The sequence below is a fragment of the Narcine bancroftii genome, chromosome 9 (assembly GCF_036971445.1).
Source record: "Narcine bancroftii isolate sNarBan1 chromosome 9, sNarBan1.hap1, whole genome shotgun sequence".
Taxonomy (NCBI): Eukaryota; Metazoa; Chordata; class Chondrichthyes; order Torpediniformes; family Narcinidae; genus Narcine; species Narcine bancroftii.
The window spans coordinates 53,745,676-53,817,764 of record NC_091477.1 but is presented as its reverse complement, the minus strand read 5'-3'; the positions used below and the strand labels follow the sequence as shown (position 1 = coordinate 53,817,764).

Genomic DNA, 72,089 nt, shown 5'->3' with positions numbered 1-72,089 from the left:
GATTTTTTTAAAATATCCTCCTTAGAACTTGAAAAATGCAACTTCTGATCCCCTTTCTCCTTTGCAACAAAGCTCTCCATCATTCTGGCTCAATTAGTAGCTCTTTCACTGGGTCATGGGATCAGACCTTGCTCCAGACTTAAGCACCTTATCTGGTCTGACGCTCCAGCAGTGTTGTGACCGTGCCACCAATTTCATTCTGTCAAACCAAAGATATGCTTGCCTGCTCCAATAGATTTGGTGGTTTATAAAACACATTTTGGAAACAAATGGTTTCTTGAAGAATCTCCTTTTATTTGCACAGCCAATTTAGCATTCAATCACTGTGTATAATAGCTGATAACAACTGCCCAACATGAAATCCTTTGAATTGTGTTTGTCTAACAGAATTAAAAATGGGTCTTAATTATTTATATTCTCAATTCTATATTTGTGAATTTTATCTCAATGAGTTATTGATTTTACTGTCATTTTAATTATGTTTCCAGTGGTAATGAGTTTGGTGGTGCACATCTCTTGTGCACCTCCAAAGCCCTCCCTTCCTATCTCTTACACTGCTCTTACCTTGCTAAGGGTAAGTGGGACAGGAGATTGCTTCTAGCCTCTTTTAACTGTTTCCTTAGAAAATGAATTGGTTATATCATTAATCTTAATGCATATTGTTCATTACTAATATTGTTATGCTCTGTAGTTGGTTTTATATTATTTTAACCATTAATATGTTTTATGGATTTTTAAAAATCATACTGGCATTTTAACTCCATTGCCATGTGCTGGTCATGTGATCAATGTAGCTTTGCTTAAATTTCACAGTGTAAATTCAGTTATTTTGCTTAGAGCAAAGGGGTTTAAAAAATGGGGGAAAACCCCTGAAAGTTGTATTATTTTGTCTTCTAAAGGTACAGAACTTCCTTGTTAAATGTATGATTCTAGCAAGTTAATTTTTCTATGCTGGTGCCACTGTTTTCACCTTGTAAATATAGTTCTTTTCAAATGGTTTAAAATATTTTGTAAACAGCGTCTTCATTGTTGGGGTCTTTCATGGCTTGGTTCAGCATCATGCTGAAGAAGATTGAAAAGAGGGTTGGTGCGAGAACACAACCTTGCTTCACGCCATTGTTAATGGAGAAGGGTTCAGAGAGCTCATTGCTGTATCTGACCCGACCTTGTTGGTTTTCGTGCAGTTGGATAACCATGTTGAGGAACTTTGGGGGGCATCCGATGCGCTCTAGTATTTGCCAAAGCCCTTTCCTGCTCACGGTGTCGAAGGCTTTAGTGAGGTCAACAAAGGTGATGTAGAGTCCTTTGTTTTGTTCTCTGGAAAAACAACCAACTGAAAAACCTCACAAAGATAAGCGTATACAGAGCCGTTGTCATACCCACACTCCTGTTCGGCTCCGAATCATGGGTCCTCTACCGGCATCATCTACGGCTCCTAGAATGCTTCCACCAGCGTTGTCTCCGCTCCATCCTCAACATTAATTGGAGCGCCTTCATCTCTAACATCGAAGTACTCGAGATGGCAGTGGCCGACAGCATCGAGTCCACGCTGCTGAAGATCCAGCTGCGCTGGGTGGGTCACGTCTCCAGAATGGAGGACCATCGCCTTCCCAAGATCATGTTATATGGCGAGCTCTCCACTGGCCACCGTGACAGAGGTGCACCAAAGAAGAGGTACAAGGACTGTCTAAAGAAATCTCTTGATGCCTGCCACATTGACCACCGCCAGTGGGCTGATATCGCCTCAAACCGTACATCTTGGCGCCTCACAGTTCGGCGGGCAGCAACCTCCTTTGAAGAAGACTGCAGAGCCCACCTCACTGACAAAAGACAAAGGAGGAAAAACCCAACACCCAACCCCAACAAACCAATTTTTCCCTGCAACCGCTGCAACCGTGTCTGCCTGTCCCGCATCGGACTTGTCAGCCACAAACAAGCCTGCAGCTGACGTGGACATTTACCCCCTCCATAAATCTTCGTCCACAAAGCCAAGCCAAAGAAGAAGAAAATATTTTAAATTGCAAAATGTTTTCCTAGGCAAATCTTAAATGCTCTCAGCTAATTCTGTGGAGAGTGAGTTGAGTACATATTGAAATGTTACAATAAAGTCTATGTGTGTAGTTGAGGAAAAGGATGAATGGGAAACACACTATTGTTACTTTGTTAAGGAAACAAAGGGGTTTAAAAAAGGAAGAAAACACAGAATAATTGCTGAAACCCAATTCTGTGAGTCATTCTCCTTCTTCTTCTCCCTATTACATTTGGACATAAATCCATATCCGTTGCTTTGGAATTTATTCATGGGTGGTGGGAGTGGGCGAGGTTTCTTCCATTCAGTTGAAAAACCAAAATGTACCGCATTGTGCTGAGGTACTTGCGCCCAATGTGTGGATGATTTTGAGACCTTGGACATGGTCAACATCTCGGTTTCATTCACAGCCTGGTTATCCAGAGGAAATCAGGACAAGATGCTTCTGTTCAGACATCAACTTTCCTCATCCTGATTGGTACATGATAAATTTATCTCCCCTTTACATACAAAGATTTCTAGCTAATAGAGCTAAATGATAGCAAATCTCTTTCGATATTCTCCAAAGACAGCCAAGACATACTAAATCATAGTTTGCTGGCATATTCAGGTCATGTCCATTTAAAAACTTCACTTGGCCCTAAAAACATTCTCCCTCTGTCTATAACTACTATTTAAGGAGGTCTTTCAGGCCCATACTAATTCCCAAAGGATCAGTCCTGTTAGACACATCTTCCCTCTCAATCTCATTCCCATGAAGCCCTGTAATTTATTCTCTCAACTCCACATTTGATTGCTTTTGCCATTAATCTACACTGAGCAGGTATCTACAGTAACTAATTAAGCTACCATCGTGTATTTGTGATTTGAGAGAATCTGGGAAAACCTACACAGTCACTATTGAAATGTACAAGCTCTACACCGTGAAAGAGTCAGGTTTGAACTCTGGTCAATGGTGCTATGAGGCACCCATACTACCTGCTGTACCACTGAGTCGCCATCCAGTTCATTACATAATTCATCAGACATTTTCATTGCATTGACCAAAACACATTGCTTTAGTCTTGATGTCCAGCTTATGACTGAAATATTTTGGACATCTATATATTAGGGAGGAAAATCTGCTTGAGATCATTCAACTGATCCCCTGGTGCATACAAGCATTTGTGGAAATTGAGTTCACAGCACAACGAGGCTAAGTTCTGGTGCCTTCAGGACTTTGAAGAAGCTGACATTGCAAGATGAATAATAGCTATTCACCCTGAAAGAAATGGCATAGTGGCAAAACTTTCACATTCATTCTGAGATACGTGACCTCCCCTAAATAGCAACAATGGAAAGAAATACTTCCAAAGATGAACTTTGCTTGATTCTAATCATTTATCTTCATTATACCTCATTCTTTTAATTTGTAACATAAGCTAAATGTTGAAGGCTATGAAAGCTCTGTATTTTGACATTCCTGATTGCTCTGATGTCCCTTACTGCTAGGGTGCGTACATCCCATGTGGTTAAATTAGAACTTTTCATATGGCAAATTTAGTTTCAGGAAAAGGGCCATTTGTTGAAGTGCTAAACTCTAGTCACCTATTAAAAAAAACTCTACCGTACATTGTAAAATAGTTTTCTTTCAACTTCCTTTCTGGTTTTGAGGTGGATGAAGGGTCTTGGAATGAGGGGAAGGGAACCTAGCCTATAAAATTTCAAAAGAAGGTTTGAAGAACAATTACAATTTGTTCAAACTAGTGGCTGCAGTTCACAAGACAAACCTGAATATGTCTCTAGTTACCGTCATTCCCCACAAGAACTCCTCCTGATATATTTTTATACCTTTACAGCTGCTATAATCTAGTGGCATCGGTTGAGGATGGAGATCTTGTCGCTGAGGAGGACTTTGCCGTCTGAGCTGCGCAGCGGGCTTTGGACTTGGGGTGAGGGGCCGTACACAGCCTTTAGAGCTTCGTAGAAACCCCTGAAGTCGCCAATGTCCGCGCTGAGCTGTGTTCGTTTGGCGAGGCTAGTCCACCACTCATTTTGGATCTCCCGGAGTTTGCGCTGAAGATGGCTGCATGCGCGACGGAAGGCTTGTTTCTTCTCTGGACAGAACGGCTTTGTAAGGTGAGCCTGGTGGGCAGCTCGCTTCTTTGCCAGCAGCTCCTGGATTTCCTGGCTGTTTTCGTCAAACCAGTCCTTGTTTTTCCTGGAGGAGAAGCCCAGTACCTCTTCAGTGGATTGCAGTATGGTAGTCTTCAACTGATCCCAGAGGGTTTCAGGGGACGGGTCCGTGAGGCGGGTTGCATCGTCGAGCTTTGCTTTGAGGTTTGCCTGGAAGTTTCCTCTCGCTTCGTCTGACTGCAGGTTTCCAACATTGAACCTCTCTCTGGGGGCTTTATTGTTCCTGGGCTTTGGTTTGAAGTGAAGGTTGAGCTTGCAGCGAACCAGCCGGTGGTCAGTGTGGCATTCCGCGCTAGGCATGACCCTGGTGTGGAGCACATCTCGTTTGTCACTTTCTCGCACCAGGAAGTAGTCCAAAGAAAAGGTACAAGGACTGCCTAAAGAAATCTCTTGGTGCCTGCCACATTGACCACCGCCAGTGGGCTGATAACGCCTCAAACCGTGCATCTTGGCGCCTCACAGTTTGGCGGGCAGCAACCTCCTTTGAAGAAGACCGCAGAGCCCACCTCACTGACAAAAGGCAAAGGAGGAAAAACCCAACACCCAACCCCAACCAACAAATTTTCCCTTGCAACCGCTGCAATCGTGTCTGCCTGTCCCGCATCGGACTTGTCAGCCACAAACGAGCCTGCAGCTGACGTGGACTTTTTACCCCCTCCACAAATCTTCGTCCGCGAAGCCAAGCCAAAGAAGAATCTAGTGGCAGAAGTGAGATACTTCCATCTTCCAATAATAGGCTATATCCAGACTGTGCTCACCTAGGAGGATTTCATTTCTCAAAAGGAAGGTGAATTAGATAGGGACCATAAAAATAAGTATTTATTAACCACCATTGACTTTTGAGCCTCTCTTCTTTCTTCTTTGGCTTGGCTTCGCGGACAAAGATTTATGGAGGGGGTAAAAGTCCACGTCAGCTGCAGGCTCGTTTGTGGCTGACAAGTCCGATGCGGGACAGGCAGGAAGAAATCAAGGTCAAAAGAAAGAGGTGCTTCTAGGAGTTTCCAAGTGAACAAATATATGGAAGAGAGTGGAGGATAAAACAGTTTGTAATGTTTTCATCGTTTAGGAGTATGTCTGGTCTGTATATTTCTGTATAAGATTCCCCATTCCGATGCAAGGTCTCTGACCGAGAAAGTTAACCCTGTTCCTCTTTCCACAGTTGCCGCCTGACTTGGTGAATGTTTCCAGCATTTTCTCAGCTTTAATGGTCAATAAAGATAAGCCCCTAGTTTAGCAGCGATGCCATCAAATTGTCATTATGCGCCAAACACTGGATGATGACAGTGGTTAAAGCATCTTTGCCAAATGGTCGCCAAAGTGACATGGCATGACAGATGTGCAGACATACAATTGTTGCCATATTAGAATCAACTTGGCACCATTGTTATCCAACCAATGGATAATATGGATCTGAACTTCATTACCCTGTAAATAAGCATCTCCAATAGACTGAAGCTAACCAGACAGAATACCAACACCAAGAAGATATCAATACCATTTCCCTTTGTGTTGTTTCAAATCGTGCAGAATGAATGAATATGTTTCTTCAACAGTTAAGCAAACTGAAATAAAAATGTTTACATTTTGAACCTCAGTGGCAAAAGCTCTGAGATAGTTATGTAGAAGCGTAACAGATAACATGATCTTTGACTGATGACTAGTCATGGAATTACTATTCTTTACTACCAAATTTTACATTCTAATGACCTCCGAATATTATTTGTGTCACTTGGAGCTTTTTGTATGGGATGTCATCATTGCAGCAACAGGTGCCCGAGCAGCCACTTCTCATTTCTCACATTTATCTGGTTTAAATTAGATGCTCCAGTTGAAAATAATATTAGTGGAACTAGGACTCCATTCCTTGCGGACAACAGAAATTTGCTAACATTCATCACATCCAAACATATTTTTAAAAATACATCATGCATTGGTGAAACTGTGAATGTGGGTTCATGCATTGTCTTCTCCTAAAGTCAGGTGGCAAAGCAGTGCTTAATGTGCTGTGGTCACTGCAGGTGGATCCAACTCAGTCTTGCTTCCATCAATTTGCCCAACTACTACACTGGACGAACTAAGAACCGGCAAAATCCCTAAGTGCACACCACAGCAGAAGCTCACTGATTGGAACAATAAGGAGCCCATTATTTAAGACTTCTCATGTTGGGTCTCTGCTTTGTTTCAATATGAAACTGAGATCTACAGGCAGCAATCAGAATTAATACAGGAGCGTACATCCATACATTCCCTCTTGGATTGCACTGATTGAAGTGTCTCCATAACATTTCTTAATGTGCTAATCAAACAGTTTATTTTACATGTGTTAATGATTGAACCAAAATAGACCAGGCAGGAAATGAGCATGTATACGGAAACCTGACCATTTGCAGTGCAAAAGTAACCTCCAATAAGTCCAAACCTTTTCCACAGTAAATTGGTGATGACAAGGATCTCCTGTTAATAAGAAAATATGTAGGAATAGAGGGTAACTTCCTGAAGTTCTTTTTTTCTGGGTTCCAGACGACCTGTCCTCAGCTTTTTTTTTAAATTGACCAACATTCGTTTGAATCCTCTTCCCAATGTCTGGGGCTTTATCAACCAAATATTTAACATTAGAATGATTAATTGGCTTTCATAATGGATTGCAGTACTGCCTAATGTCTGCTAATTTAACAGCTGATTGGAACTTTTGAAACATCATGACGTTTGAAGATATTTTCTCCTCATATTTTCCCTTCAAACCATCAAACAGGTGATGCACTATTGAAGTGACCATCCTTCAGTGCAGCACAGACAATAAGAACCTTCATTCATTTATGGGATGTGTCATTGGCAAGATCAATATTAATTGTCTATTTATAATTATCAAACATAGAACATAGAAATCTACAGCACAGTATGGGCCTTTCTACCCTAACAACTGTCCAGAATTCCGAGTTCCATGTATCTATCTAATAGACATTTCAATGCCTCCACCACTAATGCCAGATACACATTCCGTGCACCCACCATGCTCCTCTCACATATCCCCCACCCCCCCCCCCCCCATCCCCGTATTTACTCCCAACCACCTTAAATATATGCTTCCTCATGTTAACCATTTCAGCCCTTGGACACGTTAATGGCAATAAATTCTGATTCTGAAAAAATCTCTGGCCATCCACGTGATCCAATGCTATACTCATCATTCTATACTCATCTATCAAGTCACCCCCTCATTCTCCATCTCTCCAAGGAGAATAGACAAGGTTCACTCAACCTATCCTCATAAGGCCTGCTCTCCAATCCAGGCAGCATCCTTGCATCCTTGTTATACATCCACATCCTTCCTATTCCGAGGTGACCAGAACAGAATGAAGTATTCCAAATGATCTTCGAAAATGTGGCCATGAACTTCCTCTTGGTGTTCTGATGAAGGCATTGCCAGAGCGCTGTTAGTGTGGCAGACCCAGTGATTATGGAGAATGACCAAATAATTGCTCATCAGAATAACATGAGACTGGAATGAGAACTTGCAGGTTGCTTCAGTGCTGTCTTCTGCCCAAGTTCTCTTTCCCTCCCAACAACTTGGCCTGTAAAGATTATGTGCTGTACCATTCTTGAGCTCTGACCCTTGGACAGAATTAATTGGAGACATCCCATTGGCACAGTAGGCCAGCATTTTGGTACTCCTTGCTCCCTGCTGAGCTTGGCAATAAAATTAAGATAAATATACAGACATCCTCCCAATGGTAGGAATCTTTTATTGCAAGCCAAAACAAACACCATCTTCAAGATACTTTGTCTCCCCACTTGTTAGGCTACAAAGAAAAATAACACACAGATCATGGTCAAGTGGTTATTAATGGAAGGTACATTTTGTATTGGGTTCAGTAACATGTTTGTAATGTCATCTTTTAGTTTTGAAATGCTGCATTATTCATTCACCCTGCTTCCAAAGACCATTGCTCCCATGACCCTTCTGTGTTCTTCTAGTGTTGTCTATTATGGCTTTAGGAAGTAGCAGAGTAAAACTTGGATAATCTGTTCTCTGACTATTTGGAAATCCCATTGCCTGAACGTGCGGCTTGCTGGGTGATGTTTACAATTCATTTGCACCGTGGCTCCCATAACCCCTGCTAACTCATTTGGAGCTCACTTCCGATGGTCTCTTAAAATTATCGAGTTCCCAGAAAAAAATTATTACAATTAACATAAAAAAAAGTGAATTAAAAATGTATCGAGGGATTGTTGTTTTGCACATTCTGCTTATTCCTTGAAGAAGGGCTCAGGCAATAGATCTTGGTCTCTCTGGATGCTGAAAGACTGGCTGAGTTCCTCCAGCATTTTGGTGTGTTTTTAGGACCACAGTCCAGAATATCTGCTGGACTGGCACCACCAAAGTCGCAAGCATGTCTATTATTGGAGTTGTACTATATAAGGTTTAATTGCAACTGAGCCTTCCATTGGCAACCACTTGTTCATGATCACGAACACAAACTGTGTCTAATGTTTCTTTGCCCAACCCAAGAGTCAGGGTCGACGTCAGAAGGAATACTAGAAGGGGGTATTAGCATGTTAGAAGGGGGCACAGTGGAACATTCATAAACCTGCTTAGCAGGGGCGCTATTGGATATCAGGACCTGCCTGTCCTTAACACCATCCACCCCTCCGATGTCGGAGAAAAAGGCACTCCTTCTATTATGTCAAGCATCGCTGCTGACACAATGCTGGCTAGTGATATGCTGGGGGTGGGTGGAGAGTCGCTAATGTGCCTCAAGCTAGACACTAGTGACATGGGAGGGGATGGAGGCGGGTCTGACAGCAAGCGATGGCCATGACTGTATGGGGGAGCACTGCACCTTGTTTTTGTGGGGAAAATGCCCTCGGATGCCACCCCCTCACCTTGACACCAGCCCTGCCAAGAGTGTTGATGTCAGTTGTATTTCAGCAACTAGATGAAATCAACAAAGCCACTATGTGCCAAGCTGAGCCTGGCACCCTTCTGACCTGTTTAGATTTTTGCTGATGTGCTGGGATCAAGACAAGGGCATGGCTGAGTTTCAATTCCATTACGCCTGGGTAAGGCACACAAAGGATTTATAGCATGTCTCGTGCTGTCTGGTTTTGGGAAGGATGTCAAGGATGGATTAAACAAAAATGATTACACTCTGCAGAATTTTATTCAAAATTAGCTGACACCTAGACTTGCCAAATATCAAACAGACCACAATGATAGACTTATTCAGCAAAAATTGAGACCAGCTAGCAATATTCTAATTCAATTACTGAAGCCAAAAGAGGAATAATAATCAGGTCCTATGTTCTCTTGCGTCCTATTAGTTTTAAAAGGTAAAATTCTCTAGAATTCCTAAAATTAATGTTAAAAAATGAGGTAATTGAGCTGTTCAGCAGGAACTTAAAGCACAACTCAAAAAAAAAAGCCTCACATTTTCTTCATCGAGATTATATATTTTCTTACAATTAATCTTTCTAAACACATTCCATCAAGTACACTTCAGGTAACACTGATCACACAAGCATATTTCTGTGTGATAGGTTAAAAGTGTCAAAATAAATGTCAAGGTTAAGTTTGCAGTCTCATTTCAGAAGCCTAATAATTAAAAAAAATCTAAGTTTAACTAATGAGAGATAACTATCCAGTTAAAGGTGCTGTTTTTGACAGGTGACATTAAACTGAAACCCTTAACAGCACGATAAACCTCTGCAGCAGCTTTGAGTGCCCTATGAACATGCACCCCAAGATCTCTCAGTTCTCCCACACTGCTCAGAGTTGTGCCTTCAACTTTGACCTATTGAAATGAACCACTTCACGCTTTTCTGGGTTAAACTCCATCTGCCACTTCTCAGCACAGCTTCTCCATCCCATCCATGTCTCTTTGCAGCCTCTGGCAACCCTCCATACTATCCACCATGCTACCAACTTTAATGTCATCCACAAACTTACTCACCCACCCTTCCACTTCATTTATAAAAAATCTCAAAAAGAGTGACCCAAAAATGATCCCCGTGGAACGCCACTGTCACTGACCTCCACGCAGAATACACACCATCTACAGCACCCTCTTCATCCTCTGGGCAAGCCATTTCTCAATCAACAAAGCAAAGCCTCCTTGAATTTTTATGCCTCCTTACTTTCTGAAGAAGCCTTGCATGTGAAACCTTATCAAATGTCCTACTGAAATCCATATACATTTCATCTACTGATCTACCTTCAATATTATGCTATGAAAACGTCATTTAGTTTACAAATATATTTTTTCTCCACAGAGAAACTTTTGGATGAAAATAATACATTTAAAGTACCTGGAAAAGCTGGCATATTTCCTTGACTTAAACAAAACAAATATCAGAGACACCTGCTTCAAAAGGGCATCACTGTCTGTATAGAGGTACCGATGCACAGGAAAGGAAAGCCATAGAGAATTGTTAACTCGGCCGTGGTTATCATGGGCATGTAACAGAGTCGATAGATATATATAGATATGTTTTTGGGGGATGAATTGGGAAAGGTCTGTTAGAGTAGGGGATTCCATCCATACCTGCTGCTTTGCCACTTTTCAGTTGTTCGATTGCCTTATATGTCTCATCCAGGGTGGGAACCTCATCCAGCTCTAGCCTTAGGGGCTGTTGAGGGAGCTGGAGCAGGGCGGAATCTTGGACTGAGCGGTTGGTACTGAAAAGAGATTGGAAGTGTTCCAGAAGTCTGGAAGGCTGGCGGCAAAACTCTGCATGCCAAACTGCATGAGTTTTTCAAGCTTTGTTGGGACCAAGGTAAACTGCCTCAGGATCTTCGTGATGCCACCATCATCACCCTGTACAAAAACAAAGGCGAGAAATCAGACTGCTCAAACTACAGGGGAATCACGTTGCTCTCCATTGCAGGCAAAATCTTCGCTAGGATTCTACTAAATAGAATAATACCTAGTGTCGCTGAGAATATTCTCCCAGAATCACAGTGCGGCTTTCGCGCTAACAGAGGAACCACTGACATGGTCTTTGCCCTCAGACAGCTCCAAGAAAAGTGTAGAGAACAAAACAAAGGACTCTACATCACCTTTGTTGACCTCACCAAAGCCTTCGACACCGTGAGCAGGAAAAGGCTTTGGCAAATACTAGAGCGCATCGGATGTCCCCCAAAGTTCCTCAACATGATTATCCAACTGCACGAAAACCAACAAGGTCGGGTCAGATACAGCAATGAGCTCTCTGAACCCTTCTCCATTAACAATGGCGTGAAGCAAGGCTGTGTTCTCGCACCAACCCTCTTTTCAATCTTCTTCAGCATGATGCTGAACCAAGCCATGAAAGACCCCAACAATGAAGACGCTGTTTACATCCGGTACCGCACGGATGGCAGTCTCTTCAATCTGAGGCGCCTGCAAGCTCACACCAAGACACAAGAGAAACTTGTCCGTGAACTACTCTTTGCAGATGATGCCGCTTTAGTTGCCCATTCAGAGCCAGCTCTTCAGCGCTTGACGTCCTGCTTTGCGGAAACTGCCAAAATGTTTGGCCTGGAAGTCAGCCTGAAGAAAACTGAGGTCCTCCATCAGCCAGCTCCCCACCATGACTACCAGCCCCCCCACATCTCCATCGGGCACACAAAACTCAAAACGGTCAACCAGTTTACCTATCTCGGCTGCACCATTTCATCAGATGCAAGGATCGACAATGAGATAGACAACAGACTCGCCAAGGCAAATAGCGCCTTTGGAAGACTACACAAAAGAGTCTGGAAAAACAACCAACTGAAAAACCTCACAAAGATAAGCGTATACAGAGCCGTTGTCATACCCACACTCCTGTTCGGCTCCGAATCATGGGTCCTCTACCGGCACCACCTACGGCTCCTAGAACGCTTCCACCAGCGTTGTCTCCGCTCCATCCTCAACATCCATTGGAGCGCTCACACCCCTAACGTCGAGGTACTCGAGATGGCAGAGGTCGACAGCATCGAGTCCACGCTGCTGAAGATCCAGCTGCGCTGGATGGGTCACGTCTCCAGAATGGAGGACCATCGCCTTCCCAAGATCGTATTATATGGCGAGCTCTCCACTGGCCACCGTGACAGAGGTGCACCAAAGAAAAGGTACAAGGACTGCCTAAAGAAATCTCTTGGTGCCTGCCACATTGACCACCGCCAGTGGGCTGATAACGCCTCAAACCGTGCATCTTGGCGCCTCACAGTTTGGCGGGCAGCAGCCTCCTTTGAAGAAGACCGCAGAGCCCACCTCACTGACAAAAGGCAAAGGAGGAAAAACCCAACACCCAACCCCAACCAACCAATTTTCCCTTGCAACCGCTGCAATCGTGTCTGCCTGTCTCGCATCGGACTGGTCAGCCACGAACGAGCCTGCAGCTGACGTGGACTTTTTACCCCCTCCATAAATCTTCGTCCGCGAAGCCAAGCCAAAGAAGAAAAGAAGAAGTTAGAGTAGGTCACTTTCAAACAGATCTTATTTGAAATATTGGAGCTCTGCCCCATGCTAGACACATCGGGGCCTCAACAGCTTTTACAAGAGCTTTGGAAAGTGCTCAAGAGAGACTTCACTAATGAATTGTTGTTTGTAAATGGCAACAGATGAAAGAGCATGTTGGAGCTTCTGCTGTCTGGAAGACAAGTTCATGTGATTTTGCAAGCAGAGAGAGTCAAACAGGCTTTCTCTCAGAGAGAGAGGGAGAGAGATAACCTGTACAGTGTTACAGCCAGCAGAAGTAGCTGGGACTGGAAGAGGACAAGCTGGCAAGCTTGTCCAAAGCTGTTTGGAAGATGACCTGGTCAGGGCCCTTGTGGCTCATGCAAGAGGAGAGGACTGGCTGTCTAATGTTTCACTTGGAATAAGGGAAACAAGAAGGAACTCTGTGGTGACCTGAAAGAAAGAGGTTATCATCTGGAGAATCCTGAAGGGGCAAGTTTTGTCAGCAAGATACTGAGGTGATTGATGGAAGTACATCAGTTGTGGATGTTCTGGAACAACAAATCTCTCTCTGAAAACCAAAAAGAACCTTCCTGAGTGGTAAACATTTACCTTTCACGCACCAAAGCCTGGTGAACTTTATAAATGTTAAATTCTGTGCACAACATAAGAATTGCCCACAACCAGTGAACTTGGACGAATGAGAAGTGAGATTGGACTGTGAAACAAAGAACTTTTCTGAACTTACACACACATTACATACCCAGAATTAGAAGGGGGGTTAAGCAAGTCATAGAGATATTTTCATGTTTAAAGATCATTAAAAGCAACTTTTGTTTGAGTAACCATTTGTCTTGGTGAATATATATTGCTGCTGGGTTGATGGGTCCTCTGGGCTCGTAACAGGCATTAGATTTTCCTTCATTAAAAGCGGTGTCTCAAGAAAGTAGCCTCTATCATCAAGAACCCTCACCACCCAGCCCACGCCCTCTTCTCACAACTTCCATCAGGAAAAGGGGCTGAAGATGAACACAAAAACAGCTTCTTCCCCTCCACCTCGAAAACAGCAACTCATACATGTGACTTCTCTTGATCAAGTTCAGCTCAGCCTTCAATACTATTATTCCTTAAGTGCTGGTCAATAAGCTCCAAACCCTGGGCCTCTGCAACACCACCCCCCCCCCACCCCCTGCAACTAGATCCTTGACTTCCAGTACAGAAGTATGGATTGGAAACAACACAGACGGACCCCAAGGATGTGTGCTTAGCCCACTGCTCTACTCGTTATACACCCATGAGTGGGTGGCCAGGCACAATTCCAATACAAATTTGCCGATGACTCTGCGGTTGTCAGCAAAATCACAAACGGCAATGAGGAAGGGAACAGGAGGGAGATACATCAGCTCATTGAGAGGTGTCACACCAACAACCTTGTGTTCAATGTTAGCAAAATCAAGGAGATGATTGTGGACTTTAGGAGAAAGTCAGGAGAACACAAACCAGTCCTCATCGTGGGCTCAGATCAAGAGCCTCAAATTCCTTGGTGCCAATATCTCCGAGGATCTGTCCTGAAACCTCCACATTGATGCAATGACAAAGAAGGTTCGCCAGTGGTTATACTTTGTGAGGTATTTGAGGAGATTTGGTCTGTCACTGAAGACTTCTACAGGTGTACTGAGGAGAGCACTCTGGCTGCTTGCATCACTATCCAGTATGGAGGTTCCAATGCTCAGGACAAGAAAAATGCCAGAGGGCTGTTAACATCACGGGCATCAGAGTTCACTCCATCCAGGAGATCTACAAGAGTTGGTTTCCTAAGAAAGCAGCCTCTATCTTCAAGGATCCCACCACCCAGGTCATGCCAACTTCACTCTGCTACCATTGGGGAAAAGGTACAGGAGCTTGAAGACGAGCACTCAATGGCACAAGGACAGTTTCTTCCCCACCCCCACTGCCATCAGAATTCTGAATAATCAATGAACTAAAGACACTGCCTTACTATGACTTTTCAGGCACTTTAATAAGTTGGTTTATATGAATGTCGGCACTGCTGCAAAATAATAAATTTCTTGATATGTCCATGAGAATACATTCTGATCAAATAAACTGATATTGAAGTTGCTAGCTCGTATTATCAAAAAAAATAAAGCAAACCAGTGCCTCTTCAATCAATAAAACATCTTTCTTGCTCCGGAAGATTTGAAGCGTTTTCTTACTGTTTGCAGTGAGGAAGTAAAACACTGGTGTGGATGTTAGGATTGAAAAAGACAAATTGTAAAAGTGGAATGCAAGACATGAAACTGTTTACCACAAGCAAGCTACCAAATAAGCAAGGTACCCAAGGCATGGAACACATGTAGGCTGGGGGCTGATGGCGACTGCGGTCAAAAGACTCACACCAGGCTGCAGACTGCTGGAGACTGGCTCGAGACTGGCTGAAGGGTACCAGGTATCAGAACAGGGATGCAAGAGGCTACTGGTGGCTTTCTGATCATGTCAGAGATGTGAATCTAAAGCTCGGGTTGCCAATGATTTGGACTGAAGGCTGTGTGGTTGGGGAGGCTGCGGGAGATGAAGCCATTGGCACTCAGTGACTCTGCTGGACTCTATTGCTGCTCTTTCTCTGGATGTAAAGGGCACCGGTCAATGTTTGCAGATAGTGAACTTGCATAGAGTAGACTAAAGAAAATTTGGTGTAATTTCACATTTTCTGTTTTATTACATTGTAGCGGCCCACGCACGGAGACGCAGACTGGCCCACAAAATGGCCGACAAACGTGGCGAGCGCATGGTCTTGGGGCGGGGGTGACACCAGAAAGTCATCCCAGGTGACCTCCTGCACAGCAGAAAAATCGGGAACTATGGCGGGAACGCCAGCCAATCCCAGGCCTGCGCTCCGATGACGCAGGGCCCTGACGCCAGCGCCTGGGGCCCATATAAGTGAAATAAACCAGTCTTGATTGTCGTTCTTCTCCACACCCAAGTAGTGCGAATGCTGCAACATGACATTAATCTTGAATTGACTGAAGTCATTTCAGGATTTTATGATCTTTATGTGAAAAGCCACTGAATAAATTAATTAGTTATAACTAGACTGAGGAATGTGGGAGATGTGAAATGCAGAGTGGGAGGCAAGTCAGGCCGAACATGACCTCTATTTCCAGAGAGCATTCAAAGAAAGGTCAAAGAAAAATGCATCAGCTGAGCTGATATCAAAGATGGGCAACTGAAACAGACAGTTACCTGAAGCTGAAGTGTTCAGTATTGGATGCAGAAGGCTGCAACGGGCCTAGAAATAAGATGAAATGCTGTTCTTCAAGTTTGCATTGGGCTTCTGTGAACTGAACGCCGCTGTTCTGCTGAACGGTCACCTAATCCACATTTTAATATAAAGGTGATTATGTTGTGAACACCAAATTTTAAAAAAGAAATTGCTTCTTCTCCTTCAAGGAGTATTTTTGATGCCTGAATGGTGGGAGAGGAAGAGGTAAATGGACAAGTGCTGCAAGAAGACGGGTGCTTTGGAGCAAATGAAATAAAGGTGCAGGGAACAGTCCCTGCAAAATGCTGAAGGGACAGACCTGGGCAAGATGTAGTCAAGCATCTTTGGATCTGACATTTTTTAAGTATGTATTCAACAGGGCATGCAAAAATTAAGAATGTATTTGTTCACCCCTTTGATGAAGAAATGAATAACTCTGAAGAAAAGAGTCAGCAGATGCTGGAATCTGGAGGAAAGCAATGGGTCGAGCGGCATCTAAAGGAGAAAAAGGTTGGTTGGTGTTTTTCGTCTTGATAAAGGGTTGTTACCCAAAACAGCAACCATTTATTTCTCCCACTGTCACTGCTCGACCTGCTGAGTTCCTCCAGCAGATTGTTTACTTTGTGTCATGGAGAAAAGTTGGCAAGCCAGCGATCATCTTCTTTGTATTCAGCAATGAGTCAAAATGGCGAGGCAGTCAAGTCCAAAATAACAAATCTACCATTTATCTGGTGAACCAATACAAGCAGCATGAACATTTCATGCTGGTGCCACAAACCCTTTTGGGACCATTAATGTTTGGTCAAACCAGGCAACCAAATAGACTAGTAATGTCTAAAAGGAAGTATATAGAACATTTCAGCATCACGAGAAGATTACGGCCCATTAAGTACAAGTTAATATGGACCATTAAATGCGCAGACAAACAAATATAGTAGTTGATAGGTTGAGTAAACATGGTCTTCGCTAAAGTACTGTGGCCCGTACAATTATAAATGGAGCGATAATGGCCTAATGACAAGTGACGTACATGCTGTATGATCCTTCGTAAGCAATTCTAAATTAGAAAACAAATCATCATGTTAAACCTTGCTGGCAATAAGATTAAGGTCAGCTCATTGCTGGAATATATATTGTATCTTATGTATCATTACTTTATTGATGTGGTCATGGGAAATGTTATTGATGAGAAAATCCCTTAGTCGATTGAAATTAATTCCTCTATTAAATTAACTCGTCATGGCTCGTAATTGTGAGTGGCAGAGTGTTTCTGCCTCTGTTTTGTTTGCTATGAAATGCAAAGAATCCTGCATCTGTGATTAAAGATTTTTTTAATGTAGATCCGTTTATATATTAGCTTTTTATTTTTGTTTCTCTAATTTTGCACTTTATTATCAATGTTAGTATTAAGTAATACCAAAATCTTTGACCCAACTGAACCAACAATTACTTTATATGGAGACCATAACATTTAAAAATGCTTCATTCTAATTGTCTGATAATTCATATAATTAGCACTATTTTTATATTACATTTGGTTCAGCTGAGAAACTTAAAATTTTCATGAACCAACTGTACTTCGATGAAAATCGATCACGACGTTGACTGGCCAAGCTTCTTGTAGATAAACAGCACATGCTGAGGTCCAGAGTAGAATACAACAATGTCATGACCTCATGAACTGCCAAGTTGAGGTCACCCACAAATTGGAGGACCAACACCTTATATTCCACCTGGGAATTCTCCAACCAGTTTGTGTCAATACCAACTTCTCCAATCTCCCCTCCCTCAGTCCCTCTCTTTCCCACATCCATCTGTCTCTTTCCAGCTCCCCACCTTTTTCCGTTCTCCAATTAGAAAACCAACTTTCATAGCCCCCCCTGCTCTCTCACCAGTCACTTCTCAGCTTCACTCTCTTCTACCCTCCCACCTGTATCCACCTTTGATCCATTAGCCTGTTTTCCTCCCCCCTTCTCCTCTTCTATCCCAACTTTTCATTCAGGTTTTCCTGTTTCTTCTCACTCCTGAAGAAGGACTCAGGCCCAAAATGCCAAAAGCCTATTATTTCCAGTGGATGCTGTGTGGCCTGCCGAGTTTCTCCAGAAATTTTGCATTCAAACACCTCTTGTACGTTTCCTCTGTTCTGGCTCTGTACTCTTTTTCTTTTGCATCCAGTTCCTACGCGAAGTTACCCATTGTACCATTGCGCAGTCTTTCCCATTGGGCAATATTACCTAATCTGCCATTGTACAGTGTAACACTGTTATGAGCCCAGAAGATCCCAAAACCCAGCAGCAATATATATTCACCAAGACAAATGATTACTCAACAAAAGTTGCTTTTAATTTCTTTAACCATGAAAATAGAATCAAACTTTAACTTATCACTATTAACTTACTTAACCTAACTTAACCTGCTTCTAATTCTAAGCGCACGTGTATGTAATGTGTGTGTAAGTTCAGAAAAGTTCCTCCAAGTTCACTGGTTGCAGGCAGTTCTTATCTTCTTTCTTCTTTGGCTTGGCTTTGCGGACGAAGATTTATGGAGGGGTAATGTCCACGTCAGCTGCAGGCTCATTTGTGGCTGACAAGTCCAATGCGGGACAGGCAGACACAGTTGCAGCGTTTGCAAGGGAAAATTGGTTGGTTGGGGTTGGGTGTTGGGCTCTTCCTCCTTTGTCTTTTGTCAGTGAGGTGGGCTCTGCGGTCTTCTTCAAAGGAGGTTGCTGCCCGCCGAACTGTGAGGCGCCAAGATGCACGGTTTGAGGCGATATCAGCCCACTGGCGGTGGTCAATGTGGCAGGCATCAAGAGAATTCTTTAGGCAGTCCTTGTACCTCTTCTTTGGTGCACCTCTGTCACGGTGGCCAGTGGAGAGCTCGCCATATAACACGATCTTGGGAAGGCGATGGTCCTCCATTCTGGAGACGTGACCTACCCAGAGCAGTTGGATCTTCAGCAGCGTGGATTCGATGCTGTCGGCCTCTGCCATCTTGAGTACTTCGATGTTAGGGATGAAGTTGCTCCAATGAATGTTGAGGATGGAGCGGAGACAACGCTGGTTGAAGCGTTCTAGGAGCCGTAGGTGATGCCGGTAGAGGACCCATGAGCCAAATGTTTGGCCTGGAACTCAGCCTGAAGAAAACTGAGGTCCTCCATCAGCCAGCTCCCCACCATGACTACCAGCCTCCCCACATCTCCATCGGGCACACAAAACTCAAAACGGTCAACCAGTTTACCTATCTCGGCTGCACCATTTCATTGGATGCAAAGATCGACAACGAGATAGACAACAGACTCACCAAGGCAAATAGCGCCTTTGGAAGATTACACAAAAAAGTCTGGAAAAACAACCAACTGAAAAACCTCACAAAGATTAGCGTATACAGAGCCGTTGTCATACCCACACTCCTGTTTGGCTCCGAATCATGGGTCCTCTACCGGCATCACCTAGGCAGTTCTTATACTTCTACAAAATTTTACATTTATAAAATTCACCAGGCTTTGGTGCTTGAAAAGTAAATGGTTACCACTCAGGAAGGTTCGTCATTTTTCAGAGAGTGATTTTTTTTGTCCAGGACATTCACAACTGATATACTTCAATCAGCCACCTCAGTGTCTTGCTGATGAAACTTGCCCCTTCAGGGTTCTCCAGATGATAACCTATTTCTTTTAGGTTACCACAGAGTTCCTTTTTGTTTCCTTATTCCAAGTGAAACATTAGACAGCCAGTCCTCTCCTCTTGCATGAACCACAAGGGATTTGACCAGGCCGTCTTACAAATGGTCTTTCCATAAGCTTGCCAGCTTGTCCTGTTCCAGTCTCAGCTGCTGTCACCGACTGTAACACTGCAGAACTGATCTCTATCTCTGTCTCTGTCTCTGTCTCTGTCTCTCTCTCTCTCTCTCTCTCTGTCTCTGACTCTCTGAGAGAAAGTCTGTTTGATTCTCTCTGCATGTAAAACCACATGACCCTCTTAGAACAGCAAGCTCTCTTCCAGACAGAAAGCACTCCAACAAGATCTTTAATCTGTTGCTTTTTGTAAACAACAATCCATTAGTGATGTCTCTTGAGCACTCTTCAAAGCTTTTGCAAAAGCTCTGAGGCCCCAATATGTCTAGCATGGGGCAGAGCTCCAGTATTTTAAATAAGATCTATTTTAAAGTATTTTACCTACTCTAACAAACCTTTCCCAATTTATCTCCCAAAAGCTTATCTATATACTCTATGTCTTCTTTGGCTTGGCTTCGCGGACGAAGATTTATGGAAGGGGTAAAAAGTCCACGTCAGCTGCAGGCTCGTTTGTGGCTGACAAGTCCGACGCGGGACAGGCAGACACGATTGCAGCGGTTGCAGGGGAAAATTGGTTGGTTGGGGTTGGGTGTTGGGTTTTTCCTCCTTTGCCTTTTGTCAGTGAGGTGGGCTCTGCGGTCTTCTTCAAAGGAGGTTGCTGCCCGCCAAACTGTGAGGCGCCAAGATGCACGGTTTGAGGCGTTATCAGCCCACTGGCGGTGGTCAATGTGACAGGCACCAAGAGATTTCTTTAGGCAGTCCTTGTACCTTTTCTTTGGTGCACCTCTGTCACGGTGGCCAGTGGAGAGCTCGCCATATAACACGATCTTGGGAAGGCGATGGTCCTCCATTCTGGAGATGTGACCCATCCAGCGCAGCTGGATCTTCAGCAGCGTGGACTCGATGCTGTCAACCTCTGCCATCTCGAGTACTTCGACGTTAGGGATGTAAGCGCTCCAATGGATGTTGAGGATGGAGCGGAGACAACGCTGGTGGAAGCGTTCTAGGAGCCGTAGGTGGTGCCGGTAGAGGACCCATGATTCGGAGCCGAACAGGAGTGTGGGTATGACAACGGCTCTGTATACGCTTATCTTTGTGAGGTTTTTCAGTTGGTTGTTTTTCCAGACTCTTTTGTGTAGTCTTCCAAAGGCGCTATTTGCCTTGGCGAGTCTGTTGTCTATCTCATTGTCGATCCTTGCATCTGATGAAATGGTGCAGCCGAGATAGGTAAATTGGTTGACCGTTTTGAGTTTTGTGTGCCCGATGGAGATGTGGGGGGGCTGATAATCATGGTGGGGAGCTGGCTGATGGAGGACCTCAGTTTTCTTCAGGCTGACTTCCAGGCCAAACATTTTGGCAGTTTCCGCAAAGCAGGACGTCAAGCGCTGAAGAGCTGGCTCTGAATGGGCAACTAAAGCGGCATCATCTGCAAAGAGTAGTTCACGGACAAGTTTCTCTTGTGTCTTGGTGTGAGCTTGCAGGCGCCTCAGATTGAAGAGACTGCCATCCGTGCGGTACCGGATGTAAACAGCGTCTTCTTTGTTGGGGTCTTTCATGGCTTGGTTCAGCATCATGCTGAAGAAGATTGAAAAGAGGGTTGGTGCCAGAACACAGCCTTGCTTCACGCCATTGTTAATGGAGAAGGGTTCAGAGAGCTCATTGCTGTATCTGACCCGACCTTGTTGGTTTTCGTGCAGTTGGATAATCATGTTGAGGAACTTTGGGGGACATCCGATGCGCTCTAGTATTTGCCAAAGCCCTTTCCTGCTCACGGTGTTGAAGGCTTTGGTGAGGTCAACAAAGGTGATGTAGAGTCCTTTGTTTTGTTCTCTGCACTTTTCTTGGAGCTGTCTGAGGGCAAAGACCATGTCAGTAGTTCCTCTGTTTGCGCGAAAGCTGCACTGTGATTCTGGGAGAATATTCTCGGCGACACTATGTATTATTCTATTTAGTAGAATCCTAGCGAAGATTTTGCCTGCAATGGAGAGCAATGTGATTCCCCTGTAGTTTGAGCAGTCTGATTTCTCGCCTTTGTTTTTGTACAGGGTGATGATGGTGGCATCACGAAGATCCTGAGGCAGTTTACCTTGGTCCCAACAAAGCTTGAAAAACTCATGCAGTTTGGCATGCAGAGTTTTGCCGCCAGCCTTCCAGACTTCTGGGGGGATTCCATCCATACCTGCTGCTTTGCCACTTTTCAGTTGTTCGATTGCCTTATATGTCTCATCCAGGGTGGGAACCTCATCCAGCTCTAGCCTTAGGGGCTGTTGAGGGAGCTGGAGCAGGGCGGAATCTTGGACTGAGCAGTTGGCACTGAAAAGAGATTGGAAGTGTTCTGACCATCGGTTGAGGATGGAGATCTTGTCGCTGAGGAGGACTTTGCCGTCTGAGCTGCGCAGCGGGCTTTGGACTTGGGGTGAGGGGCCGTACACAGCCTTTAGAGCCTCGTAGAAACCCCTGTCACAATACAAGGTGCAATATTACCCATTGTACAATTGGGCACAGTTTCCCAAGAGGCAATGTTGCCAATTGTTCCATTGGACATTGTTACCCAAGGTGCAATGTTACTCATTGAGCCATCATGCAATGTTACCCATTAGTCATTGTGTCATTGTTAACTATTGAGCTGGGTCATGGAGCTCAACAACTTAACTGCCTCAGGTTTAATTCACAAAGCATAAATCAACATGGGGTCAGTAGCCCTGTTAAAGTGTAACAAGAAGAAACATCATTAAAGTAGTAAAACTTCCCTCTTAGAAATAAATTAATTTGTGTGTCCCTGTTGTGATGTTTCTTCTATTGTGATAAGGAAACTTGAGTTCATTTGTATTGCTTATATTTTGTTGTCAACTCACGACCTCGTGGGACACATCCATTTTGTGCATCTAATCTGAGGTGGGATATTCCATCTCTGATTCCTTCTATTGGTCAGGAGGATCACCAACCACCAATCATCACATCCTCTTGCCTTAAGATGTTAAATCTAGCAAAATTACATGGTAATGCAGCATTTATCTAGATTTAAAGTTAAGCACAATCATAAATGCAAACCTCAACAGCATAAATTTTTTAAAGAGTGCAGTTTATTTTTCTTTTAGAGATTCAGTCTGTCGGGTGCTTTGATGTGTGGATCTTTTCAACACAGGTGCTTGTGTCGGTTCTGCTGGTCCACTACTGTCTAACACTGGTGGTGTCTCTTCTGTTGCTGTGCAGGCTGGATCTTCTGCACTTGTCTGTTCCTGCAGCGTCACTTGCGTTTTCAGCAGGCTCTCTCGATTCCTCCTCAGTATTTGACCATCCTCTGTTCTGACCGTGTAGGATCTTGGATTTACTTCCTCCAGAGCAGTGGCCTTCTTCTACAGGTGTTGGAGTCTCACTATGTCAAATTGTTCCAGTGGCCCTAAGTTTATCATTATTATGTGCTTGCCATGTGATCTACATAGCTCTGCTGAGATTTCACAGTGTAAATTCTGTTATTTTGCATGCTTAGGAGCTGTGGGGTAAAAAAGGAAGAAAGCCCAGATGGTTGTATTATTTTGTCTTCTAAAGGTGCAGAATGTCCCTGTTAAATGTATGATTCTAGCAAGGTAATTCTTCTATGCAGTTTTTAACTCATCCACCTGTTTTCACCTTGTAAATATAGTTCTTTTTAAATAGTTTGAAAATATTTTAAAATGCAAAATGTTTTCCTGGGCAAATCTTTAAAGTTCTCAGCTAATACTGTGTACACTGAGTTGAGGACATATTAGATATTAAATATGTGAGGAAAAGGATGAATGAGACACACACTGCTGTTACATTGCTTAGGGAGCAAAGGGGTTTAAAAAAAAAGAAAGCTCAGAAGACAATGAGGGTTGTATTATTTTGTCTTCTAAAGGGAGCAAATAAATGCTGGAAAACAATTCCATGAGTTATCTCTTCTTCTACGCCCAATGATACAATTGCAATTGGGGGCAGAGTCCAGCACATTAGGTGCCTTCAGACAGCTGAGAGCATGGAGAACTTTGGAAATGAGCTACTTGCCTAAAGTGGACTTTGTGAATCGTGTTGACTATCTATGCAACTTTTGATTATGGTACCAGAGTTATGTTTTCTTTATTTTTATAGTGTAACTGGATTATTGTTTCCTGCTAACTTCGAGTGCAATAGAAGGAAAGGTCACTTGTGCATACATGCTACCGACTAGTTCTATTGCAGAATATGTAGCTCCCATAAAATCTTCAAAGGCTCAAGTCTTGGACCAAGTATCTCTGCCTGACACAAGAAAAGTTTTAGCATCTTGGTGAAAATCTCTCTCATCACCATCATTGACAAAATACTAAACAGCAGATATAACAGAGATTAGAGAAGAAAATACAATGGTATTTGTGGTTTATTAAAAGAAAACATGGGTAATTGGCCTTGGGAGGTGGGCTGTAACTGATCTATTGATTGGAGATGCTTACTCTTGGAGAGAGGCTACAGGTTCTGCTTCACCTTTCATGTTTTTCTGCGGAGGGAAATGGAATAGTAGAGATTTAAGCATTGCAAAGATTTGGACAAAGCTAAGGAGCTCAGAAAAAAAAACTTGTGCATGAGTTAAAGTTCAAAGTTCAGATGATTGGGAGAGTACATACATAGTGTATGTCACACATCGCCAAAGGCACAAAGCGAGTAGGGCAGGGAGTTAAGTATGCAGCTCTGTGGTGCTCCAGTCATGGTGGAGATTGTGGAGGAGATGTTCTAGCCAATCTGCACTGATTGGGGTCTGGAGATGAGGTAATTCAGGATCCAATTACACAGTGGGGCGTTGAGGCCCAAGTCTTGGAGTTAACTGATTATTTTTGAGGGAATGAAAATAAGATAAGAGGATAAGATTTTTTAAAAATAGAATGGACTCATATAGGTGGAATGAGTTTGAAAAGCCAAATTGTCTTTCCCTGACCCATGTGTTGAGTTTGTTATCACCTTTTCCATTCAAATCATATCATCTCTGCCTAATGGTGATGTTGAATGATCCATTGCATTTCATTTCTTTTGCCCTGATGAAAGTAGGTGAGAACTCTTTGATGGATGTGCGGGGTAACATAACTCTCCGTTCCCAACCAATCAGCTCAATAAAAGGCCAGAAGACATGTTATTGGTTGCTATTTAGAAACAGCAAAGCAATTGCACATTAAATTTGAGGGGATATTATTTTTCTTGCCTTTGTTTTCCTTTCTTGGTTGGAAATCGTCTTCCTGGTCTCTGTTTTTGGAAACTATCATAAGAACAGTCTGCTTGATGTTCTTTCTGTTATTCTCTTCATCTTGTGGAGAAGCAGTGTGGTGTCTGACTGATTTCAGAACCATGTTGTTTGATGTGTAGAGAATCAAATCTAGAACCTCTTCGTCTAATTAAAAAGGTGTTGGAAAAAGGTGTAGATCCATTGCAGTGGTATTTGTATCAAATTATGCAAATATACCTTGTAATGTATTTTAAAAGAGGGCGAACATGTTTAAGAAGTGAAGAGCAGCCAGTAATGGCAGCATTTGGAAAAATAATGGAATCACTTCCAAAGCTGAAAACAAAACCCAAGTTTATAGAGGAAAAAGCATCAACATCGATTGCAAATGAGCAAATTTTGCTACATGGACTGTGGACAATCATAACCCTTTCATCCTCGTTATATAATTTTAGAATATGAATGGGTTTTACACTGATGATCCAATCAGAAATCTTATGAATAAGTCAGCAATATTGCAATGCCATGATCAGAACAATTCCCACAGAGTGAAAGTGAGGTAATGTTACATGACCTTAGGTAGGCTCCCACTTGGAATATTGTGTTCGCTACTGGAAAGGTGTGGATGCCATAGAATGGATGACAAGGAGATTTACAAGGAAGTTGCCTGGATTGGAGAGCATGCCTTATGAGGATAGGTGAGTGAACTTGGTCTTTTCTCCTTGGAGTGACAGAGGACAAGGGACAACCTGATGGAGGTGGACAAGATGATGAGAGGCATTGATCATGTGCAAGGCAAGAGGCTTTTTCCCCCAGGTCTGAAATGGTTAACCTGAGAAGGCATCATTTTAAAGTGCAGAGTATGGGGGGGTGCAAAAAGTAAGTTGGAATCAGAGGTGCATGGAATGTGCTGATAGCATCAGTGGTGGAGGCAGGTTGAATAGGATCTTTTAAGAGACTATTAGATAGGTACATGGACTGAAAAAATGGAGGGTAATGCAGTAGGGCAATTCTAATGAGTGTAGATTATTAGGATGACACATCACTGTAGGCCAAAGGGTCTGTACTGTAGGTTTCTCCGTTCTATGCATCAAAGGGAAAGCACAGAAACAAATCAATTGGCGCAAATAGTCATTTTTGCTCTAAATGAATCTTTCTTTATTCTTTCTCATCCATCTCCATCAGTATGCGCCAGCCTTCCCAGCTCCATCACAAGGGCATATGTGATAGATTCATAGATAAGAGCAGAGATTTTCAACTTCAGGATCCATTGACAGAATGGATAGTCATGGTGAAGGAGCAGAGTCATTCAGGGTGGAAGATTGGGTGACTGAGTCCCAACCATTTCACAACCTAGAAATTAAACGTATGAAATCAATGATTTACTCTCAATGGATGATTCTGAATTGTAAGTAACAATGTGATTCTATTGAACATCATGAGAGTAAAGAAGTCACAGGATATGAAAATGGGGAGTTGGATATTCACATTCTTCAATCAGTGTGGCAGTATATTTCAGTCAGATGAACTATGGTTGCATATTAACAGGAAGATAAATGACATGTGACAGAACAGTAAAAATATAGAAATCAATCAAAGTTATGTTTCAGAATCATAAAACATGATAAAGTCAAATTAAGCTTTCAAATTCTTTCAAATTCTTTCAAATTCTTTCAAATTCTTTCAAATTCTTTCTGAGAATTATTATGAAATGTGGAGGTTATGCTAAATCTCAATTCAACTTTACTTGCACAATTGATTCAATTCTAATTGCCACTTTATAGAAAACTAAAAAGATATACTGGAAAAAGAGCACAAGGATTGAAAAGGATGATGCCAGAGCTGCAAACATTGGATATCTCTTTCCATGACGGAGCTCGGAGAAAACTGGGGTCAGGCTTGAAAATGATGTGGCCTGCCCAAATTTGACTGTGACACTCAATTTGAGGAGAACCTGAGATATAATGTGATATATGTTGACCTGAGATATAATGTGATATATGTTGGCTTGAGATATAATGTGGTCATTATATATTTCCTACCAGTGGATTGGATGATTTTACAAGTGATCCTTCTCCCTCGTTTAGAGATGACATCCATATGCTGTCCATGTCTACAGCTCAAGCAGGGTGATTAGGATCACCGCTCCTCACTGTAGGTTTAAGAAGTACTCAAAGATCATTCTTCCATAGCAGTCAAAGATTGACCTGCCATACAGGGATTTCAACATCAAAGTGAGGGTAAGAAAGGTTCTACAGATTCTGGCTAATCCTGTAGAATATCTCCACCCATTAGAATATCTGTTTGGAGGTAAAATAAAGTCCTGCAATGAGGAGGATTGGGAAGAAGCCCAGTTAACAGTGAGACTTGGTCTGCCATAGCTTCAACATCATCATGGAGGAGAGGAGGGTTGTTAATAATTTGGACTATTTTAAAAAAAATTTAGATGTACAGCACGGTAACAGGACATTTTTGGTTATGAGTCCATGATAATCAATTTGCACCCAATTAACCTACACCCCTAGTACATTTTAGAACAGTAGGAGGAAACCAAAATGCCCAGAGAAAACTCACGCAGACACGAGGAGAATGTATATACTCTTTCCAGACAGAGTAGTATTGGAACCATGGTCCCATTCACTGGCATAAAGGCATTGCCTTAACCGCTAAGCCAACCGTGCCACCCTAATGTTAGTCTCTAGTGTTGAATTCATCACATGGGAAGGATCACATCTGATGTACCTTTCGATGGTTGGTTATCTGGGATGTGCTTCTCAATTACGAAGATCCTTCTGTTGACTCTCTGTGGTAGACAACAGGAAATCTCTGTAATTACCATAATCAGACCTTTCCAACCACAGTGTCTCTGGTATTCTCTCATCTTCCTTGATGAAGAAGTTGTGATTTAGCTCCACAACAGAAGTACTTCTCTGCCATCCTTTAGTACTTGAGAAGGGATCCTGTTTGCACGAGAGCCTTATTGATTAAAAGAGTCCTGCAGGCCTGGGGCAGCGTTAATATTGTAGTGGGTACCATGAAGTGAAATAGTAAAGAAAGACATGTGGGTGCAGACTTACTCACTCTTTTTCCATTCTAATTTCTTAGTAGGATGGGGTTTGGTTGAATCGCTGCTCCACAGGTTTCACATTGAATGAGAGTTAATTGCCTCTGTTTAGGAATCCCAGCTTTCCTCTGTTTTATTTTGTGGGAAAGTGTGGAGAAGTGGAGCAGCACGGAGCATTTGCTGCTTGTCAGGGTACAAATGAGTCGTGTGTTTCCCACAGTGTCAGGGTTGCAACAGTTATCAGAATCAAGATTGATTGTCATGAACAAATCATGAATTTTGATGTTTTGCGGCAGCATCTCAGTGCAAACATTCATATTAAAACTATCTTACGACATTACAAAAAAAATAATAAAACAGTAATAACAATAATAGTGGATGAAAAGTGAGGCCGTGCCTTTGGTTCATTGATCATTCAGGAATCTGATGGCAGTGGGGAAGAAGCTGTCCTTATGCCGCTGAGTGCTTCTCTTTAGGCTCCTGTACCTTTTCCCCAATGGTAGCAGAGAGAAGAGGGCATGGCCTGGGTGGTGGGGGTCTATGTGGATAGAGGCTGCTTTTTTAAGATGGTCCTCGATGGAGTGAAGTCTGGTGCCTGTGATGTGACAGGCTGAGTCAACAACCATCTGGACTTTATTCTTGTCCTGGGAATTGGTGCCTCCATACCAGGCAGTGATACAACTAGCCAGAATGCTCTCCACGGTAAACCTGTAGAAGTTTACGAAAGTCCTTGGTGACATACCGAACCTTCTCAGACACCTCACAATGCATAGCCTCTGGCAAGACTTCTTTGTGATTGGATCAATATGGAGTCTCCAGGACAGAACCTCAGAAATGTTGACACTCAGGAATTTTAAGTTCTTGACCGTCTCCACTACTGAGCCCTCGATGAGGACTGGGACATGTTCCCCGACCTCCTCCTGAAGTCCACAGTGATCGCCTTGGTTTTGCTGAGGTTGAGCTCAAGGTTGTTTTGTGACACCAACTCAACAAGCTGATCTGTTTCCCTCCTGTATGCTTCCTCATTGCCGTTTATGATTCTCTCGGCAACTGTGGTGTCATCGGCAAACATGTCGATGGCATTGGAATTGTGCCTGGCCACACAGTCATGGGTGTATAATGAGTAGAGCAGTGGGCTAAACACACATCCTTGGGGTATGTCTGTGTTGATGATCAGTGAGGAGGAGATATTGCTTCCAATTTGTACTGATTGTCGTCTTCCAATGAGAAAGTCAAGAATCCAGTTGCCGGGGGGGGGGAGGTGGGGTACAGAGGTAAGGATCATGAAAGCATGATAAAAATGCAAGCTCTTTCTCATATTCAGGCCAAATTAACCCCATGTAATGCAAGTAATTCCCTTGACACCAGGTACATACCTAGATATAATGGAGTGCTGATTCTAAAGGACTCCAAAAGTCCAGGTTAAGATAACATGTCAGCACTTGGAAACAGTTGCTTTTTTATGCACCTTATTTCAGTCTTGTTATTATGCATGTGGTTTAACATTTATTTTGGCTGCCTTACTATTGTTGAAGCTTGAAAACAAATGTAATGGTGTCTGAGTTTAATGAAGAAGCCAAGCAAATTTTTGCACCAATATCTTTATTTCTGGTCTGCGCTGGTTCCCGTTGGTCAATAATTTAGAACTCTTATGTACATGAACTCTAAGTGCAAATCTCAAAGACATTGAGGGCCTGTGATAATTTAGTGTCATCTTAAATAGCACAATTAAAATTAAGGCAGAAATCTGCTTGAATAGTAATGTAAAAGTGTTTTTTTTAAAAGAAAATAACATTCATATTGTCTTTACCCCCTCATTTCAGCAGACTCACTATTTGGGACTTGAAGCTTTGACCTGCTGAGGTATCCCAGCATGCACCACACAGGGCATCCATCTGGCCATGCTCGGGAGAGCAGAAAAAGAAATAAAATCTCGTGGTTTACTTAATAATTTCCAAATTTTAATAACCATATCAATTAACATTTCTGTCTCACTAAAGGGAATGGAACGTGAACTTTTATTCTCGGAAACACTCTTTCTGTGTAAAAATATCAAAATAAATGTTGGGTCCCTTCTGTTGTTTTTATCCACATAATGGGACCCAGGATGGAGGAGTAAGTCACAAATTGCTCTATGATTCTTTTTACTTTTTGTCACATTAAACTTGCATCAAAAATTTCAGCCAGTTATTTCCAGTTGTATTTTGCTATTATTTGATATTATATTTGTGGCTAAATTTGCCAATGACATCAAAACAGGTGGTAGAGCCGGTGGTGCTGAGGACATGGAAAGGCTGCAGAGAGTCTTGGCGAGATTAGGAGAATGGGCAAAGAGGTAGCAGATGAAATGCAATGTTGGGAAGTGTACAGTTGTACAGTTTGGTACAAGACATTTATGGTCAGACTATTATTTAGATGGTACCGCACGGATGGCAGTCTCTTCAATCTGAGGCGCCTGCAAGCTCACACCAAGACACAAGAGAAACTTGTCCGTGAACTACTCTTTGCAGACGATGCCGCTTTAGTTGCCCATTCAGAGCCAGCTCTTCAGCGCTTGACGTCCTGGTTTGCGCAAACTGCCAAAATGTTTGGCCTGGAAGTCAGCCTGAAGAAAACTGAGGTCCTCCATCAGCCAGCTCCCCACCATGACTACCAGCCCCCCCACATCTCCATCGGGCACACAAAACTCAAAACGGTCAACCAGTTTACCTATCTCGGCTGCACCATTTCATCAGATGCAAGGATCGACAATGAGATAGACAACAGACTCGCCAAGGCAAATAGCGCCTTTGGAAGACTACACAAAAGAGTCTGGAAAAACAACCAACTGAAAAACCTCACAAAGATAAGCGTATACAGAGCCGTTGTCATACCCACACTCCTGTTCGGCTCCGAATCATGGGTCCTCCACTGGCATCACCTACGGCTCCTAGAACGCTTCCACCAGCGTTGTCTCCGCTCCATCCTCAACATTCATTGGAGCGCTTACATCCCTAACGTCGAAGTACTCGAGATGGCAGAGGTCGACAGCATCGAGTCCACGCTGCTGAAGATCCAGCTGCGCTGGGTGGGTCACGTCTCCAGAATGGAGGACCATCGCCTTCCCAAGATCGTGTTATATGGCGAGCTCTCCACTGGCCACCATGACAGAGGTGCACAAAAGAAGAGGTACAAGGACTGCCTAAAGAAATCTCTTGGTGCCTGCCACATTGACCACCGCCAGTGGGCTGATATCACCTCAAACCGTGCATCTTGGCGCCTCACAGTTTGGCGGGCAGCAACCTCCTTTGAAGAAGACCACAGAGCCCACCTCACTGACAAAAGGCAAAGGAGGAAAAACCCAACACCCAACCCCAACCAACCAATTTTCCCCTGCAACCACTGTAACCGTGTCTGCCTGTCCCGCATCGGACTTGTCAGCCACAAATGAGCCTGCAGCTGACGTGGACATTTACCCCCTCCATAAATCTTCGTCCGCGAAGCCAAGCCAAAGAAAGAAGATTATTTAGATGGTGGGGAAATTCAAAATTCAGAGGTGCAAAGGGACTTGAGAGCCTTCATGCTGGATGCCCCAAGGGTTAACCTCCAGGTTGAGTAAGTGGTGAAGAAGGCAAAAGCAATGTTGCCATTCATTTCTAGAGGGATAGCACACAAGAGCAGGGATATAATGTTGAGTCTCTATAGGGTATTGGTGAGATCTCACTTGAAGTAGTGAGTACAATTTTGGGTGCCTTCTTTGGAAAAGGATATGCTAAAATTGCAGAGGTTCAGAGAATACTTACTTGAATGATACCAGCAATGAAAGAATTAGGATATGAGGAACATTTGATGCTCTTTGGACTATACTTGTTGGAGTACAGAAGGATGAGGGGGACATCAAAGAAACATTTTGAATGCTGAAAGACCTGGACCAATGGTTCTCAACTTTTATCTTTCCATTCACATTCCATTTTAAGTAATCCTTATGCCATAGGTGCTCTGTGATTAGTAAGGGATTGCTTAAGGTGGTATGTGGGTGGAAAGAAAAAGTTTGAAAACCACTTTTTTAATCATCCCTAATTAAGTGCATGGTTTCAAAACTCCAAAGGAAATGGGCCAATGGCAACTTTTCTAAAGCAAAATATTTCAGTAACAATTGGGTCTAGATCAGTGGTTCTCAACCTTCCCTTCCCACTCACATACCACTTTAAGCAATCCCTTACTAATTATGGATCACCAATGGCATAGGGATTACTTAAATTGGTACATGAGTGGAAAGAAAAAGATTGAGAACCACTGGCTTGGACAGAGTAGCTGTGACAAAGTTGTTTCCCGTGGTAGGAGAATCTTGGCCACAATTTCATGGTAAAAGGGCAACTATTTAAAGCAGAAATGCAGAGAAATTTCTTTAGCCAGACGGTCATGAGTCTGTGGAACTTGTTGCCACATTTGGCAGTGGAAGTGAGGTCGTTGGGTGTATTTAAGACAGAAATTGACAGGTATTTGATTAGTCTTGCCATCAAGTTACGGGGAGAAGGCCGGGGAGTGGGGTTGAGTGATAAGGATCAGCTCGTGATTAAATGACAGAGCAGACCTGACCTGATTGGCCTACTTCTGCTCTTATATTCTCGTGGTGTGATATTTCACCATGGCATTGATCAATTTTTGGAATCTGGGCCCTGCAAGCAAGTTCAATGTTTGTTGTCACTCCTTAATTTCTCTTGTGAAGCCAGTGTCGTCCCACTTTCTTGATTGGCATCCTGCAATGTGCAATATGTTTTGTCTGCAATGGTCCTCATGGAATGTTTTGAAGGTAATTGAATCAAGTTGTTGTAATTAGCAATGAACAAGAATCATTGCCCTGCCCAAGATTCTTACTTTGGCAGTGAGATCTGCCAGCAAATAACCAGTCCCTTTCCCCCCCACTCCCTCATCCTCCCGATTACAATCTAGACCTCTGCTTCGCTGACCTTTACGGTGAGATTGAAATCCTGAGATCTTCCATGGTTCCCAGTATTGTAGTGCTCGATTCAAGACCAACTCTCATGCATTTAATGATTTAATGCTTCATTTTATTTGCATACCTTTGCAATGACAGCTGTATCTGGACCATTCCAGCAGTTACAAAAAGGTATGATTGTGTTATTGGTCTCAGTATCCAGTCATTTGGACTCGTAAATCAGAAAGCACACATTCACCTCCCCCAGTGGCAACTTGAGAATTTTAATTCACTTCAAATGATTAGCAATGATCAAATTGTTGCTTTGTCAAACCTCTTGGATTTGGGAGTTGTGCGGAGAAGGAATTCCAATCTTCTCACCTGATCCTGCCCAGAAGTGATCTTGGTCCCAGTCAGTGTGGTTAACCCTTAACTATCCCAGGAAACAGGTCTGTAGCATCAAACTCATACAAATGTTTAAGAAACTAAAACTGCTCCAAAAATAAATTCTCCTTCAGAAATGATGATGGCACATGGTTTCCTCACAGCTGTGGAGCTGAACAAAATGAAAATTCCTGCTGCTTAAAGTTTTTGATGGGAGGACAATCTCTGATATTGGTATGAATAAGTCACTATTAAGTTATCCAGGAATGAAATCCACAGGAGTGCATATCATGGGCATGTGAAACAGACTCAAAGCATTTGTGCATAATGGTGTTTGCCACACACCAAAACACACTGAGAAAATGAGTTTCATTAAAACAGTCCTGGCAGGAAATTGAGTGTAATATTTGAATGGCTTCATTCCTGTGATCCCCATGGGGCTGGCTGGTAGGTAAGTCCGCAACTCAAAACATTTCAATCTTAACTACCCAATCCCTAGACATTGATGAAGTCATTTTAATCTAAACTGACCCTTGAAAAGCTGATGGCATCTAGCGTGAACTGGATTTATACCCTGGCTAATTTCAGTCTCAGTGGAGAGTGGGGGAGAAAAGCAGTGATGCATCTGGCCCAATCAATTTTCCAGTGATACTCAAGTTTCCTAGGGTTGTGAAAGGTCTGACATGAGGCTTTTCCTTCCCATTTTGCTGTCAATCCAGTACCTGAAATCAAAAGAAAATGTTACAGAAATCACTAGATATTAAAAGGTCAGAGCATAAGGACACTATCTGAACGCCCGCAGTATTAGAAATCAGGTTAGTGAACTTGAGGCGCAAATTGGTACCCTTGCCTATGATTTGGTAGCCATCACGGAAACATGGCTACAAGGTGACCCTAAATGGGAATTAAACTTTCAAGGGTATCAGGTGGTGCAAAGAGATAGACAGGATGGTAAGGGAGGTGGAGTTGCACTCTTAATCGAAGATGAGCTCCAGGCAATAGTGAGGGATGATATAAGATCTAAAGAGCATAATGTTGAGTCCATTTGGGTAGAGATAAAGAGTAACAAAGGGAAAAAATTATTGGTGGGTGTTATCTATCGCCCACCAAATAACAATAGTTTAGTGGCACAGGAAATAAATAGAGAGATAAGTGAGGCATGTAATAATGATACGGCAGTAGTCATGGGGGACTTTAACTTCCACATAGATTGGGAAAATCAAGTTGGTCGTGGGAGTCTGGAAGAGGACTTCATAGAATGCATCCACGGAGGCTTTCTTGAGCAGCATGTTAAGGAACAACAAGAGAAAATGCTCTCCTGGATCTAGTGTTGTGCAATGAGATAGGTAGAGTAAATGATGTAATAGTCAGAGACCATCTGGGAAATAGCGATCATAGTATGATTGAATTTCTCATTCAGATGGAAGGGGAAATAGTTAGATCTAAAACTAATTATGCTTAAATAGGGGTGACTACCATAGGATGAGGGAGAAATTGGGCAGAGTGGACTGGGAGCACAAGCTAATTGATGAAACAGTTGAGGAACAGTGGAAGATTTTCAAAGAAATATTTTGTAATGCTCAACAAAAATATATTCCGGTCAGGAAAAAGGGCAGCAAGGGAGGGAAAAATCAACCGTGGTTAACAAAGGAAATAAAAGAGAGTATAAAACTGAAGGTGTACAAAGCTGCAAAGAGCAGTGGGAAACTGGAAGATTGGGATAACTTTAAGAGACAACAAGTGGTTACAAAGCGGGTAATAAGAAATGGGAAAAAGGATTATGAAAGTAAATTGGCACAAAATATAAAAACAGAAAGCAAAAAATGTTATAAATATATAAAACGGAAGAGGGTGGCCAGAGTTAACATAGGACCCATGGAGAATGAGAAAGGAAAATTGGTAGCAAAAAATGAGGAAATGGCCGAGGCATTTTACATGAAAGAGGAATTAGGGGATATGGGGAGAAGGCAGGTAGGGGTAGGTGGAGTTAGGTCATAAATTAGATCAGCCATGATCTTATTAAATGGCGGAGCAGGTTCGATGGGCCATTTTTGGCCTACTCCTGTTCCTACTTCCTATGTTCCTATGTGCTCAAGAGAACGTACTAAGTGCACATTCTCTTCCTAAATTTTTTTACTAACCAATTTCAAAGGTTTACTCAATAGCAAAACTAGATTTATCCTGCCCTCTGGGGCTGTGTGACAGATTATACTGTATTTGTTACAAAGGCCATTATGCTGTGGACATTATTCTGCAGCTTCCCCTATTGTGTAAAAATTGAGCTTATTGGTTCACATGTCACCCCATGAGTTTCTAGTTTATCTTAGCCCAGTCTTACTTCAAGGTACATTAGTCTATTGTCTGGAGGATGATAGGATGCAAATGGGAATGCCTGCAGAAAGAAAAAAATCTTTTGCAATGAGGATTGGGTAACATTATTGGACGAGCGGCTAGAGGCCTGTAAAGATAAAGAGTGGACCTTTAGGAACATGTGCTCCACCTACATTAAATCCAGCCAGGAAGAACCAAGGTCAAATGCAAAGAATGAACATTTTGAAATGGCTCTTGCTCGTGATAACAAAATGGGTAATCAGCAATGGAATATTTCATTTCATTTCATGTGCTGAATAGACTGATCTTCAAGAAATGTTCGGGAGGTTCCACGAATGGACAATGATCAGCGGATCCAGGCAATCGGTAGAGGATCTTGTCCCAGAACCTTCAGTAACATAGCCATACTGCTCTCATTCCTCAGTCTTTGCCCATATACAGTAGAGTGGACTGTTTAACGTGCTACGCTTCAGCAGCATTCTGTTTTTATTTTAATCACTGTCTGCAGACTTTCAACTTTTACCTCATTCCTCCTGGGTCAGGAATGACATTTGGAAGAAGCAGAGAGTGTTACATCTGATGTCTTATCTGAAGTATGTAATTTATATCAATGTAGCACTTCATTGGTGCTAAATGCAAATATGTGATAGAAGGGATGCCAGAGTAAATGGAAAAAGAATGTTTGTGGGTAAACAGAAGGCATCACAATTCACCTCTAACAAGCTACCCTCCAATTGGGAGACAATTCTTTGAAACCATTTGGAAATTACACAGCTAATTTGCTTCAACTCTTTAGAACAGTGGTTCTCAACCTTTTTCTTTCCACTCGCGTACAACGTTAAGGAATCCCTACGCCATTGGTGCTCTGTAAGGGATTGCTTAAGGTGGGATGTGGGTGGGAAGGGAAGGTTGAGAACCACTGCTCTTGACCCAATTGCACTGGATTAGTGCTCCCAGTAGCCAACCACTTCAATTCCTCGCCTCACTCCCTTGCTCATGTCTGTCCATGGCCTCATGTACTATCCCACCAAGACCACCCAAAAATTGGAGGAACAATGCTCGATTTTCTGTCTGTGCACCCTCCAACTTGATGATGTTAACATCAACTTCCCTGATTCCTGCTTGCCTACTCTCCATTCTCCCTTCCTTCCATGTTCCTCTGTCTTCTTTCCACTAGCTCTCCATCCTCTTTCTCTCCATTTACAGAACCTTCCCTCCTCCCTCTGCTTGCTGGGGTCCCCTCCCTCCCTTATCCACCTATTATCGCCTCCCATTTGGACTGTGCTCCTCCCCCTACCCCACCATTGTATTCGGACACCTGCATAAATTGTTCCATACTTTGCTTAGGGGCCCAGGCCTGAAATGTTGGTTATGTATTTTTATCTTTCCAATATAAAGCGCACTGCTTTTCCAGCATTGCATTTTTACTTCAACCACGGAGTCTGCAGACTTTCATGTTTTATCCAAAATTCCAAGCAGTAGATTTGGGACAGAGATGAGGATGAACTGTTTTTCCCAGAGGGGGTGAATCTGTGGAATTCGCTGCCCATTGAAAGAGTGGAGGTGACCTCAGTAAATGTAATTAAGACGAGGTTGGATAGATTTTTAACAAAGTCATGGAAATTAGGGAATATGGGGAAAAGACAGGTAGGTGGAGATGAGCAGATCAGCCATGATCTCTTTGAATGGTGGAGCAGGCTCGATGGGCTGGATGGCCGACTCCTGTTATGTTTTATGTTGATGGCCAACTTCTGTTATGTTTTATGTTGATGTCTCCCCTAAACTTTCCTCCCTTCACTTTGTGCTAATGTCCTCTGGTGTTTCCCACTCCCATTCTGGGAAAAAGGCATTGGCTGTCTTTATCTATGCCTCTCATAATCTTGTAGACCTCTATTGAGTCACCTCTCATATTTCTTTGCTCTGTTTTGCTTGTTCAGAAGGCAAGCCTCATTTCATCAACAACTCACTGACTTGTCCAAGCAAACAGACCTTACATTCAACAACAGTAAGGCCTTTAGCAACTTTCCCCTTCCACCAATAAAAGTTTTAACAAGACCCTGGAAAACATGGGCCATTTCCCCTTCCCATATTTCAGAAGCTACTGCTCAACTAAGGTTGATTTAACTGTTTTGAAACATCGCCTCCTCTTTGCTAGCGCAGCCTTTAACCAACAGAAGAAAAGGGATTTTGAAGATTTAATATCGTTTGAAGGACATCGGCTGGGATCATGGATGGGAAAGTGTTAGAGCGATGTGGCCCAAATGCAGGCAAATGGAACTAGCTCCAGATAGCATTTGATTGGCGTGGATGAGTCGGGCAAAAGGGCCTCTTTTCATGCTGTGTAACTGTATGGGTCTATGGGGAATGGGGGCAATGTGCTCCTGGTGGAGCACCCAGCACCAAGGATCCAGAAGAAAGTAAGGAGGTTGGCCATTCAGGGCAGAGGTGAGAATAAATTTGTCCTCTCAGGGGCATGAAAATCTTTGGAATTCTCTACCTAAGAATTCTGGAGGTTGAGTCTTCAAAAATATTCAAGGGGTTGATAAATTTTTGAATGTGAAGACAAATAAGGGAGATGAGGAAAGCGCAGGTGAATGGTGCTGAGGTAAAAGATCAGACATGAAGGCGGCACAGTTAGTGTAGTGGTTAGCTATCACAGCACCAATGACACAGGTTCGATTCTGGTGCTGTCTACAAGGAGTCTGTACGTTCTTCCCATGTCTGCGTGGATTCCTTCAAAACTCACGGGGGGGTGGGGGTGGGTCGGGTTGGAGGTTAATTGGGTGCATTTGTGCGGCATGGGCTCATGGGCCAGAAGAGCCTTTTAATGAGTCGCACATCTAAAATAAAATGAATGGCCTGATTGAATAATGAAATTAGCATGAGGGAGTGGATAGAATTCCTCATGGGTTTGCCTAAACTTCGATTGGCTAATGGTGAAGAAGAAAGGTACAGGATGAGCAAAAAATTTGAGAAGTTCAGCAAAATCTAGAGGAGGTATATGCAATTTGGTATTAAGAGGCAGAACTGCAGAAAGACAGAGAGGGAGATTAGTGACGAGACACTCAGTCAACTGGAGGTCTGGAACTATTGAACGATGATTAGATTTGCTTAAAAGCCTTGAACAATTTTTATCCCATGAAAGATGGAAGAGAATTGTAAGCTTACCTAAGGAATATTAAGGCAACATAATTTTTCAGGAAAAATACCAGTCTCTTGAAGCTTCTGTAAGTGTTAATATTAAATACTGAAGGAAGAATGTATTAGATGTGAACTGGAATCTCTTTGAACAGCATAATTGCTAAAAGCAATTAAAATTGCTGCCATTATGAAGATTCATGGGATTTTATAAAATGCTTGGCATTCCCAAATACAGTATTCAGAAAATCAATAGATTTCTGATTGGACAAGTGGTTTTAAAATGATTATTCAAAGCTATTGCCTGCTTCAGTATTTTTATACAAAATGGCTTGTCACTAATTGAATTTGTTGGAAACATTCCAAACTTTTATTATTGCAGCATAACTCATATTGAAATTAAATTACTCCAAATTCCTTTTAATTTTAGTTAGTTTTAGCTGAAGAGCAAAGATGCCCTTGAGTCACATTTTCAAGTTGCTGGTTGGCAGCAGAACTTTGTTGAATGGATTGTTTTTGCCCTCAGAACTGAATCTTAAAAGCAGAGAGAACTGAGCTTTTCACAAGCTTTCATCTAACTGTGCATCCTTGCGCTTGAAGGGCACTTTGGATGATTGCAGACAGATTGGAAACATTTATCTTATGTGTGGTAAAACATACGATTCTGTTGACACCGGTGGTTAAGTGAAAAAACACACAATTGCTGGAGAAACACAGCAGGTCAAACAGTAATGCCTTTATGTAGCAAAGATCACCAACGTTTCGGGCCTGAGCCCTTCATCAAGGTGTGGGGGTACATGAGAGATGTCCGAACAAAAGGGAGAAGGGGGAGGTGGAGGTGGAGGTGGTGAGGGTGGGAGATGATAGGTGGAGAGGGGGGAGGGGGTGGGGTGGAGGAGAAGTATAGGTTAGGTGGAGAGAGAAAGAAAGTAGGAACTGGAATAACTAGTTAAAGGGGGGAAAAGGCAAGCTAATCAGTGGAATGAAGTGAACAATGTTCATGCCCTAGGGTTGGAGGAGGCCCAGACAAAAAAATGAGGTGTTGATCCTCCAATCTGCGGGTGGTCAGGGTAGGGTAGTGTGAAAGGCCATGGACAGACGTGTGAGCTTGAGAGTGTGACTCAGAATCGAAATAATTGGCTCCGGGGAGGTCGCTTTTGTTGTGGACAGAGAGGAGGTGCTGGGTGAAGTTGCGACCATCCTCTCCGATGTAGAGAAGGCCACAGAAGGTGCACCGGATGCAGTAAATGAGTTCTATTGATGTACAGGTGAAGTTGTGCTTCACCTGAAAGGTCTATTTTGGACCTCGGACTGTGGTGAGGGAGGAGGAGTGGTGGCAAGTATTACATCTCCTTTGACCACAGTTCTGGGGGGGTACGATGGGTGGGGAAGGAAGAGTGCACAAGGGAGTCACGGAGGGAGCGATCTCTACGGAATGCTGAGAGGGGAGGAGAAGGAAAAATGTGTCTGGTGGTGGGATGCTGTAGTAAGTATCGGAAATTCTGGCGGATATTGGATGCGGAGGCTGGTGGGGTGGTAGGTGAGGATGAGGGGGATTCTGTGTTTATTGTTTCTAGGAACCCCCGAGTTCAGTAGTGAGAGATTAAAAATTTCTGTGGGGCTAGGGCAGATGAGCGGGGAATGGAGGAGATGCAGGCGAGGGCCAAGTTAATAGAGGTGGAGGGGAAGTCACGTTTGTGGAAGAAGGCAGACATTTCAGAGGCTCTGGACTGAAAGACCTCATTTTGGGGAGCAGATGCGGTGGAGATGGAGAAATTGAGAGAAGGGAATTCAGTCCTTGCAGGGGACCAGGGTGTGAGGACGAGTAGTCCAGGTAGTTGTGGGAGGTAGAGGGTTTGTAATAAATGTCAGTGGAGAGTCTATCTCCTGAAATAGAGACAGAGAGATCCTTAAGTGAGATGATTTTATATGAGTATCTTCTCAATTATTGAATTAAGATGGCTGTGATGCTTCATTACCCAATCATTTATGCCTGCTTTGAGAAAGAGGACCAAACAGTGTCTACAAGAATCCTTGCAAAGAATAAGGACCCTGTGATATCTGTCACTGAAGCCAATATCAGAACACCCTTCAAGAGGGTGAACCCTCACAAGCCATTTAGCCCTGATGGCATACCTGGCAAGGTACTAAAAATGTGTGCCAACCAACCAGCTGGAGTGTTCACAAAAATTTTTAATCTCTCACTACTGAACTCGGGGGTTCCTACCTGCTTCAAAAGGGCATCAATCATCCTGATGCCCAAGAAGAGTAGAGTGAGGGATCTCGATGACTATCGCCCAGTATCAGTGATGAAATGCTTTGTCAGGCTTGTTGTGGTCAGAATCTAACCAAACGAGTGGACCCACTGCAATTCACCCATCATCATAATTGTTTCACCGGAGTCGTAATATCACTGGCTCTCCACTCAGCTCTGGATCACCTACAAAACAACAACTCATACAAATGGCTGCTCTTCATCGACTACAGCTCAGTCTTCAGCACCATTATTCCCTCAGTCCTGGTCAACAAGCTCCAAAGCCTGGGCCTCCGAAACCCCTCTGCAACTGGATCCTTGACTTCCTCATCAAAAGGCCAGAATGAATTGGAAAGAACATCTCCTACTCACTGACAATCAGTCCAGGTGCACCTCAAGCTCACTGCTCTACTTTATACCATGACTGTGTGACTAGGCACAATGGCAATGCTATCTACAAATTTGTCGATGACATCACGGTCATTGGCAGAATCACAAACGGCAATGAGGAAGCGTAGAGGAGGGAGGTAGATCAGCTCGTTAAATGGTGTAATGACAATAGCCTTGCGCTCAGTGTTAGCAAAATCAAAGAGATGATAGTGGACTTTAGGAGGAAGTCAGGGGAACACAACCCAGACAACACCGAAGACACTCAAAAACTTCCACGGGTATATCGTGGAGCACCTTCTGGCTGGTTGCATAACAGTCTGGTACGGAGGTGCCAACACTCAGGACAAGAATAAATTCCAGAGGGTTGTTAACTCGGCCTGTGACACCACAGGCACCAGACTTCACTCCATCAAGGACATCTACACGACGTGGTGTCTTAAGAAAGCATCTTCTATCCTCAAGGACCCCCATCACCCACACCCTCTTCACTCTGCCTCCATCTGAGAAAAGGTACAGGAGCCTAAAGATGAGGACAAGGACAGATTCTTCCTCACTGCCATCAGATTCCTGAATGATCAATGAACCAAACACACGACCTTACTTTGACATTTTTCTTGCGCTATTTTTATTTATTTTGTAAGGTAGTCTATATAAGTTTGGCACTGTGATACTACCACACAACGACGAATTTCATGACATGTTCATGACAATAAATTCTGATTCTGAATGGATTCGAGAGTCAGTTGCATAGAGCGTTAAATATGGTAATCGTGCGTGCAGACAGGTCTTCATCAATGACCTGCATGCTATTAATCTCCCTTATGAATGAGGAAGGATCACCTCTTTTTGCTAGATCATTGTTGATCTGCAGCATATTGTCCTCCATCCAACAGAGTTCTGTGGCTGTAAGAAGTCGATAAGAGGGAACAATGCTTAATCTAAGTTGATATCCCACATGTTGCTTGATAGGCAAGTCTAGGACAAGTGATTACAGCAGGGGTCATTTCCACGTGTTTGTATCTCTGCTGGATTCTCAGCATGCTGCAAACAGAATTATTTTGAAAGGGAGAAGGGAAGGTTTGTGGTTATATAAGAGGACACTCTTAAATGTGTTAAAATTGGGATTATTGAATTTCTGATGTCCATTTGGAAGTAACACAATGTGCTTTCATGGCCATTGGCTAGTTAATAGCCTTTTTTTGTTGTTGGTTAAATGGAAAAACATTAATGACCCACAATGGGAGGGAATGCTTGGTTTCTTTCTAGATTACATTGAATGAGCGGGTACCGGAGGCAGAGTTAGCACAGCCATTTTGCATGTGGTCATCGAGGTGGTGGGGGGGGGGAAGGGGGGACGTGTCGAACTTAATAAGATTGATAAGGTCGGTATTTATTGTCGAGACTTGACGAAGCGGGCATTTCGCTGCTTGGATTTCGACTCTGGAGCGAGGCGGCCGGTGACTTGAGTCCACCCGTGTTTCCCTGCTCCTGTTCGGAATGTCTCAGTGGTACCAACTACAGCAGCTGGACTCCAAATTTCTGGAGCAAGTTGACCAGCTGTATTAAAAAAAAACAAGATTGATAAGGTCAGCAATGATGGTTAATGAGTTACTGTAAAAGCTGATGTGCCACTTGCCTTCCTCGCCACTTCCATGCGATTTGTGTAGAAGTAAAACCTTGATCCCTTTTTACTTTTACTCACCTGCAGTCTATTTCCATTTCAATGACAATCTCCATTAGATTCTTCTTACTGAAGAGCATTATTTTTTAAAATTTAGAGATATAGTACAGTATCATGCCATTCTAGCCCATGAGCCCATTCCACCCAAATATGCCTATGTGACCAATTAACCAAACAACCCTGTGCATTTTATTTGAAGGGTGAGAGGAAACTGGAGCATCTGGGGAAAATACACGCAATCACAGGAAGAATGTACAAGCTCCTTAGATCGAGCGCCCGATTTGAACTTGGATTGCTGGTGCTATAATAGTTTTGCATTGATTGCTACACTAACTGTGGTGCTGCAATGGATTTGCATTAATATTAATATTTAGGTTAATGTAAAGCTATATTTCATGTAAAAATGTATTACAAAATTAAGTTATAGCGTTGAATGTATTTTTAGTGAGGGAATTGTGGGGCTGGTACAGGGTTATACACACCCATACAATACATTCAGAAGTGAGGTCATCTTCCGGAGTTGTGACATCTACAAGCCAGAGTTATGAAGGTCACATGATTTCCATGAAACTGGAGCTTACAACTGTTAACGATTCCAGTATATGGTTTCCAAGAATTGAAATGATCTCATTGGTGAATTAATGTTACATGATTTTGAGAAAAATATTGGCAAATTCAGACATTTTGAATCAGTTCAGACATTTTGAATTAGTTCAGAAGTCAAGACCCTGTATGACATGCACAGGAGTTGGACCCTTGCAAAAGACAGATTTGAATTACGGGGTTAGGGTTATACACTTTTATGTGTTACTCCTAATCAAAGGGGAATACAGATAAAGTAGATTTTGAAAGGGAGACCCCTTTCCTCTACTACTCTTCTGAAAATAAAGAGTGCAGCCTCACCATGGAAGAAAACTAAAGAAGACAGAAAACTTGTACTTCTGGGAAGACAGAACTTGTATTATCCTTTTCACAGGAGATACAACACAAGTGGTTTTTAAATCATTAAGAACACTTCTCATTTGTGCCCCAATGATGGTCACTCCTGTTTGAATAATATCTCCCTGAAAGAAAGCTCATCAAGAAAATTGTAAGTTTAAAGAGATCTGAAAATGTAATGTTTAAAAGTGTTTCATAATTACTTCTGAACTGTGAGTTAAAAGGATTCTGAAGTCAAGAAGGTGTTTGAAACTGGACTTTAAACTTGACATTTTCAGAATTGAGTTTAAACTGTGATGGTTTTGGACTTTAATACACAGACACATATTTACATTTATGCATAGTTGTGTTAAACAGAGTCAAGTTTACAGTGAAGTAAGAAATGTTATGTTATTAATAGCTTAATAAAATCTATAATTTTGAATTTACCATTGTCTGGTGAATTTTCCATTGTTGTTCCTTCGTCAGTTTTAATAAGGGTTTATTAGTTTGTAACAGTGCTCATATTTATTCTGACTGTGTTCTATGCAATTGGTTTACCACTTAAAATGTCTGCTGGCTCTCCCTGTGCAGCCACACATTCCTGGATGGGATGAAGTACATTGATCTCACTGGCTTCATGTAACCTTGAATCAGACAGCAATGAATGAACTGTGATTAATCATCGATGCAAATGTACTCAGTCCCCGTCAGCCAACACCTCAGATGACCCTTGACAGTGTTTGACAGATGCAGATCTGAGCAGACTTCTGTCTCCTGTCAAAGCTGTGCCTCATCAAGACATTTAAAAATTATTAAAATTGAAGTAAATTATTAAAAGCAATAAAGATAATAAAATCAAATATATATTTTTTTTAGAAATCATCAAAAAACAAAATATAATTAAAAGTGAAAGAATTTACCTTTCCCTTGATAATATATGACTCAGAATCCCCATTGAAACCAAAAGAGTCTCTGATCCTATGCGAGTTCACTTGGTACGAGATTTGAAGTATGATTTCACAGCATAATGTGATGAAATAACAGCAGGTCTGGTCACCCTGGATCAGTCAGTAAATCATGGACTCACGGTGGATGTACATCAAGTCAGTTGGATGTGATGAAAGCTGCAATTTTCCTCTCTCTTGGCTGTTTTGTGATGAAGGGAGAAGTTTCCAACCCAGAGACTTCTGATAGAAAAGCATAACAGCCCAGTTTTAGCCCCGGAACCATGAGTGCCTGTGATGAATCAGTGCTCAGTAGGTGAGTAATAAGTGGGAAACCTGCAGACTGTACCTTCCATAAAGCCTACAGTGTTCTTTTGTCATGTTTCAAAGTTATGCTTTATTGGGTATTGATTGTACATGGAGTCCCAAAGTGCAGGTCATGCACCATCCATAGGAAGTAAAGGTTGACCAATGTTTCAGGCCTGGGCCCTTCATCAAGCAATCAGCTAGGTGCCTGAATACAAAGGTGTGGATGGAGAGATGAGAGGAGCAAGGAAGGGCCAAGGGGGAGGAGCACAGATAAGAAGCCATAGGCTGATACAGATGGAAAGGCAGAAGAAAAATAATGTCTTTTTGATTGTTGTTAAATTTTCATACGAATTTGTGAAATAATTATTGTCCTTGTCAGTAATGCCCAGATCTTAACAAAACGGGCTTGAAGTTCTGTGACAAGGTTGGCTTTATTAAACTGCTGGTGGGAGGGGAGAGGTGCTGAGATCATGTTCTTACAGGAGGGCTATCGAGAGCCTGAGTACATTATTTTAAGTGGGAGCTGTGGAGATAAGCGACAATCTTTCGGAGGATATTGTAAGTATGAACTTTGATGAAAGATTAGAGAAAATTACTCTGAATTGGTTGTAGGGAAAGGGTAGAAGATGAACAGTCCCCGGCCTTCATCCCATAACTTTTGATGTTCTCGCTAATCAAGAACCTGTCAATCTCTGCTTGAAATACAGCGAATGACCTGGCCTCCACAACTACCTGTGGCAACAAATTCCAGATTCACCACCCTCTGGCTAAAGAAATTTCTCTGCATTTCCGTCCTGAAGTGCTGGCTGTTCAGGAAGTATCTCACTGGGAGGAGTCCTCTCACTGCCAGCCAGTCCTGATGCTTTGTGAGCCCTGGCGATGAGGCATTCCACCAGATGACCTGGGCGATCTGACTCCATCTCACCGATCCATCGTGTCCTCATCTCTTGGTTTCTGCAGGACATTCTGGACTGACCACTGCCTTGTCTGGAAAAACTGTTTGCATGAAGGATAGGTGGTGCGGCAAAGTCCAGCTAAGTGGTACATGGCGCGGCAACAGGGCCAGCCTATCCTTCGCCACACCTAGGGCAGGTGGAACCTCAGCACGTAGTGGCACTTGGTGCCCTCGTACTTTGGTTCCAGCCTAATGCTGCTACACATGAAGGTGGCCATCAGGATGATCGGTTGCTCCAAACCAGATCCCTAGCACTTTCAGGTAGTCCATGGTGACTGTGAAGGGGATGGTGGACCGGTTGGGCTAATTACTGAAGAACATTGCCTCGCTCTTCTTCTAGTTGACCTTAGTGCCTGATGCAGACTCAAATTGCTCGCATATGCTCGTCAACCTCCAGACTGATCATGTATCTGAACTGAAGACAGCAATGTTGTCCATGTACAGCGTGTCCTTGACCTGAGTGCCTCTGCTGCCTGGCAATGTCACTCCTCATGCCCTTGTCCTTCCTGATAGATTTGGCAAAAGGCTTTATACAGCAGAGGGCACCCTTGCCTAACTCCAGACTTGATGGGGAAGTTATCGTTATTCGACCCATTAATTTGCACTGCACTCTCTGTGTAGAACAGTTTAATCCAAACCTGGATTTCCTCTCCAAAACCCATTTTGGAAAGCACGTTGATCATGTGCATGTGTGATAACCAGTCGAAATCCTTCTCCTAGTCGAAACTGACAAGGCAGGTGATCACCCCCCTGAACTGCACGTGGGTGATGGTATCCCTGAGCAGAATGTGGCTGTCAAAAATCTTCCTACCCGAAACCATGGCTGGATCACCTGATCCAAGGCAGTCTTGACTCGATTACTGATGGCCTTGGACTCGATTTTGTAGTCAACGTTTAACAATGAAATGAGTCTCCAATTTCGGATCTCCTTCTTCTCCCCCTTCTGTTTGAAGATGAGGATAATGATGCCCTTCTTCATGGAGTCCAACATGCTTCCTGCCAGGAGCATAGGGTTGTATACTTCCAGCAGGTCCAGGCCCACCCTTAGGCTTAAATGTGATCCGTTTTCTCACTTTCTTTTCTCTCCCTGCCTGCTCCCGATGCTTGAGCCGGCTTCCGCCTCAGATGCCGAGAGGATGCTGGCTTCAGCCTGCGCCTTGATCCTCTTCATCCCCCTGCTTACGGTGTCCATTGTTGTTTTTTTTTCCTTGAGGCCTCATGAGTTTTCTTCCTTTTCCCCACTGTATGCCATTCCCCCCTCCTCCATCGCCTCTGCCTCCTCAGGTCGGGCCTTCGGGTGTGGCTGGTGCTTGAGGGTTGGACGTGCTTGGGGTCTCCTCTCTTCCCTGATCTCAGTCTCTGTCAGAGTCTGTGAAATTCTGTGAGTTTCGGTCACAGTCAAGGTTGAGGTGCATTGACCTCACCAGGGGTGCTGATGTTGGCCATTCTCCCCCTTGTTGCCTGTGCGTAAGTGGCTACGTGTTTTTGGCAGGCCCTGTAGAGGCATCCTGCTCCCCTACACAGAGTCCAACACTTGCTTTCTCTCATGAAATGCGAGTGTGGAGCCCGTAACTTCCGAAGAAACCTCTGCCATCCAGCCAGGGTCTTGGATGCCACATCAAAGAGACTGTTGTCCATGACATCCTGGAGGCAGTAGATGTCCTTCAGCCTCAAATGTGATGGATTCCATCTGGTCCTTGCGCATGAAGAGGTCCCAGGAAAGTGGCGATCCCTCGCGAAGGTCCCTCACTGCCACCCTGACTGTGTTCTGGATTCTGAGTGCTGCTGAAGAAGAATTTCCTGTTGCAGCCTTCCTCGTGGAGCTGGTGAAGGCAGACTGACAGCTGGAAAGGGTGTTACATTGGTCTTCAAATTTGCATCGATCCACCCTCGATCAGCAGGCCAGCTCACACCAGACATTCTCCTGCTCCCAAATGTCCTCTAGGATGTCTTCCTCTTCTGTCATCTTCTATGCTGCGACTATAGAGTCATAGAACACTACAGCACAGAAAACAGGCAATTCGGCCCTTCTAGTCTCTATTGACCATTATTTCACTAGTCCCATTGACCTGCTCCCATTCCATAATCCTCCAGACCTCTCCCATCCATGTATCTATTCAATCTATTCTTAAAACTCAAGATCAAGACCCCATTCACCACATCAGATGGCAGCTCATTCCACACTCCCACTGCTCTCTGAGTGAAGAACTTTTCCCTAATGTTCGCCCTAAAACTTTCCTCTTTTAGCATAATGACCCCTCATATTTATCTCCCCCAATCTAAGTGGAAAAAGTCTACTCTGTCTATACCTCTCAAATTTGCAGAGGGAGCTCAGAGCTATGAAAGACCAGTGGTGGGCAAACAAGGCCAAGGAGTTACAAGTCTTCGCTGACTGTAATGACTCAAGAAGCTTCTATGAAGCAATGAAAGCTGTGTATGGTCCATCAAAGCAAGGTTGCTCACAACCCCTGAGCAAAGACAGTGCATCCATCTTCACTGAGAGGTCAGAGCACCTGAAAAGAAGGTGAGAACACTTCAATGAGCTGTTGAATAGACCAGGAACCATCACTGATGAAGCACTGGGCAGAGAACATCCTCGACCCACATTGTACAAGCTAGATGCTTCCCCTATTCTTCACGGGGTCATCAAAGCCATCAAGCAGCTAAAACCCAACAAAGCACTAAGGGCTGACAGTGTTGCAGCTGAGATCTACCAGTATGGTGGTAACACACTGACATCATGCCTGCACCAGCTGTTCATAACGTTGTGGGAAGCTGCAAAACTACCACAAGACTTCAAATATGCATCAATCATGACCATCTACAAGAACAAGGGAGACAAGGGAGATTTCAATCATTATCGTGGCATCTGTCAGTTGTGGGAAAATGCCACATGGTCCTTAGACGTCTGGTGTCCAACATTCAATGACAACCTCCATCCAGAAAGCCAGTGTGATTTTCAAACAGGCTGTAGTACAGTGGATAGGGTCTTCTCACTGAGGCAGCTCCAAGAGAAATGTGTTGAGCAGTAGAGAAGTCTCTATGCCAGATTTGTTGATCTAACCAAAGTGTTTGATGTTGTTGGCAGAGGGGGCCTGTGGAAGCTCTTACCAACATTCAATTGCCCCCATGCCTAACCAACATCATCCGTCAGTTCCACAAAGGTATGGAAGGCCATATCAATATGTGCGGTGAGTTGTCAGACCCACTTCCCATCAGCAATGGGGTAAAACTGGGTTGTGTTTTGGCTCCTGCTCTGTTTGGACTATTCTTCACTGCTGTTCTTCAGGATGCCACATCAGACCTGAATTTAGGGGTCTTCCTACAAATGAGGGCTGATGGCGGGCTCCTCAACCTCGCAAGGCTGAGAGCAGATACAAAAGTTAGCGACATGGTGGTGCACAAGCTACAGTTTGCTGACGACTGTGCACTGGCTGCTCACTCTCTTGAAGACTTACAGATCACCAGTCACTTTGTCAATGCTGCTAAGAGCTGTAGATTGACAATCAGCCTGAAAATGATGGATGTTTTGTACCATCTGGCCCCTGGCTAAAACTACGAAGAACCAATTGTCCTCATTGATGACATTCGTCTCAATGCTGCCAACAAGGTTTGCTTCCTGGGCAGCACATTAACATCCTCAGCTTCTGTAGATGTGGAGATTGAGTCAAGAACCAGAAAGGCCTGCTTTGTCTTTGGTCAGCTGAAAGATCGGGTTGGGTCACAGAACATCAGGTTGGCCAACAAGTGCAAGGTGTACAGAGCCGTTGTCATATAAGCCCTGCTATATGGATGTGAGACGTGGTGCCTATATCGTCAGCTTGACCAACTGCAGCAGCGTCACCTACGTTCTCTAATGAAGGTCACCTGGCTGGGCAAGGTCTCCAACATCAAGGTCCTTTCTCGAGCTGGAATTTCAACCTTGGTGATGTCAGCCCAACTGCGCTGGGCAGGACATGCCAGAATGCCAGGTGGAAAACTGCCCAAGGACATCTTGTATGGCTAATTGTCCTGAAAACGAGGAGGCTCAGGAGCCTCAGGAAAGATGACATTTCCCCATCAACATGGGATGATCTGGGTCAAGATTGCCTGCACTGGAGGGAAACCATCAGAAAAGGTGTGGACCCTGCTGAGACAAAGCTCAAAGAGGCAACAGAGGAAAGGCACAGGAAGCACCACAACAGAGCTTCTGCCCCTGTTGCCCCTCCAGGCCTCATCTGCCAAGCAGAGCCTGTCAAGGATTGGCCTGTACAGCCACTCCAGGATGCACATATCAAACCCCACCAACTGACTGAAAGGAACCATCAACATCCTATTGATGGATCACCAGAAGAGACCTCCTTATAATCTTGTAAACCTCTATCAACTATCAAATTGAACACATAGCTCTTCACTTCACACAGATCCAGTTAATCAGTTTTTATAAGAACTGCACTATAGCACCAACATTTAATTGCCCATCCCTATTTGTGGTGGGGATCTGTCTTCCTGAACCGCTGCAGTCCTTGAGGTGTAGGTGTACCCACAATACTGATAGGCAGAAAGCTCCAGGATTTTGACCCATTAACAGCAAAGGATCAGGATTATTTAGGGAGTCCCCAGGTTATGGACGTCCAACTTACAAGCAACTCATTCTTACGAACAAGTTGTTCCCTCGAATCGGGCATGGCAATAATGTGACCTCACGAATGCCCCTTCCAGTATGCTAGACATCGATGGAATGAGAGTAAGTTTTAATTTTTGATCATGATCTTTTTTCTTTATTCTAAACTGTTTTAAGAATGGTTTCTTTATTTTTTTTGCAGCACAAAGACAAACATTTGACTAACTGACACTAAATGAGAACCGTATGTGCCTGTTGCCACTTAACTACAAATTTGACTTAAAGACAGACGTAGGAACGGATCTCATTTGTAACTCGGGGACTCCCTGTGCAAGATAATATGCGGATGCTGGTGTTGAGTGCAATACACAACTCAGCAGGTCATGCAGCATCCTTAGGAAGTAAAGATTAATCTACGTTTTGGGCCCGAGGCCTTCGCTAGTGAAGGAACAGCAATATATTTCCAAATCAGGATGGTGTGTGGCTTGAATTCATCACGAAAGAATTTTAAAAAGTCAGTGAAGGTCATCTCACTTAGTTTAATGTCTGGTTGTTTCTTCTCTCGGCCGTCACCTTCTTCTGCCCGGGTTTTAGCTCGTGTAGCTTTTCCTTCAGTCATTTCTTCAAAATTTTCAGACTCAAGTATAATTAGAGAAATAATAAAGATCTTTCTGACTTCTGTGAAGTTAGTTCAAAGGTGGATACAGGTTAAAAATAGTATATTTTATGGAGCAAAAACCAAAACGTGTTCACTCCATGAGCGCCACCTGGAGACTCCTGGTGTGTGGCTTGAAGAACAAATTTTACGTGGTGGTCTTCCACACTGCCTTGGGTTTGGAAGGTGCTGTCCAAGGATTCTTGGTGAAACTTTCAACTTTGGCAACACTCCATCCTTCCCAGCCATGCAAGATCCTCATCTTTCAGCTCACGTTCACTCCCTCGCATCCTGGCCCACAACAGCTTTAGGAGAGGAAATTTACTCGAGACACCAGGGAGGAATTCAATGTGAAAGGAAAGATTAGGTGGAGAGAACGAGGAAGAGTTGCAGAGTGATAAAGAATGAGCTGGTTAACACTTACTAAAGGTGTGTGCTTGCCAGCGATGTCTTGGAATATCAACTTGGACAATGAAGAATGACATAAGCAGTACTCATGACTCTCTAAGCAGATAAAACGAAGGGTTATGGTCTACAGAGTGTGTTATTAAAGGACATAATCAATTTAATTTCTTGCTGGACAGAAGCGCATAATTATTCAAGATTCAATTTATTGTCATGTCGACGAGGCACAAAAAGATTTCCTTTTTTGCCCTGCAAAGGCAAACAAAAAGCTGCCAACTGCACCACTGTTAAAACAAGAACCAAAGAGTCATGTCAGACACATCGAGTGGCCACTGCCTCCACCGATATCTCTTGTGCCCGCTCCCCACTCCCGGTTCCTCCATAGGCACACAGCCTGTCATTCAGCGATCATTCCAGGCTTGAGATATCCAAATCTAGACCCCCAGTCCCAAATTGCCATACGATTAGGAAGCTCTCGGCAGCGAAGGCCTCTTGGGAAGCCCTGCTGGTGTCACACCTTCACGATTATGGGACCCGATTCCTGGTTCCTAGAAGCCTGTCCCATTCTGCCTACAGCCTCAGGTGAGGCCTTCGAGCCCTGAGCTCTGAGCAGCCACATTTAACTGCTTGCTCTCCCTACTGCATTCCAGAGGGATGAACAGAAGCCTCTCCAACATTAACATTCCTACAGCAGTCCCAGTCCACTTCAGTGGTCTTCCTTCCCTTCAGAGCTCCACTTCCTAAGACAGGAAGGGAGTGGAGGGGGTGTTCTCCTTCAGCGCCCTCATACCTCAAAGTGTGGGGTGCCGCCATCTTGGATTTGGACCAGGCCTCCCAAACACTGGCAGCCTCATTTTCTACAGTCCATTAAACTGCACCAGACCCTGCAGAGATGGATAGACCATGATTCTGTTCCTGCTCCCATGCCAGCAGCTGCAACCCCGTCATTCTTCTGAGATTGTTCTTTTCACAACAGCCCCTGCTACTCACTACAAAGTGAAAATGGAACCAAACTTGCTGAAGTTAGTTTGCAGTCACAGGAATTATAATCCAATTCTAGAACATGAACAAATGACATTGGCCACCAGGCATTTAGCCCCACTCTTCAGGGGATTGCACCGGCCAGTCAGATATTAGGATCCAAGGTCCACTCGCTGGACATCATTAGCACCTTGTATCTTCCTTGCCACATGGAATTGCGGTTTCACCAAGAAAATGAATGGTGTCCAGAATAAGGGAACAAAGCCAAACGGTGTATAATCGAAGGACTTGCAGAAAGACAGCTGGATCACTTCCATCCATTTCTCTGGAGCAAGTTAACAATTTAACAGGAAATAATTAGTGGGGCCATTTCATTCAGAAAAAGAAATCTGAGGAATGCTCGGGGATACTTGGGTACATTACAGGCAAAGAGAATGACTATTTAGCTGTTGGAACACCATCAAGTGAGCTATTTTTGAAAGAAGGAATGTTGAGGAGAAAATACAGAATGGTGTAACAATGATACCTTGTTCTCTTCCTGTGGTTTCAATGGCAAAGACAACAAATAATAATTAGCAGAAGCCCCAATGAAAAATAACTGGTCAACCATTTTTTTTAAGTTACAGATGTTGCATTTTGGAAAAATCTGCTCCTAATTTAAAGGGAAGCTTTTAATGCAAACCAGACATAAAATGGCAACAATCGACAGCAAGCCCTTCAGTCTGAACCCGCAGTGCATTTAAAATGCTAGTAAATGGGGAAATGTGCAATCATAATCTTAGACAAGAAAGATAAATACACTGTAACATATATTTAATTTAACATGTCTACTTTTCAAAGGGACTGTAACTTGCTCACCAGCCTGAGTAATCTAAAAGATTCCATGTGTTCCTTGAGTCAGGACTTGAGGGTTTGCTTACATCAGGCTTGCTGTCTGTCTGCGTGCAACTCAGCGTTAATGAGGCTGATAATCAGCAAAGCATCGCACTAAACCAGATAAATCTTTATGCTTTTCTTTTCTTGATTTTAACATGATTCGGGGAAAAATGGCACTTTTTAACAATTCATTTTTCAGGAGCGCTGGCTGCTTGTTTGAAGGTAGTCCCACATCTAATCCACCCCAGCAATCATGGTGAGGGGTGGGGTGGGGTGGGGGGTGAATCTCAATGCATCAAAGTCATTTTAACATTGCCCCGAAGTGCAGAATGATCATAGAGTAATGCAGCATTGCACCAGGCCCTCCATCCACCAAATTTGCACTGCCATCAAGCAACCAGTGACACTGATCCTCCGCTAATGCCATTATATTCTGTCTGCCTTTGTGTATGCAGCTTGGGACACCTATTTGATCAATGATGCCAAGGAATGAATAGGGGAGCCTCCAGAAAATTGTTTGTCGGTATGATGTCAGGAAGGCACAGTGTCTTTGACCTGCTAACATCAGGAAGGAGGTACAGGAGCATCAAAATCAGGACTGTCTGGCTAGGAAATAGCTTCCTTCAGCAAGCTGTGAGATTGATGAACCGAGTAAGTCATCGCAAAATATTTACGTCTATTTAATTTAAATTATACCTCTGTGTGTATATATGATTATTTTCTACGGTTTATTATGTGGCTATATGAGTGCACAGTGGTCCAGAGAAACGCTGCTTTGTCGGATTGATTAGGTACAGTCAGTGATAATAAATGAACATGAACCAGAGAAATGAGCTTACTATTCATTGGAGACAAGAAGATGTCTTCACAAATAACAAACATTTGGCTGCCACGAAATGCTGGAAAACTCAGCAGGTCAGACAGCATCCATGGGTAGGAATGGTGAGTCAAGGTTTGAGTTGAGTCCCTTTCTTGATGCTGCCTGACCTGCTGACTTCCTCTGGCCACCCATTTCTTGCTCAAGATTTCAACATCTACAGAGTTTGTGTTTCTGAAGGTTTTGGACATGCTCATTAGGAGAAATTAAGATGATTTTTAAACATACAGCATGGTAACAGGCCATTTTTGGCCCACGAGTCCGTGCCACCCAATTACACCTGATTGACCTACATCTCCAGTATGTTTTATTTTGAAAGGTGGGAGGAAACCGGAGCCTCACGCAGACAAGGGGGAGAACGAACAAACTCCTTGTAGACAGTATAGGACTTGAGCCCCAGTCCCCACTGCTGGAGCTGAAAAGGCATTGCGCTAATCGCTACGCCAACAATGCTGCCCCTTTATTTTAATTTAAATTTAAAAGTATCACTGCTATAAAAAATGAGAGGGACAAGGAGAATATTTTTAAGGGGAAAATTCTTTGGGTTTGAAATATTTGACTGAAATTGTATTATTAAACAAAAGATGGTTAAAAATACAGGAATATAAGGAAGTGATTGGAGCAGGAGTAAACCACTCAACAAAACGATGCTCAGTCTTTCCTCATCGACCTTCTCCTTCATTACCCCGTGCCCATTAATTGCCTTAATATCCCAAAATCTATGGATCTCTGCTATGAATCAAATCACCCACTGAGCTGCTGCATCCTTCCAAGTATAGAATGCTAACGGTTCATCACTGCCTCCCAATTAGAAGAGATCTTTCCTAATTTCAGTTTTTTTAACTGTAGTACTGAGTTGAAATGGTGAAAAATAGAGGGTTATGCAGCAGGGAAATTTTAGGGAGTTTTTAGAAAAGGTTGTTAGGTCTGAACAACTCTGTGGGCTGAAGGGCCTGTACTGTGCTGTAGATTTCTATATTCTATGTTCTAGGCCAGCAGTTCTCAACCTTTTCCTTTCCACTCACACACCACTTTAAGAATTCCCTATGCCATCGGTGCTCTGTGATTAGTAAGGGATTGCTTGAGGTGGGATGTGGGTGGGAAGGGAAGGTTGAGAATCACTGCTCCAGACCCAATTGTTACTGAAATATTTGGCTTGAGAAAAATTGACATTGGCCAATTTCCTTTGGAGTTCTGAACCCGTGCACATAACGAGTCAATTAGGTACGATTAAAACAGTGGTTTTCAACCTTTTTCTTTCCACTTACATACCACCTTAAGCAATCCTTTACTAATCACAGAGCACCTATAGCATAGGGAATACTTAAAGTGGTATATGAGTAGGAAAACAAAAAGGTTGAGAACCACTGTAGACTCCTTAGCTTCTATATGAATCTGCGCAGTTGATCTCTCTAAAAATGTTATATGTTTTGACGAGCTTATCCATCCTTCTAAACTCTGGTGATCACACAACAGATCTGCCTTCTCAGGAACAAATCTGGTAAATCTTTGTTGTTTTCCCTCTTTTGCAAGTATATCCTTTTTATAGGTAAGGAGACCAAAATTGTACACCATACGCCAGTGGTTCTCAATCTTTTTCTTTCCACTCACAAACCACTTTAAGTAATTCCTATGCCAGCGGTGCTCTGTGATTAGTAAAGGATGTGGGTGGGAAGAAAATGTTTGAAAACCACAATTTTAATCATCCCTCATTGACTCGTTATGTGCACAGTTTCATAACACCAAAGGAAATGGGCCTATGACAATTTTTCTCAAGCCAAATATTTCAGTCACAATTGGATCCAGAGCAGTGATTCTCAACCTTCTCTTCCCACTCACATCCCACCTGAAGCAATTCCTTACTAATCACAGAGCACCGATGGCAGAGGGATTACTGAAAGTGGGATGTGAGTGGAAAGAAAGGTTGCCTATGTCACTGCTGGACCACAGGGTCACAATTTATAAATGTCAATGTTGAGTTGCTTGTACTGCTACTGACCCCAACCTGACTAAAGACTCAGGTCCAGCCTCCCATTATCAGAGAGAGAATGTTTCTCTCACAGTATGGTGCAAAAATATGAAAACACATGGGATACAGCCCTCTGTGGCTCACTTCTTAAGGGAGTGGTGGGGGGGGGCGGGGCGGGCGGTCGTATGATCTGTTTGGCAATCTCATTCCATCAGTATTTCTTGTTTTTATTCCTGTGTGGTGTCGTTGGAGCAATTTTGTCAGCTGCTCATGTCAGGTGTATTTCTTTACATTCAATGCGGGGTAACAGGTCCTTCTGGCCCACAAAATGTGCCGTCAAAATTCCCCAATTGACCTGCAACCCCCATACATTTTGAGGGGCAGGAGGAAACTGGAGGCTCCAGAGGACATCCACACAGACATGGGGAGAACGTACCTACACACATCCTTACATACAAAGGATGTGTATGTGAACCCGGGTGGTTGGTGCTGTAACGATGTCCTAACTGTTGCAATCAATGTGCCACCCTTAGTCAAGTCAAATTTATTGTCACTTGATTGTACAAGTGCCACCTGAGAAAACAGCGTTCTCAGTTCTTAGGGAGAGTAATGAGAGAAAGCGAGTGTAATGGTTTTCAAACATGAGCAAGGATCTTTTCACCAGCTTTCCACCTGAACATAATTGCTGATGAAGCTGATGAGTCAATTTACTCTGTTGTTGAAGTTGTTGGCCTGTGCAGGCAGTTCAAACTTGATTTTGAAAAGCTTCCCTACTCTACATTGGAGGTTTTATGGCCAATCTTCAGTTGACCCAGCTTGCTACGTCTGCTTGCCATGACATAAGACCTTAAGGAAATCTAATGGCTTGAATTCGCTCTGCATTGAGAGCCTACTGGATGTGATGAGTGTGTTGACTGATTTTAAGTTTTAATCATATAGTAGGTACAGGTCTCATGTGACAACTAATTGATAATGAAAATTAATACTATATACTCATCCATCTGGAGGTGTTGCCCAACATTCCTCCCTTCATGCCGCATTGTATAACACATAAAGGAGTTGGTGATGGCATGACATCCACATGGTGGTCTCTCTGAGTGATGAAGGGCACCTTACAATTAACCCTAACCCTAACCCTAACCCTAACCCTAACCCTAAACCTCAACCCTAACCCTAACCCTAACCCTTTTTCCCTCAGTTGGTTTGTCTCACTTAATCTCATTGAATGTTGGAGCAGGCTTGATGGGCTCAATGGCCTACTCCTTTTCCTATTTCTTATGCTCTTATGGGAGAAATTTGCTGCCCAAAAAAACTTTGCATTTCATTTATTCAAATAGTTTATGAGGGGCTTAGAGAGGCAACCATAGCAAATACCAGAGGACATCTGTTTAAGGTGAGCTGGAGATTGTGCTGGAGGCTGGTTCAACAAGGACATTCTAAAGACTCTTAGAATAATGGTTTTATAATATCGGTAAATTCAACTGTGATAAAAAAAGATCAATTGATCCAGTTTCTTGTTTTTCTTCAGATGTATATAACTTTTTATAAAATGAACAAAATTCATCATTAATCTCACGAGGTTTATGTGATAAGAGAATTCCATCTAACAGCATTAATAGTCCTCGAAACCTCTTCATTCTTTAATTGCCACGCCAATATCTTATGTGCTTTCTCTCCCCATTCATAATACCGTTGTTTAGTCCTATTAATCACACATTCAAATTGATAAGATTGCAAAGTATTATATTCCAATTTCAACCTAGATAATTCTATTTTCTGATCTTCTGTAGCATCTTTCTGAAATTCATTTTCTAACTCATCAATGTTTCTCTAATTCAAGAGTCTGATTTAATCGATTCTTTTTTATTCTAGAAGTATAACTAATTATTTGTCCTCTCCAATAAGCTTTCAAAGCATCCCATAATACAAACTTACTTTAAACAGAATTAGAATTTTCTTTAAAAAAAGTTAATTTGTTTTTTCAAAAAATCAATAAATTCCGTATTTTTTAACAAAATTGTATTAAACCTCCAACGATAGGCCACTTGAATTTTCTCAGAAGTTGCATATGTAAAGTATAACAAAGAATTATCTGAAATCACCCTACATTTATATTCCGCTTGTTGTATTTTCCCTTGTAAATGTGCCGATAGTAAAAAAAAAGTCAATCCTTGAAAATGATTCATGTCTAGATAAATAAAAGGAGAAATCTTTCTCTGTCGGATTAAGATGTCTCCAAATGTCTACTAAATTAAAATCTTTCATCAACGCTTGAACCTGAACTGCCATCTTAGATTTCTTAACTTTCTTCAGAGATTTATCTAATAAAGGTTCCAAAACACAATTAAAATCACCACCAACTAAAATATTATCATTAGCCTGATCCAGATATAAAAATGCAACTGAAATAAATATTTCATCATCTACATTTGGGGCATAAATATTAAGTAAAGTCCAAAATTCACTAAAAATCTTACAATTCAATTTAAGAATACATCCTGCCTTTTCCTCCATTGATTGTAATTCAAAAGATAATTTTTTATGTATCAAGATTGCTACGCCTTTAGCCCTGGAATTAAATGAAGAAGAATATACATGCCCAACCCAGTCCCTCTTTAATTTCATACTTTCTTTGACATACTTTCATGTAAAAAAGCAACAACAATTTTCATTTTCTTAATATATGCCAAGACTCGCTTACGCTTAATCCTCGAACATTAAAAGTAGCAAACCTCAACTTTGACATATCTACTAATATTACTAAAGACTAATAATATCTTTATATGAAAACTCAAATCAACGTAAATAGGCCCTCCAATAGGAAAAAAAATCACAAATTAAAAGCCAACTAAAATGAAAATAAAAAAAATTAATTAAAAAATCCACCCGCAAAAAAAATTACCAAAAGGTAGTAATCCCTAAACAAAAATTGGGTGTGGGTCACTCACCAGTGGTTGATGACTAGTAAAGAACTTAGAGCAAATCTCTCCCTCCCCAGTCGAACAATTAATAACATCAAAATATCATAATAACATAAAAAGTAAAATAAGAATAAGAAAATTCTTCTATTCATCCAAGAGATTCCAAACTCGGAGATCCCATTTCAGAAGAAGTTGGACACTTTCCATTCCCATTTTTCCCATTTCTGCCATTTCTTCCGTTTCCAGAACAACCAGATTTTTCTTTAGGAGACAATGGTGAACTACGTCTTTGTCCTCTTATATCTGGCAATGAATCAGCAAAAATCATTGCTTCACGATCATCCTCAAAAAACCAAAATTGATGGTCTCCATAAAACACCTTCAACACTGCCGGGTAGCAAAAAGTAGACTTATAACCTTTACGCCACAAAACTTCTTTAACTGGATTAAATCGACATCGACGTTGAATGACCTCTTGACTCAAATCAGGATTTAAAAAAAAAACTCTCCTATTCTGAATCAATAACGGAGTTTGTCGTTGTCTCGCATTTTGCACTGCTAGTCGAAGTATTGCTTCTCTGACCAAAAAATTCAAACATTGAATTATTACAGGTCTCGGTGGTTGACCAGGTAAAGGTATTCTTCTTAAAGCTCTATGAGCTCTTTCCAGTAGCAAGCCTCCAGAAAAAAAATCTTGCCCTAGTACTTGTGGGATTCAGTCTTTAAAAAAACGAAGAGGATCTTGTCCTTCCATACCTTCTGGCAAACCAACGATTTTCACATTATTCCTTCTGCTTTGATTCTCCAAGTAATCTATTTTCCTCTCTAACTCCTTCTCACTTTCTCGCAATTCTATAACTGATTTTTCAACCTTCAACACTTTTTCAGTTAGAAACCATTTGCTGTTTACATTCCAAAAAAGCAGACTGAATTTAAAAAAAATCTTCACAAGATGCTTCCACACGTGCTTTAACTGTATTCAATTCTGAACTTATACTAGCATTCATTTGAGCCCATCTCATTAATTAAAGGTTGAATGACAGCATTTAACTGCATATATTGTAACTCAGAAAAGCTCAGCCCTGCTTTCTCTGACGTAGTGGCAGAACCAGGTAACTGCAGCTCCTGCTGCAACTCAACAAAAGGCATTTTAGAGGTTTTACTGTGGGTCTGGACTCCCAGCGACGGCACCCTGACTTCCTCAGGGGGTCGCCACTGGTCTCCCCCCGCAGCTCGCTGTTTTTGCACAAAATCTCGGAGGAAAGCAATATCTTCAGGTTGAAATGCCTGATGCATTTCAAAGAATGGAGTCATCTTCCTACATGCTCCCTCCGTTAAAATCGAAAGGCTTCCAGAATCAGATCCACTTCTTGGGAACACGCACCTTCTTCCAGAGAATGGGTAATTCCAGACATTTTTTTTTAGCTCCCACAGGCAGTCTTTGTGGTTTAGACACTGAAGAAATTAAACCTGAATCTGTAATAAGTCGTTTAGGCCCCAAATCTTCAGCACTTTGAAAATGTAACTTCTTCTGCACTTGAGGTTTAATCTTTTTACCATTAATGGCTATAATAGTTCCTCAATACTTTAAGCTAAAATTTAAAGAGTTTAAACTTTAAAACAAAGAGTTAAAAAATGGGTACTTAAAAGTCCGGCCAGAGAGGTTGAGATTACACGTCTAGACTCTACGCCATTTTGCAGGGGGCATTTGCAATAAACTTGAATTTTAACAGTTAACACTGAACAACAATGTCTTTCAAAGGGTTGGCTTTCTGAAAAAAAGAGATTTTAATGGACAACCTCAAGCTGAACACAAAAATAATTTCAGGCTTTCTGTATCTTGTAGGAAGTTGGAGAAATATTAAATTAAATTTTATTGAATTTGGCACGTTTTATCGCATAATGACGCTGGCAGAAATGCTTTGCCGCTGATTTTTGTTTGTACTCAGCCTCTGATGCCTGTCTTGTTGACGTCCAACTGGAGAGTCTAGAGAGAGGACTGGATGTGTAGCTGCAGCAGGAACTGGGGTAAGGTTTGGTCCTGGGAACACTGAGGATCAGAAATATAGGTAGATTCACATGAAACCTGAAGTGTTTTGAGAAGTTCTCATGCCCATGGATGGGTATGCTATGTGGCCTTGTCAGCAGCTGTAATACTATTCCTGTTCATGACATCCTCAGTAAAGAATCCATGTCCTATTTTCCTCGTGAATAATGTGGGCAGCGTGTCTCAAGATGCTGGTATTATATTGGATAACTATTCTGCCTGTCTGTTCATTGCTTGAATAAAGCTTCCATGAACACTGGCAGCAGAACTCTCTTCATTAACAGGCTGCCCGGATCACAGACTGGTCTTCTACTGCTCTGCTAACCTCTTGTGAAGATAATTGGCATCGCTAAAATAATTGTTCATCGCAATTCCTATCTGCTGATGCTGGCAGTGAGTTCTCGACCTGAGTCTGGTACGAAAAGCTGGATAAATCATCACTAAATCTTATAAGCTTTGATTAGATCTCTTTGATCCCAGCTACAATGTTTGAAACTCAAGAACTTTGTTTTGTTTATATTTACATTTGATTTAACTAAATGTCATGGAATTTTCATGGTCTAATTAGGTCTGAGGGATTGAATTGTACTTAAAGCTTTGGAATCTTTGAGAAGCAGCAACATTTCTGGTTCTAAGGCAGTGGAATGTTAAGGAGCACCAGGCCCCACAGTGCACTCATTGTCTCTGCAAATCATCAATGTATGCCAAAGAACTTTGTAGGGTATGTTCCTAGAGTTGGTGGATCAAGGAGCATTGATGAACAGGATTTTGGAAGAAAAGTTCACTGCTTGGTTACTGTAGTGAGAGAGTGCTTCCACCAGGAGGAGTCAGAGATGGAGTGTGCAGCATCTGGGGAATGTTGCATCTTGAGAATGCTGTTGGATCTTGGGTAGATTCAAGATAGATGCCTCCACATGAGGTCTGGCAAGTTAATGTTCTGCTTCTTAGTTAATAAATCTAGTTGTTTAAAAAGAACCCAAGTTCCTTTATTGAAATAAAAGAAACATCACATGATATCAGGAGTGGAAGAAACAACCAGCAGAGGAAGAAATAACCAAATTCTGCTGTGCACAGGAATGAAAGAAAAAAAAAGAAACACAGTGTGCATAATGAGCAACAGTCGATATAAGCAGTGAAATTATAGAGAGTTTAAAAAATTCTAATGCTGTAAAATGGACTGGAAATGTCAACCATGAGTGGAGGCTATTTAAACAAAGCTTTATGCTGTACCTGCAAGCCATTGGAATCAATAGCCATCAGGATACAGGAAAGATTGCACTGCTACTTAATGTGGTGGGACCTCAAGCTCTAGAGGTTTTCAACACATCTGTTTTTGCCGAAGCAGAAGAGGAGAGAAAATGTGAAAAGGTTATCAAGATGCTTGAGGAACACTGTTCACCAAATTAAAATGAAACATCCAAAAGGTATGTGCTTCGCTTGCGCACACAGCTGCAGGCAGAGAGCTTTGATGCTTTTCTAACCGACTTAAAATTAAAATGAAGAACATGTAAGTTTGAATCGCTGCAAGACTCACTGATCCGTGATCAAATTATGTTCAGAATTGTTGCTAAGAAAGTGAGAGAGAGGTTTCTGTGAGAGACAGAGCTTTGAAGATATGCCACACCAGTGAATTAGCTCTGCAGCACGTGAAAAAATTCAGTGATAGTGTAAAAGCCAGTGAAAAGGCATGGTGTGTCTGGACACACACATGCAAACAAAAAATGAGATACAAGAAACAACAAAAAAAGGGAGAGACATTCAGATGTAAACGAAAGCAATGCCCAGCTTATGGAAATGTCTGTAACAATCACTAGGCAAAGCAATGTGTTTCCAAAGGGAAACTAAGCTGAAGTAAAAGTGTACTAACTATAGAAGACACTGTACACACTATGGAAGAAACTGCTTACACCTTTCGTAGCCATGGTGGTGCAGGAAGTGAAGAGTGTTGAGCAGGACAAATGGACTGTGTCATTGCTTACAAATGGAACAAATATTCCTTTCAAGTTAGACACAGGGGCAAAGTCAATTTGATCTCTGAGCATGACATCAGTGCAATGAAGATAAAGTCATACATCCATGCAAATCCAGTACTGGTCAAGTCCTATAATGGACAGAGCATCGACACAAAAGGTACATGTAAACTCAAGGTGAAAGTTAAAGATAAAGAGCACCACCTCCGATTTGCAGTAGTCCCAGATGGACATTATTCACTGCTTGGCGACAAAGCATGTGAAGACTTAAACCTAGTCAAGAGGGTGTACAACATTTACAGTAACCATTTCCTAAGATCTTCAAGGGGTTTGGAGTTCTACCATTCACCTATAAGATACAGTTAAAGGAGGACACACAGCCAGTAGTTCAAGCCCTGAGGCCGGTTCCAGCGCCACTAAAAGAAAAACTCAACCTGGAACTCGACCAAATGACATCACTAGGGGTCATAAAGAAAGGAGAGGAGCCCACAGAATGGATGAATTCAATGGTATGTGACAAAAAGGACACTGACCTACGCATGTGCATGGACCCAAAAGACTTGAAGGCCAATATAAAGAGGGAACATGATCATGTTGCATCCAGGGATAAAATTACAAGTGAGATGGTCAGTGCAAAGTTTTTCACTAAATTGGATGCATCCCAGGGCTTCTGACAAATAAAACTGTATCATGATAGGACAAAAATACTCTACATTTAATACACTGTTTGGCTGATACTCCTGTCTGAGGAGGCCTTTTGGAATTTCCTCAGCTCCAGAAGTGTTCCACAGGGCAATGGAGCACATCATAGAAGTATAAATGGGGTACATGTGTACATGGATGACATGATCCTATGGGGATCACACAGAGCAACACAACGAGAGGCTCATCAAAGTGCTACAACTCATCTTGAATTATGGATTAAAGCTAAACAGAGCAAAATGACAGTTTGGTGTGAAGGAAATCACCTTTCTGGGAGATAAACTGTCAGAGGCAGGTGGGGAGCCAGATAAGAGCAAGGTTAAAGCAATTCTAGAGATGCCCAGACCCTTTGACAAAAAAGGCATATTGAGAGTGCAGGGAATGATCAATTTCATTGGTAAATTCATATCAAACATGTCTTCCAAAACAATGTACCAAAGGAAGTTGTTACAGGACAAACGTGAATTCAAGAGGACAGACACCTTGAGAAAGAATGGAGATGACTGAAGTCCATTCCAACTACAGATCCAGTAAGTCTGCAGAGTGGGAAACAGTGTAATCTCTGGATAATTTGATGGATAATCAATAACCAGCAAGTAATTATTTCCATCCATGTGGAACAGATCAGTCCCAACTTTCTGCCATGGTTCTGCTGGTACATCAGTTCCAGTACATGGATTCCTTTACCTGCCTTGTGAGATGTTTCAAACAGGTCTCACTGCTGGAAACCATCCTGTCAATGTCTTCTCCCTGTGTGTGTGTGTGTGTGTGTGTGTGTGTGTGTGTGTGTGTGTGTGTGTGTGTGTGTGTGTGTGTGTGTGTGTGTGTGTGTGTGTGTGTGTGTGTGTGTGTGTGTGTGTGTGTGTGTGTTCGGTGGGGGGGGGGATTTCTCCAGGGGCTCCCATTCCCTTTCACTGAAGCGTACCAGGGGTTGTTGGTTAATTAGGTGTAATTGGACAGCTCAAGCTCATGGGCCGAAATAGCCTGTTACAGTACTGTAAGCCCTAAATTTAAATTATAAGAACATTTAAAATTTTTAAAATTTAACCTTGGTGGAGATAATGATTGCCACTCGTTTTTTTGTTGTTTTACTGAAAAACATCAGTAAACAGGCAGCAGGTATTGGATTTTGGAGCAACCAAACAATCTGAGGGTTGAGTAACATCAGTGGGAGAGAAAGAACTATCGACTCATGATGAACCAGAAAAGTCAGCTATTCTTTTTCTCCCACTAGTGTTGCATTACCTGCTGAGTTCCTCCGCCAGATTATTTTATTTAATTGAAGTTTCCCACCATTTCAGTTACAGTTAAATAGTTTGCTTCTGTCCATATCATTTTTTAGGGACTTAGATCAATAATCTGTCAAATTCTAATCCAGTGAAACACTTAATTTGTGTTTATCTTCTCTGAACTCTGTCCAATGCACTAATATCTCTGAATATATTAAACAACATTAAAAATAGCATGTTTCAACCTAAAGTAAACACTGTTGATGAATGTTGTAGATAAAAACCTCACAGCTGGCCAGAATTACATTTCTGTGCAATGTAGGTAAAAAAAAATTGAAATAGTCCATTATGTTTCTTCCTACAAGAAGCTTGGTGATTTATGATGACATATTATCCTATTAATACATTTGGAATTATTTCATGATCTTATGTTAATCAGTGGAAAAAATAGATTGAGCACCAGTGAAGAAATAGATTCAAAGAATGAATTTCATGTCCACATTTATATTTTTCATTTAAATTTACATTTTTACATTAAACATTTTTTTTTAATTACATTTAGATGGACAGTGCAGTAACAGACCCTTTACCCCACAAGCCCGTGCAGCCCAATAACACCCAATTAGCCTATAACTCTGGTACGTTTTGAAAGGTGGGAGGAAACCAGAGCCCCCTTGGGGAAACCAATGCAGATAGGAGGAGAACGTACAGACAGCGTGGGATTCGAACCTCTGTACCGATTGCTGGCACCGTAACAGTGTTGCGCTGACCGTAACCCCTTCATTGTTCATATGATACAGTAGAAGTACACGCTCATGCATTTACTCTGAGTAGGTCTGATCCTGCTCATTGCAGACCATGCCTTCCGCTTATGGTCAGACATAGCCCAGTGGTTTAGATGTAGGAGTGAGACCACAGCCATCGCCTTGTGTAATGAAAGATCATGTATTATGCTGAACAGCAGAGCTCAACGTGCCAATTATGTTGAAATACGATCATGGAAATAAGTTTATTGTCAGAAATATTGTACAATGTACATTTGGCCTTGCAGCTTTCAAAGAAAAATTATAATAGCAACTGATTGAATTAAATTAAAATAGAAAATAAGAGAAATGAAAGTAATCCTAGTGCAAAAGCATGATTTTTGCTGGTGGGAGGATCTAGAGCCTGATGGTAGTTGAAACTAAACTGTTCTTGAACCGTGAGGTGCTGGTCTTCAGACTTCTCTACCTTCTGCCCAAAGGAAAGCAGTAGGAAGTGGTTGTCACCAGGGTGCTGGGGGTCCCTTCTGACACTGGCTGCCTAAGTGAGCCAGTGGCTCACATATATATGTATCTTCATTTGATGGGAGGTCAGAGCCTGTGATCGACCTGGCTATGTTTGTTACCTTTTGAAGCCTTTTGCATGCCCAGGCTCTTGAATTACCAATCCAAGCTGTGATGCAACCAGTCGGTCTACTTTCCACAATGCACCTATGGAAGTTTGCAAGAGTATCTGATGAAATGCCAAATCTCTTCAGACTCCTTAAGTAAAAAGATATGTTGGTGTGCCTTCTTCACAGTTGCCTCAATGCACTGCATCAGGAGAGAGCTTCTGAAATATGGACACTCAAGAACTTGAAGGTTTTGACTCTCTCAACTCCTTCCATCAATGCATATAGGTACATTGTCTCTTGGCCTTCCCTTCTTAAAATCAACAATCATCTCCTCGGTCTTGAGAAAATTGAGAGCAAGATTGCTCTGGCACCATGCAAATAGGTTCGCAATTCCCATTTGTTGTGCGTGGAGGAAACGTGGCCTCCCTGCCTGTCTGGATTGTATGTATTGTGGGTGGTCATGTGACCTCCTTGTCTGAAACTTATTTGGAAGTCACATCACATGTCAATCAAGGTTGGATTCTGGCCACCCATTAATGCACACATTGCCGTTGGCTCATTTAAATCACCTCGGGTCCTAATTGGCTAGAAGCACAGATTAGCACTGTATATAACTCCAATGCACAGCACTTATTTTCTCTTTCTGCCTTGTGGTCCAAGCCCCGGACATCGCTCCACATATGTCGCTACTGCGGACTTTGCTGGAAGTGTTGTGGGTAATGTGTGCATGACACTGAAGCTGAGCCCATAGAACTGCAATAGATCAATGCTTGCAAATAGCTATACTCCTGTTAGTAAGGGAACCGGGTGTGTGTAAGTGCCCATGTTTTCCGTGGGTGAGCTGTTCGAATATAGGTTTGTTGGAGTCCAACCGAAGTCCAAAGTGAATGTCTATATCATCTTTTAAGTGAAATCGTGATCGATTACCATTTAACATTCTCCCCTGTTTGTTTCCCATGTGTTAATAACAGTAGCATGTGATTGTAACACTTGTGTCCAGACTCATCTCTCTGCGAACCTACCAAACCTGATACCATTCCCAACACAACAGCATTCTGTATTGATACTCATCATTTCCAGTCATTCGGCCAACAGTGGTGGAGCTGAACTTGGCTGTGCATTCATGGCCTTACAAGGTCTAGAGCAGCAGACAGCCCGTGTCAGCGAGGAGGAGGTGATGTTGCCAATCAACACTGGTTTGGGATTGCTGATGAGGAAGCTGAGATTTCAGTTGCAGAGTGAAGGAAAAAGTCTGGGATCCTTTAGCTTGGTCATGAGTCTTGCTGCTATGATGGTATTGAATGCCGAGCTGTGAATCAATGAACAATGACTTGAGTTCCAGTCCTTACAGAAAGTAGAGTTGATTTGCTCCATAACTAACCTCTCAAAGCATTTCATCACAGTAGATGACAGTGCCAAAGGCCTAGTTATTGAGGCAGATCACCTTGCTCTTCTCGTGCTCCTGAATGATGGATGCCCTTTTACACCAGGTGGGGACCATTGGCCACTACAGCAGGAAGTTGAAAACTCCAGCCAGTTTGTTTACACAGGTTTTAAGGGCCCAGCCAGGTACACCATTGTAGAGTGCGTCGAAAGAATCAAAGACTTGTTGATCCAAACCAAGGTTTTTATTAACTTGAAGACTGGAGCGTATCACATGTAGGTCAACCAGTCCAGAATGACCTGGTCTGGCTAGGAGCAATCCTTTAAGACCTGCCATTAGGCATGGCTACTCTCTCAGCCAATCACAGTCATCCTGCACTACAATCTGTGCATTTACACATTGGTGATAGAATCTGTACTATCACAACTGTCTGGGTCAGATGTCTTTCAAATATTGACCTTCCTGAAGGTTCTGCTCACCTCAGACTCAGAGGCTGGGAGCAGAGGATCACCAGGGGCTGCAGGGACTCACGAGGGTTCTTGATTGGGCTCATCTGGACGAGACAACTTGGAATTTATGATATTGCTTTGTTTTGTCTGATAAGAACTAAACATTGACTTGATCTGTCGGTGAGATCAGCAAATGGTTCCATTACAAAATAAGTTAAAAAGAACACATTGATTTTGTCTAACTAGGAATCAAAAAATTATTAGTTGATATTAATTATGATATTGTTGCTTTTAATGAGACTTGGTGGCAAGACTGGCATCTTAATGTTCTGTTGTTTCAGACGTGATAGAGGGGGAGAGATGAAAGGGGCAGAAATACCATTGCTGGTCAGGGAAAATATCTCAACTGTGCAAAGTCAGGACAGCCAGAAGAGTTGATCTATAGAGGCCATATGGATGGAGCTGTAGTCGTAATGGGAAAGGTGTGACTACACTGATAGGATTGTATTGTAGACCACCCAATAGTCAGAGAGAATTGGACGAGCAAATGTGTGGAGAGATAGCGGACCGAGGTAAGAAACAGAATGCTATGGTAGTAGGAGATTTTAACTTTACACATTCTGTAAAAGGGCTGGATGGCTTGTTGTTTGTGAAATGTGTATTTGGACTTCCAGAAGGCCTTTGATAAGGTACCGCACGGGAGTCTAGTGGGCAAGATCAGGGAGCATGGTATTGGAGGTAAGGTGCTGACATAGATAGGAAATTGGTTAAGAGATAGGAAACAAAGGGTTGGAGTAAATGGGTCTTTTTCAGAATGGCAGGATGTGACGAGTGGAGTGCCTCAGGGATCGGTGTTGGGTCCTCAGTTGTTTGTAATTTATGTTAATGATTTGGATGAGGGGATTATAAATAACATGAGCAAATTTGCAGATGACACTAAACTGGGTGGCGGTGTGGGGTGTGAGGAGGATGTAAGGAAAATGCAGAGGGACTTGGACAGGCTGGAGGAGTGGGCGGCTAAATGGAAGATGAATTTCAATGTGAACAAATGTGAGGTTATTCATTTTGGGGGAAGTAATAGGAAAGCTGAGTATTATTTAAATGGAGACAAGCTAGGGAGTGGGGAAGTGCAAATGGATCTGGGTGTACTTGTTCACCGGTCACTGAAGGCTAGCATGCAGGTTCAGAAAGCTGTGAAGAAGGCAAATGAAATGTTGGCTTTCATAAAGAGGCGATTGGAGTATTGGAACAGAGACGCCCTTCTGCAGTTATACAGGGCCCTGGTGAGACCTCACCTGGAGTATTGCGTCCAGTTCTGGTCTCCAAACTTGAGGAAGGACATACTAGCTATAGAGGGTGTGCAGCGCAGATTTACAAGGTTAGTTCCATGGATGGCAGGGTTGTCATATGCAGCAAGGCTAGAAAAACTGGACTTGTATCGATGGAGTTTAGAAGGATGAGGGGGGACATGATTGAGGTATACAAAATCATCAGGGGGATAGACAAGGTGAAGTCTGATTACTTGTTCCCAATGATGGGGGAGACGAGGACTAGAGGGCATAGTTTAAGAATACAGGGTAGGCCCTTTAGGACGGAGATGAGAAAGCATTTTTTCACCCAGAGAAATGTGAATCCGTGGAATGCTCTGCCACAGAGGGTGGTAGAGGCAGATTCGCTGACTATGTTCAAAAGAGAGTTAGATAAGACTCTTGTGGGTAACGGAGTTAAGGGTTATGGGGATAAGGCTGGAAAGGGGTACTGATGGTAATGATCAGCCATGATCTAAAATGGCGGTGCTGGCCCGACGGGCCAAATGGCCTACTCCAGCTCCTATTGTCTATTGCCTATTGTCTATTGTCTATTGAAAAGTTTTCTAAATCAATACATAAAGGTACCAATGAGATAAGATGCAATACTTGATTTCCTATTAGAGAACAGGACAGGCCAGGTGACAGAAGTATGTGGAGGTGAACATTTTGGTTCTAGTGACCATAATGTCATTAGCTTCATGTTATTTATGAAAAAGGTTAAGTCTGGTCCTCACATTGGGATTCTAAAATGGAGGAAGATTAATTTTGTGGAAATGAGAAAGGATCTAGGAAGAGTGGATTGGGATATGTTGTTTTATGGCAAGGGTGTGTTCAGTAAGTGGAAAGCCTTCAAAGGCGAGATTTTGAGAGTGTAGAGTTTCCATGTTCCTGTTAAGATTAAAGGCATAGTTACAAGGCATAGGGAACCCTGGTTTTCAAGAGATATTGGCGATCTGGTTAAGAAGAAGGGGGAAGTGTAGAGCAAGTATAGGCAACAAGGAGCAAATGTGGTACAGAATGTGTACAAAAGAGTACAGAAAATGAAAGAAAATACTCAAGAGAGAAATCAGGAAGGGATAAAGAAGACGTGAAGTTGCTCTGGCAGATAATGTGAAGGTAAACACAAAGGGTTTCTGTAAGTATGTGAAGAGTAAAAGGATAATAAGGGACTAACTTGGCCCCCTAGAGGATCAGAGTGGTCAACTATGTGTGGAGCCTCACGCAATGGGGAAGATCTCAAACTGTTTTTTTGCATCAGTATTTACTCAGGAAACTGGCAGAAGGAAGGAAGGGAAAGAAAAAGAAAGGTCATGGAACATGTGGAGATTTAGGAGGAGGAACATAGGAACATAGGAAGTAGGAACAGAAGTAGGCCAAAAATGGCCCATCGAGCCTGCTCCGCCATTCAATACATCATGGCTGATCTAATTTATGACCTAACTCCACCTATCTGCCTTCTCCCCATATCCCCTAATTCCGCTATCATGTAAAAATTTATCTAACCGAATTTTAAATATGTTTAATGAGGCAGAGAATTCCAAACATTCACTACTCTCTGGGAAAAACTATTTTTCTTCATCTCTGTCCTAAATCTACTCCCCCGAATCTTGAGATTGTGTTCTCTCGTTTTAGTTTCCCCGGCCAGCTCAAAAAAACTTCCTACATCGATTCTATCCATACCCTTCATAATCCTATATGTTTCTATAAGATCTCCTCTCATTCTTCTGAACTCTAGCGAATACAATCCTAGATGATTTAATCTTTCATCATAAGTCAACACCTTCATCCCAGGGATCAACCTAGTAAACCTCCTCTGGACCGTCTCCAAAGCCAGTATATCCTTCCTCAAACATGGAGACCACGAGGAGTCACGCGATGGAGTAGTGGCCGGACGGTGAACTCCAGCCCTCTCCAGAAAAGTCGGGAAAAACAAGAGAAAACACAAAGGCACAGAAATAAAAGTTACAGAAAAGTGAGTATAAAGGTGGAAAGAAGATGGCGACAAAAAAAGAAAAGTCGAAAGCAACGGTAAGAAGAGAGGAAGAGAAGACAAAGGAGGGAAAAGGTGAAGGCCTTACCTGTCCGAAGAGGCCCGCTGCGGAGAGAGAAACCCGCTCCCTCAGGTCGGTAAATAATGGACTACAAAAATGGCTCGCAGAGCCGAACAA

At 42.7% G+C, this 72,089-nt stretch overlaps 1 long non-coding RNA gene across 1 annotated transcript; it reads right to left on the bottom strand.

Moving 5' to 3' along the window:
• Positions 1 to 41,959: 41,959 nt before the first annotated feature.
• LOC138742944 (uncharacterized) lies at positions 41,960 to 45,206 on the bottom strand. Its single transcript, XR_011344531.1, has 2 exons — positions 44,881 to 45,206; positions 41,960 to 42,915 (listed from the first exon to the last, which is right to left on the bottom strand). It is a non-coding gene; the product is annotated as an uncharacterized lncRNA (long non-coding RNA).
• Positions 45,207 to 72,089: the final 26,883 nt, after the last annotated feature.